Source organism: Barbus barbus (assembly GCF_936440315.1).
Source record: "Barbus barbus genome assembly, chromosome: 10".
In the NCBI taxonomy this organism is placed as follows: domain Eukaryota; kingdom Metazoa; phylum Chordata; class Actinopteri; order Cypriniformes; family Cyprinidae; genus Barbus; species Barbus barbus.
Window position 1 is genome coordinate 31,626,144 of NC_136738.1, and position 72,089 is coordinate 31,698,232.

The 72,089-nt window shown below is 33.5% G+C and overlaps 2 protein-coding genes across 2 annotated transcripts in view; one reads left to right on the forward strand and one right to left on the reverse strand.

Moving 5' to 3' along the window:
• The window catches only part of LOC306875665 (L-dopachrome tautomerase-like), a gene marked incomplete at both ends in the record, with an annotated part of 7,650 nt that extends 5,621 nt beyond the window's left edge, over nt 1-2,029 (forward strand). The window contains 4 exons of the mRNA XM_079426344.1: nt 90-269; nt 682-817; nt 919-1,117; nt 1,854-2,029. Coding sequence (XP_079282470.1) covers nt 90-269; nt 682-817; nt 919-1,117; nt 1,854-2,029 — 691 coding nt within the window. The remainder of the gene's footprint in view (nt 1-89; nt 270-681; nt 818-918; nt 1,118-1,853) is intronic.
• A 5,657-nt stretch (nt 2,030-7,686) lies between these two features.
• Nucleotides 7,687-43,165, reverse strand: LOC306875666 (glypican-6-like; the record flags this gene model as incomplete). Its single annotated transcript, XM_079426345.1, has 10 exons — nt 7,687-7,883; nt 9,112-9,287; nt 10,179-10,315; nt 19,621-19,650; nt 23,136-23,279; nt 24,335-24,465; nt 33,744-33,909; nt 35,983-36,374; nt 39,027-39,185; nt 43,024-43,165. The coding sequence occupies 10 exons, from the start codon at nt 43,163-43,165 to the stop codon at nt 7,687-7,689; spliced, it is 1,674 nt and encodes a 557-aa protein (XP_079282471.1).
• Between the last annotated feature and the right edge of the window lie 28,924 nt (nt 43,166-72,089).

The window sequence follows — 72,089 nt, forward strand, 5'->3', positions numbered from 1 at the left end:
GAAAAAAACAAAAAACAATACTACAGCGCACCTGTGGCTCACACTGATCCAGAATCATTATGTAATGATGTGCATCTTTTTTCTTTCAGTCTGGATGAATATAATCGTTTAGTGACCTTGTGTAACGGGACCAGCGAGGGATCTTTGCGCAGAGGAATCATGAAGAGCGCTAATGTGACTTTACCAACCATGAATGACGTCAGAAGCTGCCTGAACCTCAGAGACTTTGACAGTCCACCGTACTTCACCAACTCCAGCTTCAGCTTCAGGTAATCCAGTCCATCACAGGAACCGTTCATCTAAAAAACAACATTTTGTCATGTTTTACTCACTCTCAGGTTTGTCGATCTCATATTTTCTTTCTTCCATGCTAAACAAAATGTCAAACTCCAAAAATGACAAAAACACCATTATGTAGATATATTCTATGTCTATCCATAATATAAATAATTATTATCCAAAATCTTAACCACAATTTAAGTAATTGTATATAAGTATAACCACAATATACTCAATTTCACTTGAAAGAACAAAACCAACCATTATCTAAATCATTAAAGGCTCATGGTTCCATTTCAAAACATGTGATTTTTCTGACTGTTATTTCATATGTCAAGGTTTACAGAATCGACTTGATGTCTGTGAGTTAGTTTTGAAGTTTTCTTCTACCTTTCCTTGTAGGAACGCACTGGAAGGATACGACAAGCCAGACGGAGAGCTGGACGGCTCTGTGTCCAATCTGCACAACCTGGTTCACCTGTTCCTCAACGGGACCAGCGCTCTGTCCCACTCCGCCGCCAACGACCCAATCTTTCTGGTAACATACAAAACACATTAAATGACAATAACATCACAACGTTCAGTGCACATGAGTTCTGGATTCTGGATAAAGACATGTTCTCTCTTACGCCCGAATAGGTGCTTCATACATTCACCGATGCAGTATTTGAGGAATGGATGAGACGCTCTCGTGAAAACGCCAGCTTCCCAGATGAGATGGCCCCTATCGGACACAACCGGCATTATAACATGGTCCCCTTTTTCCCACCTGTGACCAACGAGGAGATCTACGTGGCATCTGAACAGCTGGGATATTCCTACGCCATTGAACTTGAAGGTAACAAACATGCTGTCAATGCACATATTATTCAGTCATTAGTTACCCATATTGATTGAAGAACACAATAGTTATCACGACTATCAAGCTCCTAATAAGACTAAAAACAACATTGAAAAAAAGCACCATAACATTGGTCACTTTGAACTGTTGTTGTATGCGAGTAATGATGCAACCAAAATGATTTTATTTTATTTATCTTCAGAAACAAAGTCTTCATTAACCAAAAACAAAAATTAAGTGTATTTACTAATCAATTCATTAACCACTTTTTAAATAATCAACACTCAAATAAAAACCGAGCTGCATATACTCATTTTAAATTGCACATAAGACAGTATTTAATTTAATGCTGGCGTTTTATGAACGTTTTAATGGTATTATGCTTTACCTCAATTCATTGTTGAAATATAAACAATAGTAATAAAATGCTTTCATGACAGATTAATTCAAACATTTTTTCAAACATTCATGCACATTCATTAGATATTTAAAACTTCCCTTAAATCTTTTTTTTCAGGATTGCTTTTATTTGATTAGTTTTACATTAGCTGTTTATCTTTTGTTGTATTTAAAGTGCATTGTTCTATATTGTTGTGTTTGCCTTTGTGTAAAGCTTTTATGCAAAGCGCCTTGAGAAAGCAACTTTTAAAGGCGCTATATACAATAAATGTATTATTATTATTATTAAATGTTCTGTAGTTGATCTTTCAGTATGCATGTGTGTGTGTTTCAGAAACTGACAACCGGCCGGCCATGTTTCTGCTGGGCAGCACACTAGGAGGAATCTTCCTCGGTCTGCTCCTGATGCTGCTCCTGATGGTGCTGTATGTGCAGCAGAGGAAAAGGCGTGAGTTCGAGCCTCTCCTGAACGCAGAGTTCACCACCACAAAATACACAGAGGAAGCGTAATCCACATCCACACACATCAGCGGCCTTGTATCATATCCTCATGCCCTGAAACACTGGCCTGGTAGGCAGCTCGCTAGGTTTCAGAACACATCCAGTGCATTCAGAGCAAAACACATGAAGATGATTCAACGAGTCTGCTGAACTGTATCAGCTGCCATGAAATGCATAAACACTTGAACATGCAAATGAAAAAGCACATATTTCTATACACTACAGTTCAAATGTTTGGGATTAGTATTTGAAATAAATGCTATTCTTTTCAACTCTGTTCATCACAAAAATATAAACTGTTTTCAACATTATGTTTGTTGAGCAGTAAATCAGAATATTAGAATGATTTCTGAAGGCTCATGTGACACTGAAGACTGGAGTAATGATGCTGAAAATACAGCTTTGATCACAGAAATAAATTACAGTTTACAATATATTCACATAGAAAATAGCTACTATACACTGTAATAATATTTCATAATCTTTACAGTATTTTTGATCAAATAAATGCAGCCTTGGTGAGCACTGAAGAGAAACCCCCAAACTTTTGAACAATAGCGTATATCTTTGATTTGAGAAATTGTGAAAAATAATTTTTGTTTGTCATGTATATCATGTTCTTAATACAGTGTAATTGTTTACCGTGTATGTCATCTTCATATTTTTACATTACAAAAACATGATTCCTTTACTATGCTAAAGGTCAAATGTCTGTGCCATTAGTTTTAAAGGAACAGTTCACCCCAAAATATAAGTTTACAGAAGTTCATATGACCTGTGCTCAAATCTTCTTCAGTAATATGATGCTTTATGTAAAAAACAGATTAAAATCTCCCGTTAAAGCTGTTAAATATCTTCCTGTGGGTTTGAGCTCACACATCTCATTCATGTGACCAATCACTGAAAAACACAACCGACAATGAGATTTCAGTCTGTTCTCAGACTTTACACTTTCGGAAAGCAAAAGCTCAGACACGCTGCTTAACAGCTTTGGGTTTCATGGAACAAAGAAAACAATAGAGGTATAGTAAACGATGACAGAATATTGATTTCTGGGTGAATTATTCATGCAAATGTAAATAGACTCCTGAAGAATGTAAAACAATCACACCACAGATTGAAAATCACATTCTCAATTTAATTAACATTTAATAATATATATAAAAAACATTAGTATAGATTTTTAACTTTTTAGAAAGAGGATTTTAGCATTAATTCTATGGTGCTTTTAGAGGAAGACAGGGATCACAATTAAAAAACTGCATGTTTTCAAACTTGATTCACTTGCTAACAAATAGCACAGGGAACATTGACTTTTTTTATTTTTTGCCGCACAACTTTGATTAATTCATTAATATACTAACATTATGAATATAAAAGGAATTTATTCAAGATATGTTAACAAATGTAAAGAAACACAATGCGATATCTGCCTGTTTTACAATGAAACTGATGAATGAGATTCAAATGAAGCTTGTGTAACATATCCAGGACATTTCTTCAGTATTTTTGGAAAATTGTAAATAGTTCATTGAGTATTTCACAATAAAACTACACCATTGGATTCAAGATTGAAATTAAAATGACTAGAGCTTGAAAAATCTGATTATTTCTTTCATAAAAAAAAAAAACAATGATTTAAATTTCTTTATGGTTAACAGTTAAATGAATGTTTCAATAATACTGCTAGAAATCAGCTTTGTTTTTCCTGTAGCAAAGTATGTTTTCCCTGTATTGAAATAGGAATATATATATATATATGTGTGTGTGTGTGTGTGTGTGTGTGTGTGTATATACTGTATATATGTATGTATGTACAGTTGTCAAAACTTTACATACACCTTTCAGAATCTGCAAAATGTTAATTTTATTTCGCTAAATAAACAATAACATGCATTTTGTATGATCCCTCTTATTTTGGTCAAAATAATTAACATTTTGCAGATTCTGAAAGGTGTATGTAAAGTTTTGACTTCAACTGTATGCACATGTGTGTGTATGTATATATATATATATATACATATTTATACGTATATATGTATGTATAACTGTAACTGTATGGTTTGTTATGATAGGACAATATTTGCCCGAGATACAATTATTTGAAAATCTGGAATCTGAGGGTGCAAAAAAATCTAAATATTGAGAAAATCTCCTTTAAAGTTGTTCAAATGAAGTTCTTAGCAATGCATATTACTAATCAAAAATGAAGTTTTGATATATTTACAGTTGGAAATTTGCTAAATATCTTCATGGATCATGATCTTTACATAATATCCTAATGATTTTTGGCATAAAAGAAACATCTATAATTTTGACCCATACCATGTATTCTTGGCTATTGCTACAAATATACCCCAGCGGCTTAAGACTGGTTTTGTGCTCCAGGGTCACACACACACATATATATATACACACTGCCCTTCAAAAGTTTGGAAACACCCTAGAAAAGTGGGGTTTTGGACAATATTGGCATGAATCCTTTTTAATTTGTGATAATTTTGCACTGATAAGGGACAACACAAACTTCGAAAACATATTTTATTACATAAACAGTTTATACATAGAAAAAAATTCAATTTTCGCTTCATCAAAATATCCACCATCAGCAGCTATTACAGCTCTGCATAATCTGGGCATCCGAGCTGTCAGTTTATTCAAACATTGACTTTGAGTTGGTAATCAATTATTGAAGCTACCATATTAAGCTGTGCTGACCCAGAAACCTGAGCCAAGTTTAAACCAGTAACCAGGCATCACAGCTGGCAAAGGGGCATGTCTGACTTTGACATGTATATATTGCCATTATTATGTTTTATTGCTGGTCTTCAATGATAATGTCAAGTTACTTTAATGTATTTGCACCAAAAAATGCTAAGAATTTATGCTGATATCGTTCAAAAGCACACTTTGCCAGGGGTGTTTCCAAACTTTTGGAGGGCAGTGTATATATATATATATATATGGAGATCTCTAATAAAAACAAAGATCATTGCACATCTTAATATGAAAGTGCATTACATTACATTCTTTAAAAAATCTGGGCAAAAAGCATTGCTCATGAAGCACTGTAAAATGTAACTGCTAAAAAAAAAAAACACTTTCTTAATCTGAATTTTTGTATTTTTTTCAGTAAAAAAAATCTAAATGCCTTTAAAACAAGATTTGTTTCCCTTTTTTAAGCATAAAATCTAACAAAATTCTGACAAATTCAATATGGACTTTCATGAAGCTGATGTTTTAAAAGGGATTTAAGACCAACAATGTGTAGTTTCTCAAAACACTACCATCCAGGTCATTTAGGTATTAAACATGATTAAATACATATATCTAAAGTATCACAAATCAGTCATTCTTTCAATGGAATGGTATTATTGTTTACAATCATCCATACATATACACAAAAATGTCCCCACCATCTGCATAAGCACTCGTGCAAATTAAACATTAACTGTGCAAATGATTTCTGATACACATCAGGAGCACAGAATATGAATCTGCTACTGAAACACTTTGTAGGGATGAAAACTGACATAAGATTTCACCAAAAAAAACAAACAAACATCTGAAACAACAGAATACTGTGAATTACACTGCAATAGCATTCACTGCCATTCAATAGTTTAGAGTCGGTGATATGCTTTTGAAAGATGTCTCTTCAGCTTCACCAAGGCTGCATTTATTTGATCAAAAATACTGTAAAAATGTGAAATATTATTGCAAATTAAAAAAAAAAAATTCTATGTGAATATATGTTAAAGTGTAATTTATTTCTGTGATCAAAGCTGAATTTTCAGCATCATTCCTTCAGAAATCATTGTAATATGCTGATTTGCTGCTCTACAAACATTTCTGATTATTATCAGTGTTGAACAGTTGTGCTGCCCAATATTTTTGTGGAAACCGTGATACATTTTATTTTTCAGGTTTCGCAGATGAATAGAAAGCTTAAAAGAACAGCATTTATTTGAAATATAAATCTGTTGTAACATTAAAAATGTCTTGACTGTAACTTTTGATCAATTTAATGCAACCTTGCTGAATAAAAGTATTAATTGCTTTTTAAAAAATATACTGACCCCAAACATTTGGTAGTGTGTTTAATCAGATTTGATCAATTATATGAAGACTGCTAGTGTTGCATAAATGAACGCAGAACTAATGTGTTAATATTATACGCAAAAATGACATTATATGTGCATGAGAACTAAACGCTGTAATACAGATTGATTTATTTTCCCTAATTTCTCAGATCCTGTTAAGATCATCTTTTTATATTAATCTAGATATTCTCTTCCACGTTCACGAAAGCTAAACCTGCATTAAAATGTTCAAAATGTGTGTGAGAAGAATACATGAGAAGACCTTAATAATCTTCATAATATAAAAGATAAATGTGTTGCAGTTAAAGGGATAGTTCACACAGTCCTGCTTTATTTACTCACCCTGTATGATGTCTCAGTGGACACTCAAAATATGACATTTTAAGAACCTGTATGCATTATTTTACACAAACTGTCCAAATAAAAGCATACAGGTTTGCGCGAGGGTGAGTAAATAGCTTTGGGTGAACAATCACTTTAAAGGAATAGTTCATGCATAAAATGAAAATTTGCTGAAAATGTACTCACCCTCAGGCAATCCAATATACACTAGTCAACATTTGAAGTGGATCAAAACCTTTCATCAAAGTTGTCCTAAAACCAAAATGTGTTCTTGTCTTAGGACAACTTTAATGAACTTTTTTGATCCACTTCAAACATTGACTGCTGTATGTAGATGAGTTTGTTTCTTCATCAGGTTTGTAGAAATGTGTCTCTGCATCAGTGTCTCAGCAATGGATGCTCTGCAGTGAATGGGTGCCGTCAGAATGAGAGTCTGATAAAAACATCACAATAATCCACACCACTCCAGTCCATCAGTTAACATCTGAAGAAGACAAAAGAAACATCAAACCATTGCATCCGTCTAAAATACAAATCCATACTCCATTATAAAACATTTCCTTCAGTGAAAAAGTGTTCTGGTCTGAATCAGGAGAGAAATCTGATCAAGCACTGTTTACAAGACAAAACAGATCTAAACAAATATGTGGCTGAATTTTGATGTGAGAGACAACAGGACTTTTCTTTTTTTTACTGGAGGAAGTGTTATTGTGGATTATGGACTCGCATTTTAGCCAAAAGCAATGGTTTGAAGTTCAAAACATCTTAATGATGATTTGTTTCAGCTTTTGCCTTCTCCAGATGTTAACTGATGGACTGGAGTGGTGTGGATTATTGTGATGTTTTTATCAGCTGTTTGGACTCTCATTCACTGGTGAGCAAGTGATGCAATGCTACATTTCTCCAAATCTGTTCCCATGAAGAAACAAACTCACATCTTGGATGGCCCGAGGGTATGCACATTTTCAGCAAATTTTCATTTTTTAGGTGAACCATTCCTTTAATCTACTACACTGGAAATGTAAAAAAAAAAAAAACTTAACATCTTTCATATATCAGATGTGTAAGGCTTACGACCCTTTTGAAGAACTTCCATCATGCAAAACCTGCCACTCGGTGATCTTTGAATCAGGAAGAACGGCCTCAAAGTCTTCAGACGGCTGAGATCAGTGGTCCAGTCTGATATAAAACACAAGCAGTCTGTGTGGAGCTCAGCGGTCACTATCTCCAGTGCTCTTTCAAGGCCAGCGTGGCGAAGAACACCAGCAGCAGTAGGTTGGGCTGGATGATGGAAGCAGAAGAGGTTTCATCTGTTTTCTCTGCTTCCTGAACAGGAGCGTCGGTGATGAAGGAGTTTGATTCAGTGACGCACGTCTCAGTGCAGCCGCTGCCGCTGCCAGAACCGCTGCTCTCGTCATCTGAGGGGCAAAAAATGATGCGTCCTAGATCCAAACTGAATAGCTGACTTCATGCAACTACCCTGATGCAGACTTTATGCCAAAAGTCAAAATTTTGGCAATGCAAGACTATAAATGCCCTTTGGAAACTACAATGAAAGCAGTTACAATTGCATTAAGACGATGTATGCATAAAATCTCATCAAAATATTGTTTGATCAAGTTTATCTAAGCACAGATAATTAATTGCATTAATTCCACTCTTGGTTTAAGTTCATTATTTTAATCAATAAAGGTGTCAAATATATATCTGTCCATTCAGAACAAACCCATGCAATTTCAAAATAAATCATATATCTGATATTCTATAATTAATCAGTTCATTAATCATCAAGTTTAAAATACTTATGCTATGCATATATTAAATAAAAGTCTTATGAATTAAAATTGGTTGATAAGTACATATGTTAATGCTAATATATAAATACAAATGAATTAGAGGTTTATTGATATTTGATTTGCTGATAAAAAAATGATGTGTTTAAAGAAAACTAATAAACAGATAATTGTGCTGATTTTGTGTGAAATCTGTATATTTTAGTTTTCTTCCAATGACAGGGCGACTTGGAGAAAAGATACAAGAGTTTATGTTTAATTAAATACCTGATACAGTTTATTATCCAACCAAAATACCCATAATAACCAGAAAAAAGGAGATTTTATGCAAATAAACCAGGACTCTTATTTTGAAATGTCTGTGCATTACTACTCCCAGCTCATTCTAAAAGATGAGGGAGATCAAATATGCACTTTACAATCATCTACAACATATTAGAAAATAAAACCAAGGTCAATATGATCATAATTCATTTTGATTTTGAACATGCATATTTATTATTTAATTAAATCATCGCCATGTGAAGCTTTATAATCACATTAGGCCATATCATATTCCAGTTTTCTGTCCCCAACTTTAAGACCTCATTAAATGATAATTATGACTTTTGTTATAACATTTAAAATATTTAAGACTTGCTATCACCTCAAAGTTGATCAAACTGAATTTAAGCCTGCTTACATATTTCACTGAAGTTTCTTTTAACATTTAGCTTTTGCCTGTAAATACAGGAATACAACAGTGGCTCGTAGTTATTTTCAGTAAAGAAGCAGTGCAGACACCAAAAGACTAAAATACAATAAATCTGAGCGTGCCATTATTAAATTATTATTAAAACACAACGTGACTTACTTGAGTCCTGAAAGTAGATGTCATTGCCATCATAAGCGTTCTTGAGTTTGTTGGTCATCACCTTGAGAGCCATAATCTGCTGTCGAATCAGAGCGTCCGGTCTGGAAATGTCCACGCCGACCTCCGGGTTATTGGCTTGGTTGGTCAGTCCGTCTTTCAGAACCTCAGGGATGTATCTGGAAAAAACAACAACAAGCAAATACAATGCATTAATATTCAAATTTGTTCCAGTATCCTTCCTAAGTGCACATTTTTGACTATCGATAATCCACATATAATGCAGCATAAATAAACATATAAAGATGTCAGACTAACTCTGGCCAGTGCATACACATTATACCAGTGTTATTTTAATATTGTGTGTATAATATTATAGATTTTCTATTAATATTTTAAATTAGCTTAAATTTTTACATTTTCAGTTTTCATAAATAAAGTTTTATTTATAATGCGTTTTTGTCATTTTTATTATTTTAGTTTTTATTTACTTGTTTGTTTTTTTAGGTTTCAGTTTTAGCAGTTTTAGTCATTTTAGCACTTGAACTTATTTCAGTTAGTTGCAAAGGCAACTTTTTTCATAATTTTATAATATAATATAATAATGCAGTATTTATTAAACTGTATAATATTTATTTTAATTCATACTCACAATTTTGATCTCACAAGTGTCTCCCCATGAGAACGGTATCCAATAATGGAAAACAAATTTCAGCTCTCCAACATAAAGGGGTCATATAATAATATAATAATCATTTTTAATAATAATAATATATATATATATATAGTTGGTGTTTTTTTTTAATAGTCTTTTTTCACTAGAGAGGAGGCTTTGGGTTCAGTATGGGTTCAGTTTTGGGTTCAGAAAGTTACAGTATGTTTCAGAGTAACAATAAACAATAAACTCTTTTAAAAACAAACAAATAAGGAGATCATTGAGAAGAGCATCTCCAGATCTTCTCAATAAGAGCTGTACTCTGTCTGCCATATTACAAAGTAGATCTATAAACTGTTGTGCAACGAATCCACACATCCACAGCTGTGCAGATGCTTGATTCCAGATGTGTTACCTGCCCTTCTCGTGCCCGTTCCAGCAGTCGTCCTCAGCACTTTCTGCTGCCGCCACATGCTCCTCCTGACAGAAGGCCTCAGGAAGTGAAGACCAGAACTTCCTGAACTTCTTCAGCTTCTCCTTGACATCAGTCACCTGGCGGATGGCATAAAGACGACCGCTAAAACAACTGTAAGCCACTAAACGCTGAACACAAAGCAAATATACAGATGTATAGTAGTTTGGACACGTCTACTCATCATTTATTATGACTATTTTTAAGATTTCTTTGAATAACAGCACCATGAAAACTATGAACTAACGTAAATGGAAACTCATTATTTATTTGACTCAAAAACCTTAAATGAAAACCAGTCATAGCGGTCAATTTTTCGAAATTCATTTAAATTGAATAAATAATCTCTCCATTGATGTACGGTTTGTTATGATCGGACAATATCTGGCTGAGATACAACTATTAGAAAATCTGGAATCTGAGGGAGCAAAAAAATCTAAATATTGAGAAAATCTCCTTTAAAGTTGTTCAAATGAAGTTCTTAGCAATGCATATTACTAATCAAAAATTAAGTTTGGATATATTTACAGTAGTAAATTTACAAAAAATCTTCATGGAACATGATCTTTACTTAATGTCCTAATAATTTTTGGCATAAAAGAAAAATCTATAATTTTGACCCATACAATGTATTTTTGGCTATTGCTACAAATATACCCCAGCGACTTATGACTTAATTTGCATGACTTTTCCAGGTCTAGAAAACTCCTCTCATATATCCAATATTCAAAGACCATTTCTTAAATTATTCAGTATAGTCAGTGTCCAACATTTTGACTGATGCTGTACATAGTAAATGAAAAATTCAGTAAAGAAGTGATCTGAATTGCATGCATGCAGATCTCATCTTCAGCACTAGAGGACGCAGGTGTTTCAGTCTGAGTAAATCAGTCAGGTCATGATGCTGTTACTCCTCAGAACAGCTGAGATCTGGATTTCCACTGATTTGTGCTCATGTCATATTAATAATGATATAGTGCATGGATAAGGTAAATATGTTTTTATTTTTGGCTAAACCATTCCTTTAATATTTAACAAGTATTGACTAATGTGACCTACATTAAAGAAACATCATACCATGGACTAAGGCCATGACTGATCCTGCCAGACAGAAGAAAAAAAAGAGAAAAATACGGCAAAATTTAAATAAATGCATGATATGTCCAGGTACTTTGAAAATAATTTGACCTGATATTGCATCATTAAACATGGCTCGAGTACTAACAGTACTAGTTCATTAGAACAAATATATCACTAAATGCCAGCAATAGAAAAATCTGAAAAAAAGAGATAGACATGACAGAAATATCTTCTACAACATCTTTTCCTCCATAATCCAGTTTAAAAGAACATTTCACCAAAACTGATCAATGAACAACCTGTTTAAGGCACAACACTGCATTTGTCAAAACAGTATACCTTGATTAATCACAGTAAATTAAGACAACTGTTTTGTATTACAATTGTTTTGAAATGTGATGTTAAACATGCAAATGGTGCATTATTTTGCATACATTACAGAAGATAAATCTGAACATTGGATAAAGCCAGGTTCAAAATTCTTGTTTAATTTTGTTGATATATTAAAGTTTTTTTTTTTACAGAGGGGAGTTTGGATGTCTCCAATATTGCTCTATAAATCAGAAAGATGTCAACAGAAAAACCCTCAGTAAAAACTGTACATTTTGGTGTACATAAGTGCTGCTGAAGTGATGAAAAAAACTCTTTAAAAATATGTATTGTAATTGATACAAATAGATAAAGTGCAATAAAAAAAATCAGATTAATGATATATGAATAACCCCCTCTATAAAAACCTTTAGAATATAGATAGGAATAAAATTAAGTCTGGTGTGTAGAAATGCTACTGAAGTGGAGAAACAAAAAATAATTGAGAAAACTGCCTTTAAAAATATGTATTGGAATTGAAATCTACAGATACCAATAGATGACTTACAATGAAAAAAATCAGTGAATGGTAAAATAGCTCAAAATCTCACAATTAACCAGTGCATGAAAACAATGGTTTTACCTGTAATTTCTTGCCTTAATACCGTATATATCAGTAGAATAATACAGTAAAGCAGTGCTGGTTTATAATATGTAGTAGCTGTGTTTCTGGAGGGTCACATGGGTCGTTTTAACTCCCGCTGCTGCTGCTTGATAAGTGACAAGGTGAAGCGCTTGACATGAGACAGTTAAAGTCATACAGCAGGGCCGAAAGTCTTTCACAGCAAGAACTCACCCAACTCCCAAAGTCACCAGCATGAGAAGAGAGGGAGAGAGGATCATGTACTGCTTTACTCACCTGACACATATCTAACAATCATGCAACTTTAACTCCTTGAAGCATTTTAGCTGCTTGCCAGTAAACCTCCCTAGTGCCGTATGTTTATGTGACGCTGGAGCACAAAAGCAGTCATGAGTACAGGTATATTTGTAGCAATAGCCAAAGATACATTGTATGAGTCAAAATTATAGATTTTTCTTTTATGCCAAAAATCATTAGGATATTAAGATCATGTTCCATGAAGATATTTTAAGACATTTTTGATTAGTAATATGCATTGCTAAGAACTTCATTTGAACAACTTTAAAGGAGATTTTCTCAATATTTAGATTTTTTTGCTCCCTCAGATTCCAGATTTTCTAATAGTTGTATCTCAGACAAATATTGTCCTATCATAACAAACCATACATCAATGGAAAGATTATGTATTCAGCTTTCAGATGGATGAATAAATCATTTTCGAAAAATTGGTTTTGTGGTCCAGGGTCACATATGTCATCATAAACCTGCATCTCAGATTGATGCACACATTTTAGTTGCAAACAAGTGACTTTCCATTGCATTGTAGGAAGTTGCATTGCATAACTGACCAAGTGAAATTAAATAAAAAAAAAGCAAATTTATATTTTATTTTGAAATTTATATTTTTTATTCATTAACGATGCATTAAATTGATCAAAAGTGACAGTACAGACATTTATTATGCATTTGAATGAATCTATTTCTAATAAATGCTGTTTTTTGAACTTTCTATTCATCAACGAATGCTGAAAAATATGTCTCAGTTTCCACAAAAATATTGTGCAGCACAACTGTTTTCAACATTGATAATAATCAGAAATGTTTCTTGAGCAGCAAATCAGTATATTATTATGATTTCTGAAGATCATGTGACACTGAAGACTGGAGTAATGATGCTGAAAATACAGATTTGATCACAGAAATAAATTACATTTTAATGTATATTCACACAGAAAACAGCTGTTTAGATTCTATTAATATTTTAAATTTTTTTCTGTACTTTTGATAAAATAAATGCTGCCTTGGAGTGTATAAGTGTCATGTCATAATCTTTGTATTAGTTATTTGTTTTCTGGTAATAAACTTCACACTCATAACCTTCATCATGACTGTCTTAATTTATCAACCCACCACCAGATGACAGTTTATTAATGAAACTGTTTCAAGTTTTTGTGCTTTATCCTCCAGGCGTCCAGCAGAGAAGTTGTAAAATAAAGCTGATTAAAGTGAAGCTTCATGCTGTTTCTGGAGTAACCTCTCCTCTCAGAGCGGCCCGTCTGCTCTCTTGAGGTGCAAAAACACCTTATCATAATGGAGACCGTGCTCCTCGTTAGATATGAAGTACAGCAGGACGGTTTCACAGCTGACAAAACTTCCAATAGGAGCTACACGGAAATACAGAGAACCGGTTTCACGATTCATTCATCAGCTACAGCTTCTGGTGTCTACACCAGAAACAAACTATATTACATTGTGAAAAGCAGGAATTAATTATTTTTTAAAATACCTTCAAATAGAAACGTTATTTTAAATTGTAATAATATTTCACTGTTTTTTTTTTTTGATCAAATTAATGCAGCCTTGCATTAATAAAGAGACTTATCTCAAAAACATTTAAAATATTTTGACCAACCCCAAACATGTAAACGATACCACGTGTGGTTAGAAACAAACCACAAAAATTGCATTAGATTTACATAAGAATACACTGTTTGAATACACTGAAAAATATCAATAATATAATTTTATACAGGCTAGAAAATAATGTAGCAATAGGCATCAAAAATATTAACACTGAATTAAAAAACGAAAACAACTAAACAAATACAATTAAATAAATATATGAAGACTTCAGATCCAAAAAGCTTTTTTATCAGGGTCCTATACATTTACTTCACATTCAAATGGTTATCAGTCAGTTATTGAATGATAATAATAATAATAATTATTATTTTCAAAAATGTCCATTATTATTTTCATAGGAGCCTGATAAAAATAAAATTTTTTAAAAACTAAATAAACTAATAAAAATAAAACTAATAAAAATAAAATTTTTAATAAAAAAAAAAAACTTTTCAGATGGACTTAGAGGTTTTTGCATCTGAAGTTTTCATATATAAATAATATTTAAAAAATAAACAAAATGGAATTAAACGTATATAAACAATAAAATAAAATAAATTAAAAACAAACATGTAATTAAACGTAACAATTAAATAAAAAACAAATAATAAATGGAATAAATACTATATAAACAATAACATTTAACATGTTTTGCAAGTGTAACAAAATGATATATTTCCCTGTTTGTGACATCACAGCCAGTAAAGGATAGTTATTAAAGGGTTTGCGACTGTCATGCTAACCAATCGCTCCCTCTGTAAATTATAGACCTCTTAGTCACATTGTGCCACATGCGTCCAGTGTACAGCAGCATTCACTAGAGCTTCATCTGTTGATTTCACAATCTCTGTCTGTAACCTGCACCCACAAGAAAATCAATGTCTGCTCTTCAAAAGTAGATCTATACACCAATAATTGCTCCAGAGTCCTGAACATCATCAGTCACTGACTACAAACAAGACAGGAGTTCATTTCCGCTCCGCTCCAGCCGTACGGATGAATGCTTGGCAAATGCTGTTTGTCAGGCTGCAATCAGCACAAAATATACCTTTAAATAAACACAATCTAAACAAATCTAACCTCGTCATGTTTACTTTTGTGTGGTGACTTCTGGAAGTGATGATTATGCTCATGCATCTATAATGTATATCTGCCTATTTGAGCTTGAGTTAATAACAACACGGCCAGAAAATAAAAGATGAATGACCTGCGCTGTGTTCCAGGATAAGAAAAGCGCTATTTTAAGCCACTGTTTTAGGAAATAATGTTGCATTCGATCCTTAACTTCATAAAACTATAGGCACTTTTTGTGTGTGTGCAATTTTTAAAAGATTTTATAAAAGCATTTTTAAAGTATAAAGCATTATATTTACGCCTTTATTATATAAATCTATTAAATCATTATATAAATTATTAAATCATACAACAGTGTCAGAAGTTTTACATAATTATGATATGTAATTCATAATTGTGCATTTTGACATTTAATTCACTGTATTAAATATTTAAAAAATTTTAACTATTACAATTATTTTAAATAAAAACATAATATATAATATAAAACTGCATATACATATATAACTATAATATGATATAAAACTTATAATATAAATACTATACAAAAACTATACATATATTTAATATAATCATTTCAGTTTGCTTCATTTTGAAAGCTATTTAACTGATTAACTGGTTTGCAAACATGGCCCCCTTAAAAAACTAATAAAAAGGGGAAAAAAGGGAGGGAAAAGAAGCTTTATTTGAACATTTCGAGGATGCTATTAGATAAACTGGTGCCAGTCATGTTGTCATTTAAAATCCAGACATCATTGGGAATATTATTGTTTTAGTGTTTATGCAAACAAAAAGTAATTGTATTTATTGTTTGTTGATTTTAAATACAAAACTTGGTGAAATTATTAATGTGTCAGCACTTTTTGAACAGTTCCAGCACATTTTAATAATACCGTGATAATAATGATAACCGTGATAACTTAGGTCACTATAATCAATAATAAGATATTTATGTGTGTGTGTGTGTGTGTGTGTGTGCATATATATATATATATATATATATATATATAATTACTTTTATTTAATTAAAGTATTTAAAATAATTTAATAATAAATGATTTTTTGAATTATCTTTCAAATAATTAACATTTGTTATTAGATTTATTAATAAAATATAATAAATACTTAATTATACTCACTAAAAATATGTTCAGCTCATTTGTGTGCAGCAGTTACCACATGACGTCCCCTCAAATAAATGAATAAATAAAGTTTCAGTTTGCTTTATTTTAAAATAAAAGTTTGCTATTTTGTTGTTTTAGTGTATTTGCATGCGCTGTCAGCAGCAGTGTTGCCAAATCCACCGTTTTGCCCGTGTTTTTGGGCTACTTAGGAGCAATGTTTGATTAACAGTTGGTCGGGTTTTGTTACGCAGACCTGGCAACCCACCATATTTTGTACCCTATTTGTGAAAATTGCCCATAAGTTATTTGAAACATTTTAAAACATGCAGGTAAAAAATGGCAATGTAGATGCAATACTGACTAAACTCATGTAAATAACAACAGCTGAAATATCCCAAATCACTCGGAAAATAAGCTCCAGATAAACAGCCTCTGCAACTCTATCATCTCTATTGACGAGAGCGCGGCTGTTTATGGAGGCCGGTTCAGTTTCTTGAGTTTGGCGACACGAGGCACCAAATTAATGTGTCAGCACTTTTTGAACAGTTCCAGCACATTTGAACAATACCGTGATAATACTGATAACCATGATATATATATATATATATATATATATATATACACACACACACACACATTATATATATAATGTATTTATTTTTTTGTTTATTTAAATATGTGTGTGTGTGTGTGTGTGTGTGTGTGTTAATATATGTCTATATATACACAAATATACATCTGACTGTTATTTAATATTTACGATACAATCAATATGATTCTGTTAGAAATGTATTAATGAACAAAAACTATATTAACATTTAAAAAAACAAATCTATAAAACTGACAAAAAAACAACAAAATTACTAAAACTTTATTTTCACCTGAAATAAAATAATACATATAATAAACTTTAAACTTGTTTTATTTCAGCTAGTTGCAAAGGCAACATTTCTCATTTTCATGCATTTGTGTCTAAATATAAAAACACATTAATTTTATATTAGATTTCATATTGCTACCAAAATCATTATATGTATGTATGTATATATATATATATATACATTATCTGTTTATTTATAACATTATAAAAAAAATAACAAAAAAATTAATAGGCTAAATAAACATTTTTAAAACTATACTGACATTTAAAAATACACAAACACACAAAAAAACTTCAATTTTAACTCAAATTAAAACGAAAAGTGAATTTCCAAAAAAAAAAAAATTCTGCAGATCCAGCCAGATCAGTAATGGTTTCGGCCCTCGACGACCTGAAGCCATTAGCAAACACACTGAGGAATCAGACATCATGAGGCGTAACGCTGCACCTCCCCAGAGACCTCAACACAGCATGAATGGAGCACACTCTCTCTCTCGTACATGTATGATCTGTTTTAGTTTAGTGTCTATGTCTCCATCTTCCTGCCTCGTTTGTTTCCATGGTTTTTGATTAGTTAGTTACACACCTGTTTTCTGTTCCTCCCTGACTACGTTTAGTATTTAAAGCCTGTGTTCTCCCATGTTCCTTTGTGTGCTATTATTTTGGATTTACCTTTGGTTGTGCCCTTTTCAGTCATTGGATTATTAAAAGAAACTCTTTGATTTTGACTCCTTCGTCGTGCGCTATGTTGTATACACACCAGACCCTTAACAGAATAGCAGACCCTCATTTGAGTAATTATTTTGTGGCGTTTTTCTTTTGTTTGTGTTTATTTCATTCATCCCTCTCCCTTTATGGACCTGCCCACAGTCCAGCTGCTTTGGAACAGCAGGAAGAACACACCAGGGACCTCAACACAGCATGAATGGAGCGCAGACTCTCTCTCGATCCACTGCATCCGCTCACTGAACGCATCAAACACACAGCTGAATACACTGCAGTGTGCTATGAGCTTCTGAACTCTAGATAAATACACGTTTCAGAGTAATATTGAAGAATGAGATATTATGGTAAATGCATAATATGCATGTAATTTTGATGCCACTGTAGAACTGCAATCTGTGGGAAATTACATGCTTCATGAGACATGACCCAGTGTTATTTTAATATTTTATTATTAGTGATTTACTGATTTTATTTCAGGTTATATGATAATTAATTTTATTTTAATTTTAGTTCAATAATTTAATTTTTTAAATAAATTAGTTTTTGTAATTTTTTTTTTTTTTTTTTATGTCAGTATAGTTTTCATTAATATTTATTTCAGATTTAGTTTTAATTATTTAAGCACATTAAGTTAAACTAAATGAAAATGAGAAATGTTGCTTTGGCAACTAGCTTATATGAAATAAGTTCAAACGTTTTCATATTTAATTTTATTTCAGGTAATGTTTATTTTATTTCAAGTAAAAAAAATATTATTCTGAATTCATTTTTATTTAAAAGTTTCCATTTTCATTTTAAATTTATTTAAGGTATTAGTAATTTTGTTGTTTAAATATCAATTTAGTGTTCATTATTTTTCATTTCAGATTTACTTTTAGTTATCAAGTTATTACTTATCAATATATTACTATATTTAGTTTAGCACATCAAGTTAAGATTGCTTTGGCAATCTATTTTCCATTTTCATTTTAGTTAAAGTTTTAGTAATGTTTTGTTTTTCCTGTCATTTATTTATTATTTTTTTTGCATGTCATTATAGCTTTTATTAATTTATTTTGATTTCAGATTTAGTTTTAGTTATTATCAGGTTAACTAAATGAAAATAAGAAAAGTCGTCTTGGTAACCAGTTCAAATTAAATAAGTTTAATTGTTTTATATTTTATGTTATTTCAGGTCAGAGTTATTTCAAGTAACAGAAATGTTTTTATGATTTTCATGTACAATAATAATCCTGAGGCGGGCACAACAGTTTTCAGCATAAATTGTTCGTGAAATACATAAAAGTCTAAGATAGTTGCATTTAATTAATTGTTAAATGATTTACAAAGAAAAGTGCTTCATCAGTGAGTCCTGGATATAAAAAATAAAGTATATTTATAATGACACACTTCAACTTTAATATTTCAGATATTTAATAGATACTTTTACTATTTAGTGACTAGATATGTTTTAAATGATTGGATTTATGTGAGATACATGGCACGGTACATATGAAGGGTCTGTAATAAAGAGAGCGCTATACAGACGAGCAGAAAGCACCTGCTGAGCCGAGAGCTCAGATCCTCAGAAACATATCTGAGACGCATCGCACACGAGTCAAGCAGCGCTGACATACTGAGCAGAAATAAATATCGGGCAACTCTTACACTGTGTTGCATGACTTTCCACACAATCCTCTGGCAAGCATTGAAAAGAGGGAGAGAAGGAGAGAGAGAGAGAGAGAGAGAGAGAGAGAGAGACGAGAGAAATAAATGCATTTTATATGGGGTCCAAAATACTGAGACTATAGTGTTTATATGTGTATATATATATATATATATATACGGTCCCCTCCAAAAGTATTGGAACAGTAAAGACAAAATTGCTCTGTTGGCTGTGGAGTCAAGACATTTGCAAATATGATTAAAATATTAATATGAGACAAAACTACAGAATGTCACATTTTATTATTAGCCGTTTCAACACAGAGATGTTTTACCAAATAAAAAGAACAGCACTTTTAGAGTTCATCCCACTCATTGATGAGAGCATAAGTATTGGGACAGTTGAACATAAGGCAGATATAAAAGATTAAAAGCTATTATTTAGTTGCAGATCCCTTGCACACAATCACAGCAGTGAGTCTGTGACCCATAGACATCACCAGACTCTTTGAAATACTTTTCCCAGCCTTTAATGCAGCCAATTCCAATTGTTGCTTGTTTTGGGAGTTTCTGCCTTTACTCTCCTCTCCAGCTGCTGAAATTCATGTTCAATCAGATTTAAATCTGGAGATTGACCTGGGCAATCTAACACTTTCAATCTGGTGGCATTTTCTTGAATATTGGTAGGCAAGATGGTTTTGTACCCTTCCAAATTCATTCTGCTACTGTCATCATACATTAAGTCATCAGTAAAGTTGAGAGGGCCTGTTCCAGAGACAGCCATGCATGCCCATGCCATGACACCACCTCCACCATGCTTTACAGATGAGGCTGTGTGCTTGGGATCATTGCAGTTCCCTTTCTTTCTCCACATTTTTGCTTTCCCATCACTTAGATAAAGGTTCATCTTTGTCTCATCGGTCCATAAACACAGTTCCAAAACTCTTCTGGCTCACCTTTGTGCTTTTTTGCAAACTCTAATCTTGTCTTTCTATTTTTGGTGCTGGTCAGGTTTGCATCTTGCTGTGTAGCATCTGTAATTCTGTGTCAAAGTCTCCTGAGGACAGTAGATTGTCAGAGCATCACCCCAGCTTTCTGGAAGTTGTTGGTGATTTTACAGACACGTCTTTTAGGGTTCATTTTCACAGCTTTTATGATTTGTCTGTCATCAACTACTGTTGTTTTCTCAGCCGATCAGGTCATTGTTGGTCGCTGGTGGTTTCCAAACTCTTGATTTCTCCATGCCCTTTGTTTTTGCTAGAGCTCTAATTGACTTCCTCTTTTCTTTTTAGCACCAAAATTGATTGCTTTTCTCTCAAAGTCAGCTCCCTCGTCTTCATCCTGGTTTGTGTGTGTCATCGAATGCAAGATTCAGAATACAGAAGTAATGGATATAACTGATACGACACATTCCCTGCTTTTAATATCTGAAGAATTAATGCAACGGGACACAGCTGATCACTTAGAAAGACCTGTGAGGCAACTGCTCCAATACTTATGCTCACATCAGATAGAGGGATGAACTCTAAAAGTGCTGAACTTCTTAGCTGCTAAAACATCTATGTGTTGAAACGGCTAATAATAAAATGTGACATTCTGTAGTTTTGTCTCATATTCATCTTTTAATCATATTTGTAAATGTCTTGACTCCACAGCCAATGTGGCTGAATTACAACAATTCTGTCAAGATGAGTGGGCTAAAACTCCTCCACAGCGCTGTAACAGACTCAATGCAAGTTATCACAAACGCTTGATTGCAGTTGTTGCTGCTAAGGGTGGCCCAACCAGTTATTAGGTTTAGGGGACAAGCACTTTTTCACACAGGGCCATGTGGGTTTGGATTTTGTTTTCCCTTCATAATAAAAAACTTCATTCAAAAACTGCATGTTGTGTTTACTTGTGTTATCTTTGATTAATATTTAAATTTGTTTGATGATCTGAAACATTAAAGTGTGACATGTAAAAAAATAAAAAATCAGGAAGGGGGCCAACACTTTTTCACACCACTGTATTTTTATATTTTAAAAAAATATATTTTTTTTCAGCAAGGACACATTAAATTGATCAAAAATCAGAGTAAAGACATTTATAATGTTACAAAAGATTTATATTTCAAATAAATGCTGTTCTTTTGAACTTTCTATTCATCTGTGAATCCTGAAAAATAAAATGTGTTGCGGTTTCCACAAAAATATTGAGCAGCACAACTGTTTTCAACATTAATAATAATCAGAAATGTTTCTTGAGCAGTAAATCAGTATATTATTATGATTTCTGAAGAATCATGTGACACTGAAGACTGGAGTAATGACGCTGAAAATACAGCTTTGCATCACAGAAATAAATAATAAATTATAGTTTAACATTGATTCACATAGAAAACAGCTATTTTAAATTATAATATTTAACTATTTTTACTGATTTTTAGATTAAATAAATGCAGCCTTGGTGAGCAGAAGAGACTTTTTTAAAGAATATGACACGTAGTTGAACCAATTTATACAAAAAGTAAGATTTACAGTATGTACACAACTTTGAAAACAACAATTGTAAACATTTTGAGGCTGTCATGTAGCAGTCAATATGCTAGCAAACGCCAATCAATAGAGAGTCCTCACTAAAGGTCAAGAGAAAACAAGAATTAACTTTGAGAGTCTGCAATCAGCTTCAATCAACGGCTTCAAGAAGGTTACAGATAATGGCTTTGTCTCAAAACCTAGTGTGCTGCCTACCTAGACAGTATTTTAAGACATCATAGATGTGATTCAAAGGCTAAATGTGTGCAGTTATTTAAGAGTCCTCATTTTAAAAGAGCATCACATTCAAAAGTTTGGTTTTAATATTTTTGAATGTCTCTTCTGCTCACCAAGGCTGCATTCATTTGAGACCTTGGACTACAAAATCAATCTTATATATTTGTAGCAACAGCCAACAATACATTGTATGGGTCAAAATTATCGAATTTTCTTTTATGCCAAAAATCATTAGGATATTAAGTAAAGATCATGTTCCATTAAGATAAATTTCCTACTGTAAATATATCTAAACTTAATTTCTGATTAGTAATATGCATTGCTAAGAACTTCATTTGAACAACTTTAAAGGTGATTTTCTCAATATTTAGATTGTTTTGCACTCTCAGATTCCAGATTTTCTAATAGTTGTATCTCAGCCAAATATTGTCCTATCCTAACAAACCATACATCAATGGAAAGATCATTCAGATGATGTATAAATCTCAATTTCCAAAAATTGCCCCTTATGACTAGTTTAGTGGTCCAGGGTGACATTTGATTAAAAAAATACAGTAAAAATTGTGAAATATTATTACAATTTAAAATAACTGTTTTTGATGTGAATATAAGTTCAAATGTAATTTATTATTCAATGCTCCCTTGCTGAATAAAAGCACTAATTTCTCCTAAAACATCAGGGTGCCTCTCAGCTCAGGAGGTTTTGAGATGGAGCCCGTGTTTCCCGCAGGTACTTGAGTGTGATCACGCTAGATTTGCTCTTACCAGGCGGTCGAGGCGAGTGGCGTCCGCAGCGGTCGGAAGCTCCTCAGGGTTGTAGGGACTGAAGCGGCCACTGAACGTGTCGGAGACGCCGCGGGCCGACCTGCTCATTCCTGAAGGCTTCGGCTGTCCACAACCTTGGAAAACCTGCAATTACACGGAGAGGACGAGTTCGAGGAGTCGTCTGCATTCGGCTGAGCAGAGAAACACAAACATGCTATTCTCAGTCCAACATCAAATGACGAAGGAAAACAATACGGTCACGTCCATCTTAGCTGGATCTATTGTGCCTAAAATCGGTTTCATTCTCGACCACATGTTATTTCATGGCTTCCTTGGAGCACAAAACTAGTCATAAGGGTCAATTTTTGGAAATTTAGAGGTATACATAAATCTATATATATACTTAAATCACTTAATTATATCTATCTATCTATCTATATATCTATCTATCTATCTTAGATAGATAGACAGACAGACAGACAGACAGACAGATAGATAGATTGTAGTTTTTGTCCTTTTGCTTGCATTTAGTTTATTATCCTTATTTCATCACTGTGTATTTATCTTCAGTGAGCTTCAGTTTTTGATTAATTTGATATTGACATAAAATAAGTATATTGTGATATATATCGTTATCATGATATAAAATTTTGATCATATCGCCCACCTATTACCAATGATACTTAAATAACACTGTCCATGGCAGATTTTTCTGAATTTGAATCAACTTTTCACACTCACTAGCTCACTTTAAATGGACTTGCCATGTAAAACCAGTGGTTTACTTGTAGTTGTCTCTGCATATTAAGGGATAAGAGAAAGATGACCGAAAAATGACACACATCACCTTCAACTATTTCAAGAAGCTGAAATCCCACGAGGGGGCCAAATAACGGCATCTCCTGTGACTTAAACCACGCTCTGCCATTTTTTCTCCTCCAAAAACTGCAATTAGTGGCTGCGTCAGAAATGCAGAGAGATGCAGGAGACACATTTATTGGCCCGAGCGCCGAGCTACAAATTTCTGACCATCCGCAACTATGCTGTTAAAAATAAGACTGGAAGCGGAATGAGAGGCTTCGGGTTCGAAGCTGAAACCAGCGAATGCCACAGATCACTTAATTCTAGGCTTGCTTGTTCAAGATGTGATATCACAACATGATGATTATGGGGGAGCGCAGCTGCTGGACGGGACATACTTGATAGGAGAGCTGCATGCTGTTCTCCTGCATAATCATGATGGCTTCGGATATCTTCACATCGATGGGCTCCATGACGGTCTCGATGTTGAAGGGCCCCTCCAGACGCTCCGTCACGAGCAACATGGCATCTGTCAAAACATACAAACCAGAAGAAAGACAGACAGATTGTGTGTTATTTATAGCCGCTGATAATCCACCTGGAGACTTTGACTAATGAATGCCATGCATTTGGTTAACAGCTCAAAACATTAATTATGCGTGAAACATGTCCAGGTCACATTTCACCCCAAAAGAAAAAAATGTCCACAAGTGCCATGAAAAAAATTGTCCTTAAAATAGGCTTTATTTTCTTTTAGGCAAAATATAATTTAAAAAAAAAAAAGGCACAAAAAAAAAAAAAAAAAACTGCAAAAATTGTCCTCAAAATGTGTTTTACTTTACTTTTAGACTAAATATAATTTATAAAAATAAAAAATGCAAACAGTCCTTAAAACAGCTTTATTTTCATTTTAAGCACAATATAAATTCTAAAAAAAAGTCCTTAAAATAACCTTTATTTTCTTTTTAGGCAGAGTATAATTTCTGTAAAAAAATAAAAATAAAACAAATGCAACAATAATGCAAACATGGTCCTTATTTATTTTTTTCTTGTTGGGCAAAACATAATTTCTAAAAAAAAAAAAAAAACAAACAAAAAAAAATTGTTCTTAAAAAGGCTTTATTTCTTTAGCCAAAATAAAAATAATAAATATACATATATGCACATGTCTCTTTTTTTAGACAAAATATATATAAAAGTAGGCTTCATTTTCATTCTAGGCAAAATATTTCTAAAACAATTATGCCAACATGGTTCTTAAAATAAACTTTATTTTTTATTTTAGGAAAAATATAATTTCTAAAACAAACAATTTATAAATATGTAATTTTTATTAATATTTTGTAGTTTATACTCAATCATGTAGATATTTTTTCAAATTTGACTAAATTAAATGTTGATTTATAACCAGAGTTGAGTGTGTTTAGAGGATGGATGGACATAAAGCTTCTAATACGTTCACAGGCCGTGTTAATGGCAGCTGACACGGGTGTGGCAACACTTTTGTCCACAAATATGATGGAGGAGAACATTTCTTTCACGTCAACATCTATTTTCCCAGGCGTGGACTGCATGTCTGAACATCCAAACGCCACAAAAACCTCCAAACATGATGTGGAGCAGCTCAGCAGCCGGGCACCGGAGCTGGCATCAGCCACGCCAGACAATACGGCTCCACATCAGTCCTTCAGAGAAACTACAACCCAAGAATATTTACATGGCTTCCAACAGGGTCAAAAAGTGTCAAACATAATATTATAATCCATATGTTATAGAAACAATACTGTTTTTATTCTTTATTCTAAAAAGCTGGGTGAACACCAGAATCCCCCAAATTTAGTTTTCTTAACGAAAAGAGTGACTGGCAAAGCTGCAGCATAAGCTTTATTTACTTCATTGGCAAAATAAGATAAAAAAAAAAAAAAAAAGGTCCTTAAAATAGTTTTTAAGCTAAATATGATTTATAAAAAATAAATAAATAAATAAAAATTGAAAAATTATATTACTATTTAGGCAAAATATAATTTTTACGAAAATAAGAAAATAATACAAAAATTAAAAGGCTTTATTTTATTTTTGGGCAAAATACAAATTGTCCTTGTTAGGCAAAATATAATTTGCAGACAAATACAAAAATGGTCCTTCAAAAAGCTTTATTTTCGGCAAAATATATATATAAAAAAAAAAAAAAAATGTCCTTGAAAGGGCTTTACTTTCATATTAGGCAAATTTTAATTAAAAATAAAAATGCAAAAATGGTTCTTTACAACTTTTTTTTTTCTTTTTGGGCAAAATATAAATGAATAAACCAAGCAAAAAATGGCTTTAAAATGGCTGTATTTTCTGTTTAGGCAAAATATAATTTCTAAAAAAATATGCAATGCACAAATGGTCCTTAAAATAGGCTTGGCTTTCTTATTAGGCAATATGTCATTTCTTATAGTAAAAATAATTGTCCTTAAAATTGGCTTTATTTTAATTTCAGGCAAAATATAATGAAAAAATATAATTTTCTATTTAGGCAAAAAAAACATTCGGGCTAAATATACCTTTTACATTTTTTAACAAAGCTGCTTTTATTCTTTGTTCTACCAGAATCCCCAAACTTTAGTTTAGTCTATGAACAGAGTGACTGCAGAATCACATTAGCATACACATATATTCCTGCACACAGAAAATGAGAGCAAAATCTGCAGGCTTTCTCTGACATGATGTTATGCTGGTAGTAAAGCAAGAGCAGAGATGTGCCAGACTCTCTTCCCAACATGATCCCAGAGCACAGCTGCGAGCCGCTAACCATTTCCGGCCAACACTCGTGTCCTCCAGCAGCTCTGTCAGTACTTGTTTGTATTTGTTTAACCCCGTCTGCTCCTGTGAGATCAGCCTCAATGCAAGCAGCTGTTATTAAACTCTCTGCAGGTGAAAAACACACTTTTATCACCCAACACACTTCACAACACCTAAAACACTCCGAGTGACAGATAGAAAATGCATCAAACTATGACCCTGGAAAAAAAATGCACTGCTTTATACAACAACAACAAAAGATATAATGTTTTTGAAAGAAGTCTTTTCCGCTCATCAGGTCTGCATTTATTTGCTCAAAAATACAGTAAAATGGCAATGAAAAGACCCTATTCATTGCCAATAAAGTGAAATTACTGAACACACACATATATATTTATTTATTTAAGGACTGTTTTTGTATTATTTGTTTTTACTTTTTTAATATATATATATATATATATATATATATATATATATATATATATTTTTTTTTTTTTTTTTTTTTTTTTTTATATATTGAAAAAAAAATTTAATAAAAAAATAATACAAAAACAGTCCTTAAATAAATCTATTTATTTTTGCTACTCTAACTATGCATAGTTTCAAAAAAAGGAAAAACTAATACAAAAATTGGTCCTTAAAATAGTTTTTATTTTCTTTTTAGGAAAAATATCATTTCTGAAAGAAAAAAAATAAAGAGTACTAATTGGCCTTAACACAGCTTTATTTTCTTCTATTTATAAGAGTGTTTTCCTCTCTCTTTTAATAGCAGATAAATCTATTTCTATTTATTCTAACTACGTATAGTTATATAGATTTTATTAACTGCATTTACAATTATTTTCCTGCTGTCTGTCAATTGCAAGAAGAAACCTGACCCACCAGCTACCTAAATAATACAACAGAGATTGGTTAATTAGACAAATTCATTATTATTTATTTTTTAAATATTAGTAAAATAATGAATGCATGAATAAAAGTTTAATTTAAGTTTACATTAAGAATGACAAATACTCGTGTCCCTTCATTACACTTGATAAAAACTCCTTGTTCGGCTCTGCAGTGTTGTGTCCGTTTTCTAATAAAGCACTAATGTCTTATTCATGAGCAGCTCTTCTCAGAGCACAGGAAATGTTCGGGGCTTGAATTTTCACGAATTGTGAAGTTGTGGCTAGATCCTGTTACCTAATGAAACAAATCATGCGATTAAAAAGAAATGAGCAAATAAAATCAATAAGGATCCGTTTACAGTTTGGTAACAAAGGACTGCAGAAAGGGCAAGACTAATTTGTGTGTTTGCCAAACACTAACAAGGGTAAAGAGAAATGTGAATTAACAGAACTGAACAGGAAAAAATCATTTGTTTTCATATTTGAATACTGTTGAGATTCTGAAGCGGAATGTTTTAGATGATCTGGAATTTTACATTAAAACATTCAGCTCCTAGCAACGCCATAGCAACCAACACAAATCCCCTAACAACTAAATAACAATTTGCTAACAGCCACTTAACATAACACCAAGGCCATCCAAGATAAGTGTGTTTCTTCATCAGATTTGGAGAAATGTAGCATTGCATCAGTGTCTCAGCAATGGATGCTCTGCAGTGAATGGGTGCCGTCAGAATGAGAGTCCAAACAGCTGATAAAAACACCACAATAATCCACACCACTCCAGTCCATCAGTTAACATCTGGAGAAAACAAAAGCTGAAACAAATCCCGCATTAACATGTTTTTTTAACTTGAATATGAGTCCATAATCCATAATAACACTTCCTCCACTGAAAAAGTGGTCTGGTCTGAATCAGGAGAGAAATTTGCACAGATCAAGCACCGTTTATAAGCCAAAACAGCTCTAAACAAATATGTTGCTGAATTTTGATGTGAGAGACAACAGGAGATGGACCTTTTCACTCCAGGAAGCATTATTATGGATTATGGACTCATAAACACTTTGAATATAAAAATGTCTTACTGATGGATTCGTTTCTTTTGGCTTCACAAGACATTAATTGATGGACTGGAGAGGTGTTGATAACTTATGGATTATCATGATGTTTTTATCAGCTGTTTAGACTCTCATTCTGACGGCACCCATTCACTACAGAGCATCCATTGCTGAGCAAGTGATGCAATGCTACATTTAATCAAACCTGATGAAGAAACTAACTCCACATCTTGGATGGCCTGAGGGGGAGTACATTAAGCATATTTTAATTTTTGGGTGAGCTAATCATTTAATTACCATGAAATTAATTCAGTATATTTAATTTAGTGCTGTCAAAATTAGCACGTTAACGCAGGCGATTCATTTTTACACACTGTAAAAACAAATTGTTTCAAAGTTGTTTCAACTTAAAATCATTTCTTAAACCGTTAAATTTAAGTTTAAGTTTTTAGTTAAATTTTTTAGTTCATGTTAATTTAAGGGACAACTGCACTGAAAAAAAATGTTACATTGAATTTACAGAATTTGTTTTCAATTAATTAGTTAATGCACTACCACTAAAATACTCACTGCATAAATGTGCAGCTTGCAGCATGTTGTAAAAATATTCGAGTCTTGTAACATTCTCCTGGTTTTCCAAACACAGTGCAGCTCTCCAAGATGAACTGTTTGCTGAAAATAATTTGCATTGAATTTAAATTCAGCGTATTTACATGTCACTTCAGTTCTGTGAATGGAAGCTCGGTCGGACTAGAGCTCAACATCTATTTCTGTCGGCTCGGGACAATCCTGCCAGAGTAACACTGGCACAACACGCTGCAAACACTGTGTTTGTGGGGCTGAGATTTCCCTCAGGAACATTTTTAGAAATAAAAACAGACACAAATGAGTCAATAGATGACATGCAGTAAGAGTACACAGCTTGAATGTGGACAGCAGCTCAGATTATTTGGTTTCAGAAGAATTCGATAGGAATAATTGAGTTCAGATGAATAATTTAATGGCATTAGTGTAACTACTTCTACAGTCCGTTTTCTCTTTTCTGAATGAATGCTGCTGGTTCCTTAAAGTCAACATATTTATATCTAGCTAACTGGTTAAAGGAATAGTTCACCCAAAAATGAAAATTTGCTGAAAATGCACTCAACCTCAGGTGATCCAAGATTAGGATGAGTTTGTTTCTTCATTAGATTTGTATAAATGTGTCTCTGCATCAGTGTCTCAGCAGTGGATGCTCTGCAGTGAATGGGTGCCATCAGAATGAGAGTCCAAACAGCTGATAAAAACATCACAATAATCCACAAGTAATCCACACCACTCCAGTCCATCAGTTACATTTACATTTATTCATTTAGCTGACGCTTTTATCCAAAGCGACTTACAATTGCTATACATGTCAGAGGTCGCACGCCTCTGGAGCAACTAGGGGTTAAGTGTCTTGCTCAGGGACACATTGGTGTCTCACAGTGGATTCGAACCCGGGTCTCTCACACCAAAGGCATGTGTCTTATCCACTGCGCCATCACCACCCAGTTAACATCTTTTGAAATCAAAATGAAATCAAAAATCAAAATAAGACATTTTAAGTGACGGCACCCATTCACTGTAGAGGATCCATTGGTGAGAAAGTGATGCAATGCTACATTTCTACAAATCTGAACTACAAATCTACATCTTGGATGGACTGAGGGGGAGTACATTTTCAGCAAATTGTCATTTTCACAGTTTATAGGCACAGACACCTGAAGGGAACTCCATCATCCCTTTGCAAATTCTTGTTTGTGACGAGAACTGGTGGACAGCTTTGAGAATAATTCCCCTTGATATGACTCTGGGTCCAGGGTTACACCAGGCAACCGGACTTCCCCTTCCAGCCAAGTCATTTGAACACAGACCACTCTACGGAAGCAATGTTAAAAATGCCCCGCAATGACCATCTAAGCCAAACCAAAGCGCTGCCCAAGATCTGCCTGGAATAAACAGAGAGAAAAATTCTTAAACTACCTTCCTAGCATGAGCTCGACACAACATCTGGTCACTGTTTGCTCTTATATGTTGAAGTACGTTGCTGTAAAATCTTCATCCCAGCAATTGAACCCAATTCAAACCATAATAAAAACTCCAATAGAGAACATGTCAGGTTTAATGGCACAAATTCTTAAAATTAAAATTCTGTCATTATTTATTCAATCTCATGTTGTTTCAAACCTGAATGCTGTTATTTTAGTGCAACACTAAAGGAACCACAAATGCACACCGAAATTAATCAAAGCATAGTGTTTACTAAACACTTGCATCTGTTTGATTTTTTAAATAATCGTGTTTTCAAAATGCATTTGTTTACATTCCTCAGAATCAGCATTAATCTGTTAATTGTGAAATCTAATTTAAGACAACACATTAAAGGTGTATAGGATGAAAAAAGTAACTAATAGATCACCACACTATAGTCTTTTAATCGCACTACATTAAGATAATTGCTTTGTATGACAAGTTTTCTGCAATGGTATGCTTAAATATGCAAATGAGCATTATTTAATTAAATATGCACTAAATTACATACATTTCCACAAGATGCATCTGAACATTGAATGACGTCAATTGGCCACTATAGATATTATGCTGTTTTATGTTCATCTGCTCAAACTATTTCAAATGTAGTGAATTAAGCTACAAACTCATAATCACAATCATAAATGTTTCCATCTAACATGCATTTTGGGGTGCAACTCGAGTGTTTTTACTAGTTAGCAGTAAACCGGTTCTCTCACCAGATTATGTTTGTAGATTTGTGATGGAAATATGGATATTTTATTTGTAAAACATCATACTTTTTCTCTTATTTCAGTTAAAGTAATAAAACTAGCGAGTTAAGCCAGCAGCAGTACTGACAGAGTCGAGTAAACATGGCTGAAGACGCAAAAAGAGGAACAGGCAACCCAGTTCAATTGAGTGAGTCATTTACACTGGAACTGCTCAGATTGATTCAAACTCGTCACTTCGAATGAATCAGTTCAAGCGATTCCCTAGTAAAAACCAGACTAAAAGAGCCATTAAAATTCAAATTTTGACATCGCTTGTAATGATTTTTAAAAAGCACGTATAGTGATGGGTGAAATGGGGCTTTTGGAAACTTTGAACTAGTTAAATCATAGCGCCGCAAAATGATTCACTGAATCAGTTGGTGTATTGTGAATCACTTGATTGAGATTGGAACGTCAGAGCAGTTTTGTGAATCTTTTTATTCAGATTGGAGCTTCGGAGAGAGTTTGCAAATCATTTCGCACATTGAACGATTCGCGATCTGAAATGATGATTCGTGGATCATTTGATTTAGATCGGAATGGGTTTGCAAATCTTTTGATTCAGATCAGGAAAAGAGAGGTTTACAACTCACTTTAATGTCTGACATATTATAATTACATCCATAAGCTTTTTGTGAAATTTGGAGCAACTCAATCTGTTGTTTGAGCTCTTCGTATTTAAGGAAAGAACTATAGTTTCCAAAGTCGGGAAGCTGTTGGCCAGTGGAACAGAAGAGCTCAGGTCTCGTACAGATTGTCTTCAGCAGGTCTGTGGGTGTTCGCTGTCAGTCATGCAACCAGCACTTTGACAAGAGCATCTTACAGCAGATGTCAGTATGCATGTCCTTTGCTGCTTCACAGCTTCTCCAGATTCATATTACAGCTCTGCTGCCTGGGCGAGAGGCAGTAAAATGTACAGTTTTTATTCACAGAAAATGTTTTAGATGCTGAGCTGAAACACTACGTCACTTATGAGTCGAGATGGGAATCGTAAGAAAGTAGGGTTGGGCGATATGGCCAAAGATATTATATTAATATCAATGGGAAAAGAAAACGCATGTTTGTTAGACCTTGAGAAGGAATGAACATAACTTGTTTGTTCACAATTAAACTACACAGAGTGAGATATTTTTAATTTAGGGTCCCATGAAATCATTTTATTTCCTAAAAATTCAGTTTTCTGTTTTATTTGATTTATTTATTTAGATTTCTGTGTTTTATGATTCAATACAAATTTACGCTCAAAAACGGGGTCTAATAAAATGAATTCAGAAAACTTTTTTCAGAAAACAATTTAATCTTTTAAAATGTCATCAAATTAAAATACAGCAATTAATTTACAACAACACATTGCATTTTTGTCGAATAAGATGCTGCTCAACAGAACTGTGTCAATTAAAATACGGATGAAAAAATTACTTGGTTGTATGATATTCCATAAATATTATTATGATTATTATTATTTTGAGAATAACATTTTAGTGTACAATAGTACAGCTAGTCTCAAATAACATGTTTTGGAAGCAAAATAGCCTAAAATCTCAAAATGTACCAATGCATGAAAAAAAAAAACTGTGTGATTTATGATTTAATATAAATTTATCATCAAAAATGGTGTTTAATTAAATTCATTACTAAAACTTTTTTTGTTTGAATGAACCATTGCATTTAATTTTTTTTGTCAACTAAGATGCAGAATTGTGTCATTTAAAACAGATGAAAAAATTTCTTGGCTGTATGATATTTTTTTTTAAATAATAATATTGTAACAACATTAAGAAGTACATTCTAGTATACAATAGTAATATATTTACTTTTGTATAATTTTTATTCTAACATATAGTTTTATTTTGTCATGAAGATCTGTGTGTATATATTATGACGGTAGTTTTTCTCAAATGAAATGATGTAAAGCTGGTGAAGTGACTCAGAGCAGCTCTGGAGATGAAGTTCATGCGTTCATGTCCTCATGTATTGAGATAAAGATGCTAAAAACACAGCGAGCGTCACGTGAGTTTGAGTTTGTGCATCAGACGAAACCGCACCATTCTTGACTGGCTCTTGTTGTGTTTATTTCTGCTGTGTGATGAATCCATATTGAGTAAAAATGGCCAGAACTTATCATCTTTATTAACAAATTTGATCACAATCTTGATAAGATATAATTTATCACCCCAGCCCTATAAGAAAGTCAACAATTCAGGATCAGATTTCCAGCGCTGACATGCGCTTAATTCATTTTGTTAGAGTTATGAAGAGGCTCTTACCGATGTATTTGCTCCATTCCGGGTCCAGATCGGCCTGATTGGCCAGGCAGCCCTTCATCACATTCAGACAGTAGTTGTTGCAGGGCTTCAGCGTGAATAAACCCTGACAGTATGAGCAGTAGAGCATTTTAGTGAAGCCGCTGACGCACGCAGAGCTCATGGAGACCTGCGGACCGAAGATGCCACATGCAGTTCATTTGATGCATATGAATGGAAATAATCATAACAAATGTTCTACAAAAGGACACTCATCATTTCAGACACAAACTATCATAGTGTTATACTGTAATATCTCAATGCAGCTGAGGAGATGAAATATATTAGTGAAAAATGTCAAGTTGCTCATGTTTCACATGAAACTCATACTTTTGAGAACCAAAATAAATTATAAATATACTGTATGAATTAAAACATAAATTTAAAGTAGAATTAATCAAAATGAATTGTTAAGCTGATTAATTCAGGTATTTAGACAACTTTTTTTAACCAAATTTTGAGGCAGAAAAGAAATAAACACATACTGGGCCCAAACATCCAAAATGTAATTCAAAACGGGTAACAAACAGAGCATTTTAGGTCTCTGATAAATGCAAAATACATAAAGTTATGACATAAAAGGAAGAAGACATATTTCAGATTCTGCACTATTTTTTTGTTCACAATCAAATGTAAACTTCATTGGAAAAAAGTATTTTTTATTGTTATGCCAAGCCCAAATATATATGATTGGGTAGAAATTAAAAATAAAAAGGAAGTATATTCTGAATTTTATTTAACTTTTAATTATCTATTTTTATTTTTATTTAAAGATGCATTAAAGTTGTGTTTTTGACATTTTAACTTAATGAGAAAATGAGAACTGTCGATTTTTGCAATACACAAAAAACCAGGTAATGAAATGTTTTTATGGTTTTAGTTTTAGTTAATGATAATAACCCTGTAGCTTTGCAGTTTCAATAACCATGCATTTTTGTTATGAGCAGCTCAGACATTCTGCCAAACATCTCATTTTGTTCTTTACATATGAAATTAAATCATGTGTTTGGAAAATGAGGGTGAGTAAATCAGGCAATTAAAACACTGAACAACCTTCTCCTTTTGAGCTCACACACAACACTGTGCATTTAGAGCAGTGACCTTCAACTGAGTCCATAATACACTTCACTCAGAAGAAGCAGATAATCCTTAAACTAATGCAGAAACCCAATTTCTGACACCTATGATTCAGTACTGTGTATCAGCATGTGATGGTAGGGCAGGAGATCTATAATATATAGAGAAATCTCATTTTTTATAAACCATAGTTGTAAAAGTCATGTGGATCTCTCTCTCCGGGTATATTAGAGCTCCTTATGAGAAATCGACTATAGCTAAACCAGTTAAACAGCAGCTTTTCCAGGCCAAGGGAACAGCTAAATTATCTTAAAGCACTCATTTTTAGGTTTAATGTATTTCTAAAGGACGGTTTTAGAGTGATACAATAGGGCTCGATGATTTCACACAATGTGGAATCCAGTCATAATAATGGAATTTACAGTACAACGCAATTCAACTGATGAATGAGGAAAAAAATATTAAATGGAAAAAAAAGAGAATTTGGGGGAAAAACAACAACATTAAAACAGAATAGAATAACGGAGTAAAAGTTAAACTGAAAAGATGAAGAAAAAAACAACAACAAAAAAAGATTTCATATAGGGCCCTAACATTTTCATTTTAATTAATTAACATTTTTAATTAAAAAAAATAAGGGTCTAAAAATTACATTTATACAATTTTAATCAATTGTTTGATTCATGATTTAAATTAATTAGACATGCTTTAAATTTATTTTAACCATTTAAATGAACTCCAGAAAAATTCAAATGGAAAAAAACGGAATTTAAACTGAAAAAAAGGATATAAATAAAACAGATTTCATAAGGGTCTAAAACGTTTTCATGATTTCAATTAAGTACACATGCTTTACATTTATTAAACCGGAATCCAGTCAAATATATACTAAAAAATGGATTTGGGGAAAAAAGCAAAACAGATTTCAAAGGATCCTAAAAACATATGCTCTGATATAATTGTATTTTCAAACCTCATGCATGAACGAACTCTGCATGTTACCTTCACTGACAATGAATGCAGTTCATACTCTCAGATGCTATTCATTTTTTTCTTATAAAATCACAAGCACGAATCAGTCTGACAGGGCAGTTAGCACCACCTTATGAGCACCACTTTAGCTCACCTTAGAAACCCTGTTAGCCACTTCCCGTCCAACCATGAGGCCCTGGACGAAGGTGCGGGCGGCGATGAACGCTCTGGTAACCTGAGACTTCAGCTTCTTGGGAACGTCTCCAAAGGGCTTAAGCTGCTCCATGTACTTTCCGATGCATTCCAGATAGTCCTCGGTGATGAGATACTGGGAATTCAGGAGCTGGAACATGCGCTCCAGCAGACGCATCCAGAAATCGTTCAGCATCTCCTCCAGATTGACGTTGCCGCCTGTGTAGTATCGCTTGAGCTCGGCGAACAGGCCCTGGAAGACCTCGGCGTTCTGCAAGTAGGGCTTCCCATACGTGCGCAGAAACATCTCATTCAGAGAGCGCTCGGTGTTCTCCAGCAACTCCAAGAAGAACTCTGTTAAAGCATGAAATACAGCTTTTACAGTCCATAAAAGTTGATATATTTACGGTAGGAAATTTACTAAATATCTTCATGGAACATGATCTTTACTTAATATCCTAATGATTTTTGGCATAAAAGAGAAATCGATCATTTTGACCCATGCAATGCATTGTTGGCTATTGTTACAAATAAACCCCAGACTGCCTTTGTGCTCCAGGCTCACAAATGAGAAAATGAACTGATTTAGCTGGTTTCTCAAAGTTGTAAATGAAGTAAAGATTATTGGAGCACAAGATTAGATTAGATTAGATTCAACTTTATTGTCATTGCACATGTGGGTACAAGGGTGTTTCTTTGAGTTTGTGTCTCACTTTTGATTTGGTCTCTGCAGTCAAATCATTTTAATGCATAACTAAACTATTTCTTTCTTTAAAGAAGAATGCCTTTGCGATATCACACTTTAATCTGGCACACGTAAGAATATTCAATCAGTTTGAGCATTCATTCATTCGGGACGCTCTGTAAAGACTGTAAACAACTAAAGGGTCAATCGAGTCGGACTGTTTTGATGAGCACAGATAATTCTTCACTTTCTTCTGTGAAGTGCTTCTTCTTGAGGTCCGTCTCAAAGCCATTATGTTCATTTGAATGCAGCGCAGCACAGTGTTGCTCACATTCTCCCTAACAAACTCGTCAGCGCTCTTTGTTTGTGCGTCCCGATCATCACAGCGCATGATGAAACCTCTGAATTCTTAATGTCACAGTAAACAGGGTATTTATTCACACAGAGAACATGCTGGGAATTATAAAACTGATCGTTCCGGTTCTGGATCTTGCAATAAATGTTTGTCTTTAATATTTGAATATGGCATAACTGTAATAAAAAGCAATATTGTGCTATATTATCATACGGCACGGGTTCTTGTGCTTTATCACGTAGAGCTGCACATAAAGTCACTTTGGATAAAATTATGAAACTTTTGCCAAACAATAATTGACTGTCAAATAATAAATTAAATAGTAATTGTAAAAATTTAAATAATTAAATAAATAAATAAAACAAAAAATAAAATAAAATAGTTAAATAAAACAGTAAAAATAATAAAATTTATTAAAAATGAAATGAAAAATAAGCAAAATGTAAACATTTAAATATTAAACATTTCTTCTACTTTATCATGTAGTAGAGCTACGATGCACCGAATGTTGCTTTGGATAAAATTATTAAACCTTTGCCAAATAATAATTGTCTGCCAAATAATAAATGCAATAGTAATAATAATAATAATAATAATAATATAGTAAAAATAAATAAATAACAATTTAAAGAAAATTAACAATAATAATGATAATAAAACGTAATTAAATAAATAAAGTAAAAATAATAAAATAGTAAATAAAACAAATTAAAATAATAATATGTCAGGAAAAATCAAATAAAATCAAATCAAAATGAAAAAAAGTTCTTGTATTTTATCATGTAGAGCTAAGATGCACAGAAAGTCGTTTTGGAAAAAATAATGAAAACTTTAACAAATAGTAATTTTTTAATTGCTAAAATACAAAAATTAAAAATAAAATATTTAATAAAAAATGTAAAAGGTAATAATAAATGTAAATGCTGAAAAAAATGGATTAATGAATTTGCTTAGAAAATACAATAGCAATTAAATACACTTATAATCAGACAATCCACCGCATTATGATTTTGGGAAATGAGGTTCAGGGAGGCAATGTTTATCTGACAGTCTGTATTATAAACTACAGTCATCAGAAATTGAAGGATGATAAATATTTAATCTTTGAATTAATCTGTGATTTTTAAAATGGGGCAAACATTAACATTTTGCTAATAAGCAATAATAAGCAATTACACAAATGTGTTGTCAGTAGTTTATCTTTTATCTCTACTTACAGAAACATGAAAGAGAAACGTCTTTGGAATGCCTTCCTTATTCTGTTTCCTGAATTATTATTTTTCTGCTATGGTTAACATAAAATACACCAACATTTCCTTCCTATTCTGCATAGCTGAGGTGCTCTGGGAAGGCAATAACAACAAAAATAAAATAATTTGTAACATTTGACTAACACTTAAACTCTAAAGTGAATTTACAGTACCATTCAAAAGTTTGGGGGCGGTGAGACATGTAATGTTTCTGAAAGAAGTCTCTTATGGTCATAATAAAAAAAATACGGTATTATCAAAATACTAAATTTTAAAATTGTGAAATATTATTACAATTTAAATTAGCTTTTTTCTATGTGACTATATTGTAAAATGTAATTTATTTCTGTGATCTGCAGCTGTATTTTCAGCATCATTAGTCCAGTCTTCAGTGTCCCATGATCTTCAGAAATCATTCTAATATACTGATTTACTGCTTAAGAAACATCTCTGATTATTATCAATGTTGAAAACAGTTGAAGCTGGACGTTTGTTCAGTTACACTAAAAGAGCTTTTACCTGATAAAAAGCATAATCTATCAATCAGACGACAGAAGGCAGAGTAGATTGAATGAAAGGTTTAACAGCAATCATGTTAATCATCATTTATAGGCCTTCGAAATGTGGGCTTTATAGGGTTAATAATCCCTCATTCCACTAAATAAACAAATAAACATATTTTGACACCAACTAATTAATTAATGAACAAATCGTACCATCAAACCTTTTATGTCTGGTCATAAATGTGTCCCTCAGCTCTTCGCTCGTGTCGTCCATGAGCTTCTCAAAGTCCCGTGAGCTTCTCTGGCTGATGTCCTCCTCCATTTCTGCGTTACAGCAGGTTCTCTGAGGAGCGCAAACCTGCAGATCACCTCCTACAGACCAGAGAGAGACACAGCAACACAATTTTACACTGATAATAGTCAGAGATGTTTCTTGAGCAGCAAATCAGTATATTAGAATGATTTCTGAAGGATCATGTGACGCTGAAGACTGGAGTAATGATGCTGAAAATACAGCTTTGATCACTGAAATAAATTACATTTTAACAGATATTCACATAGAAAACAGCTATTTTAAACTGTAATATTATTTCACAATTTGTACTGTATTTTTGATCAAATAAATGCAGCTTTGGTGAGCAGAAGAGATGAATGAGATGGAAACAAACAGTCAGTCACTGAACGGAGGCATCCAAGTCCTTCACGACGAAATGACGACCCCTCAAAGTGAGTCCACAATCAACCTGATTGTCAGTCACTCCACAGAATCTCTCATTATGATAGCTGATGGGCGACTCTCTTTGAGTCTAACAAAAAAAAGCATTTACATTCACTTCAGTCCTCTCTCGTCTTGTTGTGGCTGTTCATGTGGGCAGCAGAGCTCACAGATTGTCTCAGCAATACATAACATTTCCATATTTTTGTTTGTTTTGTTTTTGGAGTTGCATATTTCATGCAAGCTCAATTTGGGTTCAATAGTTCAATAGTCATTATTATATTTTAATAAAATATAAATACATATACACTCTACAAAAAATGGTGCTGTATAGCACCAAATCTTGGTGCTTCAGTGGTGCTTCAGCGGTTCTTTGGCATGACTGATGGGCTATATAGCACCGATACTATATACAGAACCTGTTAAGCTCCTGTATGGTTCTTCAGCTGTTCTTCAGTGGTTCTTTGGGGTGATTAAGGTGCTATATAGCACCACTGCCGTACAAAGAACCTGTTAAGCCCCTTTAAAGGTTCTTTATGAGTGAGCCAAAGAACCACTGTCGGTGCTGTTTAGCACCATTTTTGTTGAAGAAATACAATGCAATATGGCACCTCTTATGGTTCTACATAGCAACATTTGACGAAGGTGCTGTAAAGCACATTTGAAGATATGGTGCTATATAGCACCAAAAGTGTTTCCCCTATGATTATGAGCCAAGAACCACCTTTAGTGCTACATAGCACCATTTTTTTAGAGTGTATAAATTACCAGGTGCAAAGCTTATTTTATTATTGATTAAAAAAAATAAAAAATAACATAAAATCCTTTTTGGGTGAACTAGGTCTTTAACTAAAGTGAACCTGCTATTTTCAGGTACAAAACTTTTCCATTTGCACACAGAAAAGGCTACCGCGCTCAATCCTCTTACTAAAACTAAATCATATCATCACTTGTCTGTGCACTTCTCATTTTTGACCTTTGTTTCCATTTCTGGCCAACTGTTTCCAAGGAAAAGGGGCTGTTTTCCAATTCCATGTCTATTTAAGACTCAAAATAATAATAAAAAAAAAAAAACTGCAAAACGGCATTAAACCAGCACTAATCAAACCTCAGGCTGTACATTTTTAATCTGCATGAAGATATGTATATTTGCGTGTTAATTTTCTGTTGGCTCTGCAATAAAATCACCATGAAAAGCATAGGAAAGTGTATTAATAAGGTCAACAGGGTCAATGTCGACTTTAAAATAATGCCAGCCAGTGACCCTGTTGATGAATGACTCTCCTGACAGTGATTTGTTAGACTGCACGCTTCCAGACGAAAACCTCTCGTCCATCAACAGCAATTCTATCTCTGATCATGAAGTCAAGGAGGTCACAAAATGTCAACAGCGTTATTTCAGTCTTTTGGTTGACCTCTGAGGCGCGGGTTAGAAATTACAGGGTCCGACTGAGAACAGCACCAGACACACACATTCACCTACACCAAACATCAGTTTAGTTCAACAAAATCCCTTCATGCATCTGAGAAAACACACCCACACTGGAACACACTGGGCTTTCAGCGTGTCTGCAGGAGTCTGGCATGCGACGAGGCCTTGTAACATTGATTTAAATATATGAGAAGAGCTGTTGAGAACCTCAGGAGCAGAGGACACATTTAGCACTGTTGACAAGCCAGCAGATGCTGGATGCTCTAAGTGCGATGCCTGTTTCTATGCACCACGAGGCTTTTAGACTGAGATATTGACAGGATCTTCTCAAAATGCACAGGATAGAGAGAGCAACCGAAGAGGTTATGGGGTTCGATTTGGAGGTCCTCTTATGTTTCTCGTCGTCTTATCAGCAAATAAAATAAAATTTAATTTAATTAAATTAATTTTTTTTTTTTGAATGAACTATTCCTTTTTCTGTGCACCACAATGTTTATTTTGGGATCTCAAAACACTTGTTTTAGTTTTCAACTATTAGATTATTTGCCTTATCATCAATAAAAAAAATAATTAATTAAATGAAAATAAAACAAAAAAATATTTTAAAAAAATTAAAATAGAATGAAACAAAATATTCAAATGAAAAGTAATATAAAATAAATTTAAATAATAAAATAAAATAAAGAGATTTTTGGATGACCTTTAAGTCTACTACTGCAATATTGTGAAGACAAAAAGGTTTGCATGCACTTTGTTTGGTTTTCTCAACCTTTTTTGGTCCATGACTCATTTTAGGGTCTAGAATTCTTGCAGCCTCGCTCATACCACAAAATAAAGTTAAACCAAGGGCATAGGTTTGGTTTAAAAGTTGGTAGGAATACTGCAACCTTGAGATCAGTATATTTAAAACAAACCAGTAATTAAAGCCATGACTCACAAGACCTTGACATAGGCTATTCAAAATGTTGGTGTTAAGTATGTGCCACTGCATGAAAGGAAGTCTGGTAATATGCAAAATAACATAGTTCCCTAAAGTCTCATTCATTCAAACAAGATCAATGAAGCTGAACTGTTTCAAGCAAGTTTTAGAAATCTCCCCATTTATAGCTATCAAATAACTCAAACCTAGAAGAATATGAACTATTAACAAGCTACTGAACATTTCCGTCATTACTACCCAGGAAATCAATGTTTAACAGTTAGTTCATGTCAATAAGTTGCCAGTCAGGGGCAAGTTGTCACAATAGAACTTGCCATTAAACAGTAGATTGTATTCAATTAAATAAGACAATTACGAATCAAGACAACTTGTTAAACAGCTATTGCAATGCTTTTCAAAGCAAAAATGTACATTATAAATGTGGCCCTGGATGACAAAACCAGTCATAAGGGTCAATTTTTGGAAATTGAGATGTATGGTTTGTTAGGATCGGACAATATTTGTCTGAGATACAACTATTAGAAAATCTGGAATCTGAGGGTGCAAAAAAAATTTAAATATTGAGAAAATCGCCTTTAAAGCTGTCCAAAAGAAGCCCTTAGCAATGCATATTACTATATATATATAAAATATAAAGAAATATAATTAAGTGTTAGTATATTTACGCTAGGAAATTTACAAAATATCTTTCATAGAACATGATAATATCCTTAATATCCTTATGCTTTTTGGCATAAAAGACAAATCGATCATTTTGACACATACAATTTATTTTTGGCTATTGTTACAAATATATCCGTGCTACTTATGACTGCTTTTGTGCTACAGGGTCACAATTATGTGACAACTTGCCCCAACCTGACGTTTCAAATCGACCTTCATTGCATAGCTGTTTTACCGCGTCCACTTGTTACCAAAGAGTTAAACAGGATAGAATTAAATATTATATTATTCTGTTTTTGAACAAGACGTATGAATCTAGCATACACAACCAATGCAAAACAAGCACGGACTTTTGACTTGAAACAAAACTGACATACAGACAGTGTGACAACTTGCCCCCGGTCTCCCATATTAAGCGGCGTTTACGCAGATGACAGTAGTGTTGTAATTCAATCGATACCTGCTGATTCCTCGGTGGGAACATTTGCGGGACTGTAACCCAGGTAAGTGAACGCGTCTTGCACCTGGCTGCAGTTCACCGCGTGTAGATCCGCTGCAACCGGGGCCAAGAGCGCGCACAGAACGGCAAACACAGCCGACATCGCGAGCTCCGCTGAGATCTGTTGATTTATTCCGCTGCAGACCCGTGATCTCTGAGAAAAGCACGCGATTCTTCTCTATTTGGGAGTCAAAACGCCTTGAAGTTTCGCAGCAGAAAGCATCGCGCGCTCTGACCGGAGTTCCTGGAGTGATGGAGTGAACCTGCAGCTGTCAGAGTCAGAGTCAGATCCTCCTTTCAGATCCTCCTTTCAGATCCTCAGAGTCAGATGGAACTTTTCTTTTCTTGACTTTCTTCTCTTTGACTGGAGGAGAGCGAGTTTATCCACCGCGGACAGCGCGCGCCACGCGTTATCAAAACGTTCTGAACGCGCTCGTTATTCCAATGCAGTACAGCGCATAACTGATTATCAGGCGCGATTTCACGGCTATGGAATATGTGGAAACTTAAAAAATTAGATACGAATTATGAGGACAGTTTGGGAGGGTCTGACCCCATGCCTCCTTGAATTCCCCCAAAGGGGGTGTGTTTAAAGTAGCCTACACATAAAAACAGTACACATTTTTTCATACAAGTATGTAAAGGTTTTAAAAAGATTTTTCAGTAAAAAGTTAGATTATATGTGATTTAAAGTGCGTTTTTTCGAATAGCCTCTAGCGAATTTAAGTGACGGTAACCATAACAACAGTAGATTCACGAGTTCGATCTCCATCGGTATGTTGATAAAATATGATATTATGTATCACTTTACTATAGATTGAATATAAAAACTTATAATTTAGCCTTTACCTTTAGCTAACTTTGCTACACTCCAAAAAAATCTTATTTTTTGTCTAGTTTCCCATTACAAATATTTAAACATTCTTAAATCAAGATATATTTAGGACTACTTATTATATATATATATATATATATATATATATATATTATTTTGTCATTTTGCTTCTCAAGTAAATTTATCTTGATTTAAGAATGTTACTGGAAAACAGAAATAAAAATAAGAAATTATTTTTGTGTAGCTGTGAATTGCGAAGCAGATTGTGACAAAATTATTACATTTATTTTGGCTTTTTTTTTTTTTTAGAACAACAGACATTTTAAAATAGCCAACCACACAAAAAGTGATTCATGATAGAAAAAGTTACATGAATTTCTGTTGCAGCCAAATTCTTATTCTCAGATCTAAAATATTTAATTGGCTAGAATGTCACACTTACAAATTTAATGGCGTTTGCAGCCCAGTCTCCAGTCCCTTTTCAGTGTTTATCTTGAAAATAAAATAATGCACCTCCAATTTTGCTTGTGCCCAACAGTTAATACTAATAAAATACAAGGCAGAAGGAATCACTAAAAATAGTTTCATTCAGGGTGGCTGAAATTGGGCTGTGCCAAATATATAGAGAATATAGACAAAGAATATGCCACCCACATCCACACATTCGCAAAGTTTAGAACCTCATAATTCTTATGCACCAAAATTAGAAAACATTTTATCAGCAAGATAAAAAACAACACTTAAAACAACATAATCCCTCAAAAAAGTAAAAATAAAAAATAAATTAAACCTATAATTAGTGTAAGGTTACATAGAGAGGGATGTATTTACATTTATGTACATGCTGTTTTCCGCACAGTTCTCATTCTGCCAGCATCCCTCCTACACTCATAGGCTCTGTCTGACTCATACACAGTTATATACATGGCACTGGCCACCCTTGGAAGCCAAGCTGTCAATCAGATGAGCTTCAGAGGAATTGTTCTAGGTAGCAAACTTTATTCCCCAGTAAACAGATGACACTTAAGGAACAGTTCAGCCAAAAGTGAAAATTCGATAAAGATGCACTCACTCAAGCCATCCAAGATGTAGATGAGTTTCTTCTTCAGGTTTGTAGAAATGTGTCTCTGCATCAGTGTCTCAGCAATGGATGCTCTGCAGTGAATGGGTGCCGTCAGAATGAGTCCAAACAGCTGATAAAAACATCACAATAATCCACACCACTCCAGTCCATCAGTTAACATCTGGAGAAGACAAAATGTGTGTTTTTATAATAAACAAATCCATCAAAAAACATTAACTTCAAACCATCGCTTCTGACAAAAATACAACTCCATAATCCTTAATAATGCTTCCTCCAGTGAAAAAGTCAATCTCCTGTTGTCTCTCACATCAAAATCCAGACAGATATTTGTTTAGAGCTGTTTTGTCTTGTAAACTGTGCTTGATTTGTGCAGATTTCTCTCTTGATTCAGCTCAGACCACTTTTTCACTGGAGGCAGCACTATTATGGATATGGACTTGAATTTTAGCCGGAAGTGATGGTTTGAAGTTAAAAACACCTCAATGATGGATTTATTTCTTACACAAATGCAGCTTTTGGCTTCACAAGATGTTAATTGATGGAGTGGTGTGGATTACTGTGGTGTTTTTATCAGCTTTGGACTCATTCTGACGGCACCCATTCACTGCAGAGCATCCATTGCTGAGACACTGATGCAATGCTGCATTTCTCCAAATCTGTTCCCAAACTTCAGAGCATTCAAGAAACTTTCAACAAGAGACTATACTGTTCCTTCCTCCGGAGCAGATATCATGCAGTGCTTCAATGGACATAAGATGATATTTAAGAATATTACACAATCATATGACCTCAAAAACACTGTTATATAAATCTATTTCATCCTTTCCCTGTCACTACCAGTTGTCGGATACATGCTGCTCCGGCTGAACTTTCTGTTAGGCCAGTCCAGTTGTAGAGATGCTGGTTACATGCCAGCATGCTTTCCGACTGGTTAATAATTAATTACGGTCGTGGGGAAATAGTGGATCGTTCCAAAAAGACGAAACATGCTTTTGTCTGTCACATATCTCTATGAAGAAAATCATACTGAAAGATGCTTTCATACGAGTCTTGGGAACTATTTCCACTGGATGCAGTTTGGAAGAAAGCCAGTTGCTTGTGATCAACCGTTCGCATTCATGATAAAGTCGTGGTCGTAGCTGTATTTTTGTGCTGTTCTTTTAACAAAAATGTCTTTTGTGTTATTTTCTCTCATTGAAAACATGGTGATGCTGCTTGGCGAAATCCCAGTCAAATCCTCCTCTCGCATCTGCCTGCTGCGAGCTATAATGACCTCCATACTTCCACATGCCCGGAGGACATTATGAAACATATTAGTGGTTAAATTATGAGACTGGACAAGGGGACACGGAGCTGCTGACAGCACATTAGATCAGACGAAACAAGATTGATGATGCTTTCATAGGCCACTGCAATAAATGATTCAATGAATGGCGAACAAGGAAGGAGAGAGACCCACACTAACCTGACATGTTACTTCAGTGCAAAAGATTTAGGTGAATAATGAGTAGACACTCAGGATCAGGTTCTCATCGGCTCCTGTCACATACAGTCTGATTTCACACTGGTGCTGGTTGTGGCCTATGGAAGATTATTTTCCACATGAAATAAAAATTAAGAGCTAACTGTAACTTTTTTTTGCAAGAAATGTCAGAATTTTGAGATAAAAAGTCACATAAAAAAAACAAACAAATAATTGCAAGAGTCAAAAAAAGAGTCAAAAAGAAAAAATAAATAGTCAAAGTTGCAAGATGCAAACTCAGGATTCTGAGAGAAATCAATTCTGAGATGCAACCAAAAAATTAAAAAAATTCTGACTCAAAAACCCTCAAAATTCTGGGAAGAAAGTCAGAATTCAAAGATGCAAGCACAAAAATTCTGAGAAAAAGTTAGAATTTAAAAATGCAAACTCAAATTTTGGGGGAAAAAGTCCTAAGTTTGAGATGCAAACTCAAAAAAAAAAAAAAAAGGAAGAATTGAGAGATGTAAACAATTACGCGTGTATTTTTTATTCCATCGAGGAAATAAGTTTCTTCGGTTTTGAATCCATGGTTTGGTATGTTTTCAGTACAACAGGAGATTTTTTCTTTTATTAAAAAGTGGTTTCCTGCACAAAACAATGGCTCTGTTTTAAAATAAAGTCTGTCAATATCGCTGTAAGTAACACTCAGTTGCTGTTATGATTGGGTGAACAGATTTGAAATTCTATCACCTTTGGATGTTGGTGCTTTCCCTCCAAAATGATGCCACTTCCAGGAGCATGGTGACTGTTGAAAAACTTTTTCCAATAGTTTTTTTTCTTTGAATTTTAATGAGATAAATGGATTTAAAATTCACCCCATGTTGACTTCATTGTGGTTACATAACAATTTTAAATTAATTTCCATCTTTAGTTAAACCTTATGAGCTAGTTTATCCAGCATATTAAGATCCTTCAGAAATCATAAAATGCTGGTTGGATCATTGCTGAAAACATGATTCTAGATGATTCCAAATACAATATGGCCATCTAGTGTTCATACATTTACCTGCAAGTTTGACAAAAAAAAAAAAATTATAGATTTAAAAAGGCTATAACAGAACACCAATATTAGAGCATTCAGGAAAAAGGTTTAAAAACATACAAAAACTTCTAATAACATTGAACTTGTATTGCATTAAAGTTTGAACATCTAATCAAATGTTTGTCACTTAAATGTTTCTCAGACTAAAGGGCCATGCATCAATGCATAAAATTTAAGTTTGTAACTTCCATATCTACCCCTTTTTTATTACTATTATTCTAAAATGAAAAAAACTATGCGTCAAACTTTGACTGGTTGCATGTGTGATATGAATCCACTGAACATTAAACCTAATAAATCCCATTCACCTATAATAAACTTAATACTGGTCATGTTTTAATACAAAAACAGACATTAAGACCATTAGAGCAAAATAAAAACACTTTACAAGGAACAATTCTACATCTTAAATTATTAAAATACAACTTCACAAGCAAATGTGCATTTAAAACCTTTATTGAGATGATCATATTTAAACAAACACAAAACAGGGGGTATATACACATGCTCATTTATTAAAGAATACAAAAGCAGCTGGACAATTTCCCATGCTCTTCACAGGCCGGGAAAAGTGCAATACTTCCAGCGCAGAGCATTGCAGCTGATCCCAACCTGCAAAGAAAGGGATGCTGGAGTGTGACGAGAAGCGGAGATTCCTCACTGTTACGATCAGTTTTGCATGGATTTGCACAGCAACGATACGAACGCTGACTGCAAACCAGCAAAACTAACCAGGACAGTGTGCACGGGAAAGCGTGATGGTCAAGCTCTCTCCGCGACGCTCGCATCTAGAAGTACTTTAAGTGCTCACATTGCAGTAGATAGGCATTTTACAAAACTACCTGCACTATAAGCACTTTAATACTGCTGGAACCAGAGTGAGAGTTTTACAGCGCAGAGCCACGACAAACAGGGTTAACCTGAAAAACACGCAGAAACGGTCAAAGCGAGAAGCACAGGAAAGGATGGGGAAGCAGGCCACCATCAGTTTTGCATAGATTTGCACAACTCAATATTTCTTGTAGTGCAACTATGCAAAACTAGCAGAGAACTGCATGAAATGAAAGAATAGGGGACAGCCAATGGGGAACAGCAGGATTTGCCAGCCCCTTATGCCAGAAGGGGCACTTAGGGCAGTAGGTGCTAGTCTATTTCACTATCTGCACTAAATGCACCTTAGCATAAGCAGTAGTTCACGTCGCCGCTCGGGTGCGTTCATGTCAAAGTAGAGCTTGAAGTGCCTTCACTGCAGTAGATTTGACAGAACTACCTGCACTGTAAGCACTTTGACACTACGCTGACATCGAGTCCATAAGCTCACGGCCAGAGGAACCAGGCAGATCCAGTTTTGGGACCATGTCTACTAACGTGGACCCTGGTATGAGCTGACTTGATGGTTTTTCTGAAAACAGAGGGAAAAAGGTATGTTATTACACTTGTTTTGAGTCAGCTTCATTAATATAGTCAGCATTTCATCAACGTTGTCCTACAAACCAAAATGTGTTCTTGTCAAAGGACAACTTCGATTAGCTTTTGTTGATCCACTTCAAATGTTGAGTACTGTATTTAGGGTCCAAACCACATGAGCAATGAATTTAATACAAAAGTCCCTCTGACTACACATGCAGCACTGAAAAAGTAGAAAACGCGCGTTTAAATTCAAACTAAACCACTTCATAGAATAGATAAGCCAAGTATCTCTTACGATTTTTATTTTTTATTGTAGTAACCGTGGTTTTATGGCATATTGATTGACATTTGTATAACCACTGCATTACAACAGATACCATAGTTAAACTATGGTGTAGCAAAGCCAGGGTTAATTTGTGGCTACCGTGGTTTAACTGTAGTAACCTTGTTTTTTAGGGTTTTAATTTGTAGTAAAACCATGGATAATTTTCGTAAGGGACACAGCCGGCGTTCTACGACGCATGCGCACTCCAGCGAGACGCACTCCCCCTCCCCCATGATTTGCACCAATATGGCGCCGAGGAGTCCGCAGTAGTTGTGTTGGAGAAACAAACTAAAAACAAGGGCAAAGTCTAGTGTTCACGGCTCTGCTCGTTGTTTGGGTTGGAACTTGCAAAGCTAGTCGGTAAATAAAGTACTTTACAACTCCGAACAACTGCCGCGAAATGCGTTGAACACATTTAAAACCCGTTCGACAGCCCCAGCCGTTCTAGCTGATGCTGGTTTGACGCGAGAGTCGATCTCTACATGAACGGCATGTGCTTGATTTCTATTCTTAAACGTGACCAATGCGTTCCATGCTCGCAGAACACACTAATCTCCCTATATTTGCTGGAAATCACAAACTCCGTTGTTCTGTATTACTGGTCAACACAAACGCGAGTGTAGCTCCCCAAATATTTAAAGCGTGCAACGCTACCTAGCCTAGCAGTGTTGCTAACACAGTACCGCGCGGCCTGCAGCTGCCCCATGTGCTGTCGCTTTGTTCTGCTGGCACCCGAGCTCCAGCACTAGCGATCACAAACACAGCGAATAGCTGCTATTTCGTCCCGCTCGGCGCATGAGAAGTTGTGGAGGAGCGTTTCTGAACGCGTTTTTACGCGCCGATGGAAAGTGAACGGAGACCGGAGCGAACTGCAGCAGCCTCGCGCACGCTTTTCAAATCTCCCTCATTCTCTGAACTATGGTGGACTACCACGCGTCTCTCTACAGCGTTTCAGCCCAAACCCGCTCCTCTAAGCGTTCGCGTACAATAAAGTGAACGGGTTAGACTTTTACGCAGAGCGCGCTAGACGAGGAGTCAATTACGCGAAAAAAGCAACAACAGGTTTCGCGTCAACAACGCGCGCGCAGTAAGGCATTGGTTTGTAGAATCCACCATCTTCACTCACTTGTGCACACTTACCGTTTACTGCCAACGCTCCGGGAAAATCGTCGAAACTAAACGGTGAACTTCTAGCGCCGATGGTGTTAATACAGCATCAGCTCGCGTCGCGTCCGAGCACGCTGTGGGTTGCGTTACAAAACCGTAGTAAAATTGCGAAAGTGGCGCGAACGCGCTCAGCTTTTAACCATGTGGTGAATGAAGGGCGGCTCCCGATGAACGTAAATATCCACAAGCCCAACTCCTTCATTAGCATGCACAAACTACCTCCGATCTCCACCAATCCAACAAGCGCTACTACAAGCAAACATACCCGCAACTGTAAACAACTATATGGGTCAACATCTCCAGCAGATGCGCATCTCGTCCATCTCGCTCTCCAAGCTTCAGCGCTCTTTATACTTATATATAAAAAGCTATATGCACTATTGCATTTTTATTTTAACAATTTATCAGAGTTGTCAATATTGTTTTCGTCAATATTTAGCTTTTTGTGTTAAAGTAATCTTTGTAAATGATATTATTTATGTCTCAAATCTGAAATATTGATTGGCTTGAGATTTTTTATGGTGCTGTATTATTGCATAATTAGGTGATCTTTTTGATAGTTCATTTTATTTGTTTAAATTATATCAGTATTGTTTCAGAATTACAAAGTGATAAAGTTACAGATTTGTTTCAAAGTTGTTAAGAAAAAGTTTTAGGAGAAAATATTGTAAAATATAGAAAATACTACAAATTTTCAGGTTTAATTCAGTGTTGCTTGCTGTTTCTTTGTCATTTTTGTGAGTTTACAAGCAATTTCTGAGTGAAAATTGTTTATTTTTCAGTGTGAATATGCTTATTTAAAAGTGTCTCAAATATATTTTTATTAGTATTTTTTTAAACATTACAGTACGTTTAAATATAAGGTGCGATATAAATAAAATGTATCATTTACTAGTTTTTCTAAAACCTTCCCTTTATCATTTTTAATGTATTTTAACTTTCTTTTAGTTAACTATATTTTAGTTATAACAAAACCTAAATATAAATATATTTCACTAAATGTCATATAAGTTATAAATATAACTAGATTTTCTAAAACTTTCCCTTTTTGTGCATTTTCTCAGTTTGTTAACACATTTCGGTGGTTATGAAAGCATTACTTTAATCCTGAATAAACATATTAAAAGTACTTAAAATGAGTCATTTTTGACTTTAGTTAGTTTAGTTTGTGTCTTGATTAAACTGTTAATATCACTTTAGGCCTTCATGCTACAAATAAATTCACATGCAGCTGACAACACAACACAAATGATCTGAAATACACATTTTCTTTTTGAGTGACTAATTGTTAAACACACAAACTGTTTGAAACAAGGAAAAGGTGTGAATCAGGTATAAGATAAGAGCACAAGGCTTGAGTTTCTCCCCCACTGGAATGTGTTCCTGGTGTATTTTGGCACCTCCTCTTTGTAAAATGGCAGTTCCTGCGGCTCCTCCTTCTCAGGGGCCCGTAGGAGGGTCTTCTGTTAGAAAAGCAGTGCTGGGATTGTGTTACTGATCTGGGGTCGCGCCAGCTCACCTTTCACCTCCAGGGCCATTGATGTGTAAAATCTCACATCAGAAGAATAAAAGACAGGGAGAGAAAGAGAAAGAGAGAGTACAGATAAATAGGAGACAGAACGCAAAGAAACCTTCTGATAAGACCTTGAAAATAAATAAATACACGAATAAAGAAACGAATTATATTTATACATTTAACATAGGCTCTGTTTAACTTTTGGTATAGGCTAACTAAAATAATTAAAATATAATTAAGTAAAAAAAAACATGACCCTCTAACTGCTTGTTTTCTATAAAACAAAAAACAAATTGACTAAATTAATTAATTAAAAATAAAAAACAATGAAAAAAGGGAATGTTTTACAAAAACTAGCTATATTTATATAACTTATATTTTAGTAAAATACAGCTATATTTAAGATTTGGTATAAGTAAAATAACTGAAATATAGTTAAAATACACAAAAATGAAAAAGGGAAAGTTTTAGAAAAACTAGTTATATTTATAACTTATTTGACATTTAGTGAAATATATTTATATTTAGGTTTTGCTATAACTAAAACATAGTTAACTAAAAGAAAGGTAAAATGCATAAAACAAATTATAAAGGGAAGATTTTAGAAAAACTAGTAAATAATAATAATAATAATATATTTAAACATTTAAATTATATTTAAACAAAAGTGAGACAAATTCAAAAAAGGAAAATAAAAGCACTTGATAGTACTATTTCTAATAGATATGTATTTAGTCAAATATAGTTATATTTAAGTTTTGGTATAAATAAAATAACTAAAACATAGTTTATTAAGTAGTTTAAAAACACAGAAATGAAAAAGGGAAGGTTTTAGAAAAACTAGCTATATTTATAAGTTATATGACTTATGTTTAAAATATATTTATATTTAAGTTTTGGTATAACTAAAATAGTTTAGCTTTAGTATAATGAACTAAAATTGATTAATTAAATAAAAGGCAACATTCTTTCTTTCATTTGTTTGTTTGTTATTTCATTATTATTATATGTCTAAATGCTATTTGTTATTTTACTGTTTATAAAATAATAATAATAATAATAATCTGTGCAACGAAATGACCATATTTATCATATATTATTTAGTTTTAGAACAGATTTGTTCAAAATACAATGACAAACCATAAAAAAAGTGCAATAAACAGTAAGAAATGAAAGAAAAAGATGATATTTCAATCTGATATTTGACATAAATTGTATAACTTTTGCTGATGAGAGGGTCCCACAATTCACGATTGCACAAATATGACATTAATTTTCTTTGGTTTGGGTTTGTTGTTTATAAAAGCAACATCTGTTGAGAACAGAAAAAAAGCAGAAGTGAAAGCTGGGTTATACATGTATAATAGTTGATTTTACACATGACCGGGGCTTGTTGTCACACATTTTACTGACTGTTTCTTTCATTTTAAAAGTCACTTGCAAACATTAAAGTTTTCAAATCATAACTACAAAAAAAGTGGCTTTTTTTAACTCAGGAAAAATGCAGCGTTGTCGATACACTATACACTCTTTTCTTTTTTTTGTGCAGTTTTGTTGTATTATGGACAATTAATTTCAGTTTGAATGCCTGAATTGTGTAAGTTTGTTGTTTGTATGATGCTTTGTTAAAGAACAGGCTTCTCTTCCTTGTATGCACTCAACATTTTAATGGTGGTCTACTTATTTTGTTTTACATATTAAAAATACTAGTTTTATTATAAGCAAACATGCCATTTTAGTAACAGTAACAAGCCATTCAGTTGGGTTAGTTTTGTCTAATTTATTGAATTTACTCATTTTCGTTTGATTGGGGTTTTCACTACACACACAAAAAATCAGAGTAAAGTTTATAGTTTAGCTTGATGTTATGAGAGTTGAATTTAATCAAAGATTTTTTAGCAGAATAATAATGATAATATAATGATTTAACTATTGATGCCATGAAGTTTATTCAAACCAAACCAAAACAAAACACAAAACATACATAAGTGTAATTATATTCACTTGTTAACCAATTGAAAATTATTCCGGAACATACATTTCTAAAAAAAATCAAATGTTTAAATGGCTTAACATTAAACCAAGATACAACAAATACAGAATCTAAACAGATTTAGGTACATTTTTATGCCATTTTTCCCTCATAAGTCTAGTTTCCTTTTCTTTCTTGTTCTTTCTTTCCCTTTTTTAAAACATTCCCTTTTTTAAAACAATTTTAAGGCATTAAACATCTGTGCATGGTATGATAACTGGGGCTAATTGTCACAAAGGTTAAAGTTTTTCTAGGCTACAAGTTATTTTGTATGTTGAGTTTAAACATTTAGTTAAAAACACAATTTTTTTCTTGTGTGTTCTCCAAACTAAAATTCCAATGTCATACTATTTAGTTCATTAACACAATATAACCACACGGACATACTTAGATAAAATTAAATAAATAAATGACTAATCAATCCAAACCAATGCAGTTTTTCAGTGCTGAATCAATGCAAAAGTCAAGTAAAAATCATTCCAATAACTTTTTATATTTCTTATCATGTTAGAATCAACTCTAACTAATGTTATAGACAACTGTAAAGCAAAGAGTGTGTTAATTTTCCCCAAAAGTGTAATACTGTGATTCTGTCGCTATTAAAACACTGCTGTTAGTTTGATCATGCAGCTAAAACACATCAACACTGAACCAGCCAATGGCGTGAGAGCGGGGCGGGGCTATCTGTGTGCAGTTCCGCTTGTCAACACTAGGAGCGCAACAACAGCACATTTCACCAGCAGTGTGCAGCAATACTTTCACCTGCCATTGTAGAAACGCATTATTTTCAGTCAGCTATCTATGATTCATTTATTCTGCAAGAGAAAATGTCTAAGTGTATATATATTTGTTTGGCCATGTGTTCTAGTCATGTCACTCTCATCAGGTGACCATGTAAAATAAAAGTCTTTATCTTAATTAGGTGGACTATGGAAGCTTGTTTCCATAGGATAAAACAAAAAAAAGGCAATTGTGACTTTTTATCCCACAATTTTGCCTTAAAAAAAAAAAGGGGGAAAGTCAGATTTGCAATATGGATTAAAGTCAAAATTCTGTAATATGAACTCAGAATTCCAAAATATAAACTAAAACTTACGAGAAAAACAAATTCAGAATTCATAGGAAAAAGTCCGATTTCTAAAGGTATGTCTTGCAATTCAGACTTTTTTTGCAACCCTGACTCGTTGGAAACACGTGCTTGTCTCGACGTTTCTGAAACACTGTTATTATGTAGCCTACGTTTCGCTGCAATTTCAAAGTTCGTGGCTCTAAAACACGCGTTCAATACGTGACCCTGGCCACGTTTTTAATGCATTGCTTCAAGCACGTATTGCAGTGTTTTATTAGGATGCTTCAGGTGCGTATTGAGGCAGTTCATTCACATGAACACGTTAGAAAACCCATGCATATGAAATAAATGCACGTAGGCCTGTTCTAATGAGCCTGGGTTTATATTGCAATACAATTTTTTTATTTATTATCTTGATTTGTTTTTGTTTTTTTTGTTGTTGTTGTTCATTTTAAGGCCTTAAATGCATTTTTGATTATTTAAAGCAAACTACCACAAAAAATAAGCAAAGTAAGATTCAAATTTACACCCCACTCCATGACAAACAAAGCTAGACAATCACATGGTTATGAATATGCAGTCACCTGAACATAATCAGGGAACAAAGAAATCACATGATCCTGGAGTAAAATAAAAGTAAAGTAAAAGCAAATGAAAACAAGATAAACAAAAGAGTTGTATTATATTAAATAATTCATCTTATGTCGTTAATAACTCTGTATGTTGCTCGGCCTGTGCACTTTGTGGTGTAATAAATTTCACTATATGATTTTTAAGGACCTATTTGTATAATTTTTTTATGATTTTAAGAACAGCTTGTATAATGAAGTTGGTGCTTTGCTTGTTCAACACAAGATTTCCTGAAGTGTGCTGAAGTGAAATCAGCTGTGAACCACAGAGATAAATGAATCTAAATTAATTAATTATCTAATCTAAACGCATCTAAATGTTCAGAGAAAAAAAGTCAGAATTGTGGGATGCAAACCAATTACAAGAAAAAAGGCAGAATTGTGAGATATAAACTCAGAATTATGAGGGAAAAACTCAGAATCACAAAATAAATTTAGATTTATGAAAAAAGTTTGAATTGTAATATATAATATATAAATATAATACGAGAATAAAAGTCAGAAATGTGAGAAATAAACTCAAAATAACCAAAATAAAAGCCAGTATTGTGAGATATAAACTCAGGATTGAGATAAAAAGTCTTAAATGCCCTTTTTATTTATTTATTTAATACCATGTTGGAAATGGGCTTCCACGGTGGACAACTAATTTTTCAAAAGTAGGCCTACTAATTATTGCTGGTGTAAAACTTTAATAAAATATTTTGGCTTTCTCACAGCTTCACCTTGTTTTAATCCGATATATTTGACATTGAATATTTCAGATGTTCACAGCAGACTGGTGTTCAAACCAACCCAGTAACAAGGTCGAAGCTCCCACTGACCCCAGCAGACCGTCCCACATTCTTCAGCATGAAATTACGTCCCACTGAATGTTCACTGAGGCCCACCATGAACTCCATCTGTCCACTGCTTTCATTCTGAGACCCCTCATACAGCTCAATCACCTCCAGCAAGAACTGCACTCACTTAAACGAGATTAGTTTGATTTATATACCCCATCATGCGGTTGTGTGTAATGCGCATGCGCCGCCAGCAGAGGACGCTGCGGTCATTCAATAATCATCTGCGTCTGAATCGCGACGCCACACGCCTCAGCTTCCTCAGTGATCCAGCGTGCTGTAACCTGTGCGGTCTATAAATATTGTGGGAGGTGCCAGTTTCGCTGGAGTTGTTAGAAGGATCAGATCAGGTGAGAGAGGGAGAGAGAGAGAAGGAAGAACAGTGAATACATCACAAGGCATCCTGGAAGCGTTTAGATGCGACCCATTTTACTAATGGATGGAAAGTGTTTGAGATACAGTCCAACACAGTCCATCTGACAAACACATGACAACAAACCATTTAACAACCTTTCACTTCTGCTTTAATAGTCCAAAATATCTATCTATCTATCTATCTATCTATCTATCTATCTATCTATCTATCTATCTATCTATCTATCTATCTATCTATCTATCTATCTATCTATCTATCTATCTATCTATCTATCTGTCTATCTATCTGTCTGTCTGTCTGTCTGTCTGTCTGTCTGTCTATCTATCTATCTATCTATCTATCTATCTATCTATCTATCTATCTATCTATCTATCTATCTATCTATCTATCTATCTATCTATCTGTCTGTCTATCTATCTGTCTGTCTGTCTGTCTGTCTGTCTGTCTGTCTATCTATCTATCTATCTATCTATCTATGTTTCTGTATCTGTCTGTCTGTCTGTCTGTCTGTCTGTCTGTCTGTCTGTCTGTCTGTCTGTCTGTCTGTCTGTCTATCTATCTATCTATCTATCTATCTATCTATCTATCTATCTATCTATCTATCTATCTATTCCTATAGATATAAATTTACACAATAAAACCACACAAGAGTTTGTTCAGATGTCTTGATGTAACATGACCTACATCTAAATTTACTGGAAACCAAAAGCCTGTATCCCCTTTTACCTGTAGACCTCTCATGTGAATATCACACACACACTTCAATAAATGAGAGAAGAGATCAAAGAGGGTCTTTAAAACACTTGCCTACGGACAGAAAAGAGTTCAAAAGCAAGACCTGCCCACACTATCCCAGTCAGCATGCGGCAGGACCACCTTTCAAGTCCATTCTCTCTGGACTCAAACACAGTCAGCTGCTTAGTTGATACAACTAAAGGAGTTTCATAAGAGTTTGTGAGCAGGACTTGAGTGGTTGGTTTTGAAATGTGAAGGTCAGCAAACGCAGACAAAGCAGTTTTTGGAATGGAATATAATCTTGCTTCATACTGATGCCACAAATATGTTGCATTATATATATAGCCTATTTTTCATGTTAAATCAAATAGTTAACTAAAAGACCTTATTATCATGTTTTACCAAATGAACATGGTTATTTCATTCTAAACAAATGAAAAAGAGATTATTTCAAGCATGCATTTTAGGTTTTATGTAAATATATGCAATAATTGTAATATTGCAAACGTAACCACTAGACTCTATGTCTACATTGCAACTTGTTCATATCACAATATAATAATCCAACATGTAAAGCTGCTATGAAATACAGTATGTATTGTGAAAAAGCTATACAAATAAACCTGTACATAATGTGCAGTGTACATATACAGAAATATGCCATTTCAAAAGCCACAATTCATTCTAATTTATCCTAAACATAAGCATGGCTTTAAATTTAATTCACTATTGGATATCACTGAAAGCTGAGATTAAGCTGCAACCAGTCCATTGTCTCCTGCAAATGATAACAATGTTACGGCTTCATGTTTTATCTACAAATGTAAAACTAAGGACAAAATAGCAAGCCTGCGAGACGGCAGAATGATTAATGTGGCCCTGATAACTGTGTGCTTCGGTAAACGTCTGAGATGAGAAGCAACAGCAACAGTTTAAATTAGGAATATGCGGTAAATGCTCTTTTCATCCGTAATCCTCAACTCATTTGCATTTTAATTCTTGTGGCTTTCCTCAGCCTCGAAGCCAAATCCTGTTCTGTACTGAATGAGGCCTGTGTTTTCTCACCGACAGATTCAAGCAGCCTCTTCACAGGCACATTTAACCGACAATGATGTTTGCTATCACTTTCACAGGATAAAATCAGAAATCCAATCACTTCATCATAGCGCTTATGGTGTCAAATAGACCTTAATTGGAACTAAATGGATTCCATGAATTATTAGACTGAAGCCTTGGCTGCTTAATTGGGCAATAGGCATCTCTTAAATGCTTTATGTAAATTCATTAAAAAGTAAAACTTTTAAAGACTTGCTTGAAATATTAATCTTGACAAATGCTCAGTACAAAGGGTTTAGGGCTGAACGATGTTGCTGAAATAAAATAAAATAAAGGCCTGTTTTTTGATGATATTCAATGTGGAGTTCTTAACACGAGTTAAAGAGAAGCACGTTCATGTAATTCAACTAATCACACTCCTAGAACAAGAATTTTGTTTTATTTAATTTTAGTTGTGTATTGGCACCAAAATAAGTTCAATAAATAAATAAATAACATAAATAACATCTGCCTTTTTTAACCATGCCACAATCCTTCGACTGTTACTTTATATGCAAGTATGGGGGGGGGGTCATAATTTGTTTTATTTTATTTTATGCAATATAATGTATTATAATGTGGAAAACCACACGGTTTGTCGCTCCTTATGAACCAGCGATTCCTTGTAGTGTGGTTTTGACACAATATGTATTGAATATATACAACCCGAATTCCAGAAATGATTGGACGCTGTTTAAATTTGAATAAAATGAAAACTAAAAGACTTTCAAATCACATGAGCCAATATTTTATTCACAATAGAACATAGTTTACATAACAAATGTTTAAACTGAGAATTTTTTTAATTTTATGCACAAAATGAGCTTATTTCAAATTAGATGCCTGCTACAGGTCTCAAAATAGTTGGGACGGGGGCATGTTTACCATGATGTAGCATCTCCTCTTCTTTTCAAAACAGTTTGAAGATGTCTGGGAATCAAGGTTATGAGTTTCTGGAGTTTTGGTGTTGGAATTTGGTCCCATTCTTGCCTGATATAGATTTCCAGCTGCTGAAGAGTTCGTGGTCGTCTTTGCCATATTTTTTGTTTAATGATGTGCCAAATGTTCTCTATAGGGGAAAGATCTGGACTGCAGGTAGGCCAATTCAGCACCTGGACTCTTCTACTACGAAGCCATGCTGTTTTAATAGCTACAGTATGTGGTTTTGCATTGTCCTGCTGAAATACACATTGTCTGTTGTTCTAAAACCTTTATATACCTTTCAGCATTCATAGTGCCTTCCAAAACATGCAAGCTGCCCATACCGTATGCACTTATGCACCCCCATACCATCAGAGATGCTGGCTTCTGAACTGAACGCTGATAACACGCTGGAAGATCTCCCTCCTCTTTAGTCCGGAGGACACGGCATCCGTGATTTCCAACAAGAATGTCAAATTTGGACTCGTCTGACCATAGAACACTTTTCCACTTTGAAACAGTCCATTTTAAATTAGCCTTGGCCCACAGGACACGGTGGCACTTCTGGACCATGTTCACAAATTGCTTTCTTTTTGCACGATAGAGCTTTAGTTGGCATCTGCAGATGGCACGGCAGATTGTGTTTACTGACAATGGTTTCTGGAAGTATTCCTGGGCCCATTTAGTAATGTCAATGACAGAATCATGCCGATGAGTGATGCAGTGTCGTCTGAGGGCATCCAACAAAGGTCTTCGGCCTTGTCCCTTACGCACAGAGATTTCTCCAGTTTCTCTAAATCTTTTGATGATGTTATGCACTGTAGATGATGAGATTTGCAAAGCCTTTGCAATTTGACTTGTACTAGGGCTGGGCGATATATCGAACGCGATATGCATGTGCATCTTGTCAGTAAAGCCTGTTCCATGATTAGCAGTACATCTCCATCACCTGCTTTCAAATGGAGCGGCATTTAATACACAGAGCGGTAGTTCACTGACAAGCTAGGCAATATTGCGTTTATCATCGAAGGCGATATATCTGTGATGATGAAAACGATATTGCGTAGCTTGTCAGTGATATACGGCTCTGTGTATTAAATGCCGCTCCATTTGAAAGCAGGTGATGGAGATGTACTGCTAATCATGGAACAGGCTTTACTGACAAGATGCACATGCATATCGCGTAAAATGTTTGCTAAATCGTACGTATTTTATTAGTTGGCAATTCGTATTAATTTGTACACATGACATACACCTAACCCCGTCCCTAAACCTACCCATCACTGGGGTTTAGACAAATCGTACTAAATTGTACGAGTGAGGTTTTACGAATTCTTATGAATTAGCCACCTCGTAAAATATGTACGAATTGCCGTGAGATAGCGTTGAAAATACACATAATATCGGCTGTAATAAGGTTATAATAAATTATAATAATATTACAATAATGTGAAATATTATTTTGCGATAATGGACAGTTGACTAGTGACAGGAGAAACAAAGCTTGAACTTTGAATCAACTGAACCAATTGCTTCGCAAAATGATTAACTTTTTCGAAGCGCTAAAAACGCCACACGATGGTGATGCCTGCTGGTCAAAATGGTGTAAATGCAATGAAAACTCAGCTCAAACACGCATAAAACACCTTTTACAAACCAATTGCAAAAGTTTTAATCTATGTAAAGTGTAATCTATTAAATGCACTTAACAAATCATTAAATATGTGTCCATTCTATTATATGTGCTATTTTATTAATTTGTAGGGCAAGTTATTTTATTAACTTGTTTTGTGTGTTTTATAGAGAACTTGGTTAATCAGGCCAATAACTATGTGTGCCTACAACTCTTCCTTTCTATTATACAAATGTGTTATTAAAATGTCTTCATATTTATGAAATTGATTCAAGATTAGGTAAAAAACATCATCATTGAGAACCACTGAAATTTCAAAGCAGTTGTGACATAACAAAGCCTCGTTTACTGAAATCACGTGATTCTGAATCACTGGTTTAAAACAAATGATTTGCAAAGATTTTGAAGCCCCTACTTGCATTCTATTATGTTTTACTTTATTTATTTTATTTTTTTTTATTAAATTCCATCTTTGATTGTAGCATGAAAAGAATGACGATGTGTGAAGAACCCTCAAAACACAAAGCTAGGATTGCATTTAGCCTATTTCTATCCCTTTTGTTATGATCATTTTTTCAATTGAAAGGCCTTCATGGTGGTCACTTTGAACTCTAACTGGATTACCATCATCTCGTGAGACGTATCAGGAGGAGGCCAGAGCCAGCGAGGCATCGGTCCAGTTGTGTGGCTGGCCTTTCATTTTATGGGCCGTCCGCTAAACACCCTCTCAGCGATGCCACAGCGTTTGTGCATCCACTGCTGTACTTCTGAATAAGCAAGCGGGCAGGATTGTGTTTCTGCGTGTGGGGGCGAGAGTCTGACAGCCCAGAGGCTCTAGCAGTGTGACACAGAGATAGGAGAGTGTAGATGGTGATGTGGTCAGATGTAGCTGCTGGTAATACAGACATGCTGAAGTCAGTTGTTCCAGTGCACTGCAGATTGTAAACCAAAATACATTTAGGTGCCAAGCCTCAGAAAGTGTGTAGCATCTGTTAGTTTTCTTAATATTGGTATTGTTTCCTGTGTTTTTGGATAATCTTAGTGCATATATTATATATATATATATATATGGTGGTGGCCAAAATTATTAGAACACTAGTATTTTCACCATCTAAAAAATGGTTTTAAGTCAGTTATTTCTATCTTTTGCTGTAGTGTGTCAGGAGGAAATATCAGTTTGCATTTCCATACATTCATTTTGCCATTAATTGTAATAATTCAGTGAGATTTTTGTGTGTGCTCCACACAGAGATCTGATCTGATCTGATCATCATCAGTCTGTCTGGAAGGACATGAAGAAACAGAACAAACTGAGACAGACTAAAGCCAGAAGAACTGTGGCAACGTCTACAAGATGCTTCAAGAAACCTGCAAAGCTCCTGAGAAACTATGCTCAAGTGCACCTATAAGCTGCTTTAAACCAAAGGATGCTCACACCAAATGTTGATTTAATTTAGTTAATAGAAGTTAATTGATGAAGCAAATCTATCACATTATTTTTGACAGCATCCTCATTTTACAGCATTTTTACACAAGTGCCTAAAATTGAAGCATCTTGGAGACTTTTTGTTTTGTTGAAGTCTTGTGCATTTAACAGCTTGCATACTGAAGTGGCTTTCTTTGACTCAATTTTAACTCACAAATTGCTAGTAAATTTGACAAATGATTACAAATGAAGCAATTAAAGTTAGATTTCTCAATATAAACTAATTTTTGCCAAGAACAAATCATCTGAGTTGATATATCCACATCAGTTTTATTCTATGCTGTGCAATTATTGACTCATTTGTGAGTTTCATTTCATCTAAAGAATTTTAGGAGATATCTGATGTATTTTCTGGATATCAAACAAGATATAAAATAAAAAAGTGGTACTGTGGAGTGGTACTGAAAGTTATGTAAGTCTGTCTTGTGTGCTTTGCCTTATCAACTGTGAATTAAAAGTGAAATTTGGACGTAGCAATCACAACGCAGTAGCTTCAAGAACACATTACCTTAAAGCAGGACGGATGTAGCGCTGAACGGAAGAGAATGTGGATTGAAGTTAAAACCATTTCACTGTTTTAAAATCCAGACATGAATTATATATATTCTCACGGCACATTTCTGCTCATATCAGATGAAACATTGAAGGAACACAACTGCATATGAGAACCACACATGAAGAGCCTTTCAGCACGAAAACATCAGCGCTATAGATCCAGATCATCTGAAAAACAAACTGTCAATGTCTGTTCTGAGATGAAAAATTGCCCAATTAAAAATGAAGCAGCCTGTACTTGTTCCCTGAAGAACATCACAGAGGAGATCCCTGTTTTTCCTCGACAGCAGAGAGATGGAGAGCAAACGGAGAGTTTTACTGAATTTTCTCCTGAGAAAAACACTCCAGTAATCTCTTAGTAAGAGATCTTAGTATTGTCTCAAACCGTGCTCAGGTTTGCTAATATACCAGGTTATTAAAACTAAAATTTGAAAAGGCATTTTTGTTACTTAAAATGAAAAAAATTATAAAAATAAAGAAATTTTATTTTTGATATTTATAATTAAATTATATTTTATCTAGCTAGAACATTTCTCATTTTCATTTAGTTTAAAGGGGTCATATGATGTTGCTATATAGAACATTATTTTGTGTATTTGGTGTAATGCAATGTGTTTACGCGGTTCAAGGTTCAAAAAACACATTATTTTCCATATACTGTACATTATTGTTGCTCCTCTGCTTACAAAGCTCATGGTTCTGAGAAGTGAGGCGTGTTCTGATTGGCCAGCTATCCAGTGCATTGTGATTGGCCGAATACCTCAAGCATTTGTTGCATCCAGTGAGGACATAATTACTGATTATAATGACTTATACTGTCTTTTTACTCGTTGTGCTGCGTAAACATAACACCATGTCTGCATATGTGATCGTAGAAATGACAAACAAGCGCTACTCTACACTGCTCAAAACTCGCATTTGAATAGTCAGTAGCAAATTCTTTAAATTTCGAAACATACTTACAGGCTGTGAGTCAGAAGCAACAGACTGTCCTTTCGACGCTGGAATTGCCCTACTTTATAGTGTTCAGAGCCATTCATAGTGTTCACCAGTGTTGGGGAAAGTTACTTTTAAAAGTAGCCTAATGCATTACAATTTTGCGTTACTCCCTAAAAAGTAACTAGTTACATTAGTTACTTTTTTATGGAAAGTAATGCGTTACTTTTGCGTTACTTTTTCAATCTGGGCAGGTCTTGCTTGCTTGTTTTTAATCTAAAAAAGTTCTATTTTTTGCAAAACATAAAAGCCCTTTCACACCAAAAGTGAAATGAATAAGCTTCAGGCTGAAAGTAAATTCACGTCTGTATAGTAGAATACAGAAGAAGAGAGTTCAACACACTTCATCAATAAAAAAAGAAGCACAAATATTTATCTAGAGTAATGTTTGCTTATTAGTATGGTTGAATTGGATCATTGAAGGTCAGCAGCAAAGACAATGGTTAATAAAATGGGATTAAATAGGATATTTGTGTTCTTTAACATTTAATTATTGCAGGCTTGCATCACATTCTGAGTTGCATTTCACTGTTTTTATTCATTTTGAGGAATACTGAATCATTTTTGTTTCCGAGTGAGATGAAATTAATGCATGTTCACATTTATTCTAGAACTATACAATGACATCTTACTCCCGATTTCTCTCAACATGGGGACAGAAGAGCTGTCAATCAATACATGGGAAAATAAGTAACTGGCATTGCTTATTTGAAAAAGTAATTCAGATATTTTCTTGTAAATTTAAAAGTAATGCATTACTTTACTAGTTACTTGAAAAAAGTTATCTGATTGCGTAACTCGCATTACTTGTAATGCATTAACTTTATATACTAAAAAAAAAAAATGAATGAATGAATGAATGAAAAAATATATACATAAAACAAAAATCAATAAAACTGACAAAACACAACAAAATAACTAAAATTTTAAAATAAAAATGAAAACAGAATAATATAAAAACAAAATAAAACAAAACAAAATATAAAAATATTACTAAAACATTAACTAAAATGAAAATAGAACATAGAAAAACTAATAATAATAATCAAAAGTAAAAGAAAAGTCAATGCTTAGTTTAAACTAAAATAATAATAATAATCAAAAGTCAAAGCAATCAAAAGTCATTTGTTATCAAATTCTCATGATCAAATGATGTGAAATGCTATATATGCACATTTATTTTATAGCTCTATATGACAATCCTTTGAGTTTTATTCCTAAATAATTTTAGGATAAATAAATGAAGCAAATAAAGTATCTCTAAACTCTTTTAATCTATTTTTATGCCATGGGTAAATATTTATTTTTATATTAAATGTAATTTAATAGAATTTTTCAATTTAAGTCATTTGGTACTAAATAAAGTAAAATAAATGATACATAAATTGATGAATTACATCTGTGATCTGTCCGTTTTAACCGTGCCTCAGTCCTTTTTGATGAACCCATGTGCTGAGGGTTAATTTCTGTCACTGCACTTTCTTATGGACTTAATCTCTGGATGATAATTCCAGCTACTCAATTATAAATCTCAGCAACTGTCATGAATAATCTTGTCTCAACAGAGGCTTTAAATATTTAATAACCCGGTCCTGCTGTGGTAACATGCATTAGTGACACATGGCATGCAAACACGCCGAATAAACACACATACGCTGGTCTTGATTTAAATATTAAACAGAGCTACTTTTCAATGGTTGTCAATGAAGAAGAAGTTTTTGCTCCCAAGCACAGCAGGGGAAAAGTGGAAAAACTAAGTGTCTGGAATTATCTGTTTATTTAAACAATGGCGGATGAGAAGAGCCTTTTAAAATTGTTAAAATTGTTTATATTATTTATTACTTTATGTTTATTCATATATATGTGTGTGTGTGTGTGTTTGATTGTTTAATTAATGTTTAATTCCTTTTGTTACGTGCCGTTTCATTGTAATTATTTGCTAGTAATTTATAAGTGAAAATAGTTTCAAAGTAATGCCTACACCAGATTTTCTCAGAGTAACTGGTCTGACTTTTATAAACTATTATTATTTTATTTTAAAATAAATTTGATTTGAATCTCATTTTAATTTAATTTAATTTTGAAATTTACTACAAATTTATGAGTGATTTATTTATTTTTTAAAGTAAACTGATTTTTTTAAAAGTAATTTCTACACCAAATATTGTCAGCATATCTGATGTGGCTTTTGTAAATGACTGTTTTTTTTAATGTAATTGATGTAGAATCAGTTTTCACTGAAAAAATGCTAGTACGTACATTTTAAGAAATGGCAAGTAATACTTTGAATTAAAAACAACCAAAAAAGGATGTAGAAAAACATAAATAGTGTTTTTTTTTTTTGGGGGGGGGGGGGGGGGGGGGGGGTTTGTAAAACCTACTGCAATAATCTATTTATTTTCAACTTGAATTTTCTTTTTCTTTTTTTTTTTTTACAGTGTAATTCATTAATATATTAAAAAAGCTTTTTGCCTTTGATAAAAGCAGTTAATTTAGGTGCATATTTTATATTTAACTGACAATTTTGTGCAGTGCATGTTGCAATAATTTCCAATAAATTTTAATTTTAACCAAACTGCATGAGACAATAAATCAGATTGCATGCTATATATATATATATATATATATATGATCTAATTATAGATCAGGCATATTTATATGATTGATTTCAGTTAATGGAATAAACAGTGAAATTCCCGCTGTGTCCTGATCTGTGTCCTAACTTCTCTCTTCTCTCAGTTGTGTTATAATGGTTGTCAGTCCTCATTCTGCCCCTTATATGAGGGGGCCATCCCCGTTACCATGGCAACTCAATTGGGTAAAGCCCCGCCCCTCTTGTTCTGTTACAAGTTTTCCTTGAAGAGGTCAAAGCTTTGATCTGAATTTCCATAGACCCACATTCCCGGACCTAGAAGAAAAGCTACCGTATGAAGAGAAGTGTAAATGTATCTGAGCATGTCGCCTGAAGAACATGACCGTTGTACTTGCAGGGCCTTCCAGCTGTCATATGCGTCATGTTTTCTGGCCTCGACATGTTATGATTAATACAGCAGTACAAACTCTTAGTCATTTCAGTCATGCTTCTGTAGAAGGAGAGATAGAACAGTGAAACATGAACCACAACTTAACCATCAAATCACTGTGACCTTGTTTACTTTCTCATTGGCTCTTCCTGTTTTTCTATTTAAATATTTATTTTTACGAATGATTCATCTGTGCATTATTTCAAATCAGTGTTGTTTTAGTATCATTGATATTCTACAACCTGAATTCCGGAAATGTTGGGACGTTTTTGAAATTTTAATCAAATGAAAACTTAAAGACTTTCAAAACACATGAGCCAATATTTTCTTCACAATAGAACATAGAGAACATAACAAATGTTTAAACAGAGAAACTTTATCCACTAAATCATTTCAAATTTGATGCCTGCTACAGGTCTCAAAAAAGTTGGCACGGGGGCAACAAAGGGCTGAAAACGCAAGACATTTGGAAAACATTCAGCTGGGAGAACATCTAGCAACTAATTCAGTTAATTGACACCAGGTCTGTAACATGATTAGCTATAAAAGGGATGTCTTAGAGACACAGAGTCTCTCAGAAATAAAGATGGACAGAGGCTCTCCAATCTGTAAAAGATTGTGTGAAAAGATTTTGGAAAACTTTAAAAACAACGTTCCTCAACGTCAAATTGCAAAGGTTTTGCAAATCTCATCATCTACAGTGCATTTGAGTTTTTTTTTTAATATGTTGAATTAGATTTTATTTGTATATTTCCTGTTTTCATTTTTCATTTTAATTTTAGTTTACGTTTTGGTTGTGTTTTTGTCTTTTTTTTTATCAGTATTTGATTTGATTTTTATATTATTTGTTTTATTTGAGTTTTAGTTGAAGTGTTAGCAATTTTGTTATTTAAATTTTTATTTTATTTTAATATTTTCAGTTTTCACTATAATAATTTTTCAAGTGTTAGTAATTTTGTTGTTTTTGTCATTTTTATTGCTTTTTATTTTGTTTTTACTATTTCTGTTTTACAATTTTCAGTTAGCGTTTTAGTAATTCTGTTGCGTTTTTTATTTTTTTTTATATTTTCTGTTTTCATTTTCATTTCATTTAAAGTTGTAATAATTTGTTTGTGTTTTAATTAGTTTTTTAATATTTATTTTTTAAAGCTTTTAGTTTGACTTTATTTAGAAGTGTTTGTTATTTTAGTACTTTAGCTTAAACTAAATGAAAATAGCAAATGTTGTCAATTACCTGAAAATAATATATATATTTTAAATATTTTATTTCAGTTAATATTTATTTTATTTATCCAGGACTAAAAATGTTTTATATGGTTCTGATTTTATACTTTATGATAATAACCCTATTAGTTTTTGTTAATATTTTGAATTAGATTTTATTTATATATTTTCTGTTTTCATTTTAATTATAGTTTTTGCAATTTTGTTGTGTTTTGGCCATTTTTATTAGTTTTTATTTATATATATATATATATATATATATATATATATATATATATACAGAGAGAGAGAGAGAGAGAAAGAGATTAATTTTTAAATTAACTTAATTTTTTTTTATTAAGTTTTAGTTTTTAGTTATTTTAATACTTAAACTAAACAAACTGAGGAATATTGCCTTGTCATCTATTATTATTTATTTATTTTTATTTATTTGTATCTCTTCCACCCTGTATGATCTTTTCTCAAACTGTTCATCAGATAAAGGCGAAATGGGCTGTGAATGACATTTTGTCCATCTGACAAGTAATTTACTCATAAAAGCCAGTTTTTGCTCACATATGGCTCTTAGCAAGTGTTAATGTTAAACTCTTGTGAAGAAAGACGCGGGTCATGTGACTGTTCATATCTGAGATGTTTTCCCTGCAGCTCTTGATGTCCACATGTCTCTTTTCTGCATTCGTTGAGTTCACTCCACATTTCCCTCGGCTCTAATGATCTGCCGTCTCTTGGCATGCTGTTATTGATATCAGCACATGCCATGCCATTCTAATAATAACAGTGTGTTTGTGCATCTGTGCATTAATGATTGTTAAACTATTGTATTAGTCAGTTGCGAGAGAGTCTGAACATCTTTTATCCCCTGAAGCCTTTGCTCTGACATTTCACAACAGCGCGCATCTGCAAAATACCACCCTGTCCCAATTACAGACCAAAATAAACTCTGCTTAAATGTGCATACAATGATTGCAAAGAAGCTGAACTTTAAAATACATATCCATATGACTTTATGTATTATATTAATATTTTTATATAACACTATTTTATTAAATATTAATAAAAAATTATGTTCTAAAAACATTTTGTATGTATATACACACATACAGAAAATTAATCGCGATTAATCGCATATAATACAAGTTTTTAATTAATTAATTATAAATGTACTTAATATATAAACATAAAATGTTTCTGAAATATATACATGCATGTGTGTGTATTTATATATATACATAATATACACAGCACACATACATATATTGTGTAAACAAAAACTTTTGGATTAAATTTTTATATATGAATATGAATAAAATATAAGTAAATATTTTGTAAATGTTATAAAAATATTATTTATTGTATCATCTTTATTTTTTCTCTTCTTTTATTTCTTTATTTTATCTTTTATTTTTGCATCATATTTCTTAAATGTTACACAAAATTACATATATTTATATAAATTATAATATATTCTCAAGAACGTTTTGACTGGAAAATAAGACCGTAGGCTACTGATATTGAAATAGATTTTTTGCACTTTATCCTCAAGTATAGTCAAATCAAACAGGCCTCTAAAATATCCATTTTCATCGCCGTGCAGCTAACGATTGCTTTAGTAAAGAAAGATATACTGAATTATTTACACAAATCCTGCAACATAACTTTAGGAGCGTGAATAATGCATTCAGCGTGGTTCTGACGGAGCAGATGTTTGGACTGATTTCTGTGCAGGAGTCGGGCTGAAGCGTGCTGTTAAACGCCTCTGATCTTCCAGCACAGGCCGGTTAGCTGCTTGATGAAGCGCTGCTGCTCCGGGCCTCGCCTGACTCTCACACGCCTTCAGAACAAGGGAATCTCCACAACGGACTTCACAATCAACAATTACATGCATATGAGCTTTACCATCAGTTACACACATCAAAAATCCTATTCCTAATGAGAATTCATGTCTTCTTTTACAATCAAATCTATAAAGATTCTTGAAACAAGCAACACTGCATTAGATATCAGGACCTGTTTTAATAGTCTTATTGCATTATCAGATCTCTTGATTTGTTTTAAGCATAAACATGTTTATAACAAATGAAAAATATACAATACGTGATCCATAAAAAAATCATAATATCTTATAAAGCATTGCTTCTCAAGTAAGTTAATCTCATTTTAAGGATATGTTTAATTGGAAACTAGTAAAAATAAAATGATATATTAATAAAATATTCTAAAAGTTAAATAATAATGTAATCTTTTCAGAATATTTATTTAGAACATATACATGTATTACATATAACTAAGTAATATATAAATAAATACATTTATATATAACATATACATATTTTTAAATATATATTCATAATAAAATATATTTATAACATGCATTTTATTAATATTTAATAAAATAATACACTGTGATCTCATTAGTAATTGTAAAGTTGTGTGGTTCTGATATATATATTTTCATATGTTAGACAAAATATACAAGATTCATTGAGAGCATACATAAATTATTTTACATATGCATTTGTGAATTTAATGCATTAAGTGTCCCTGTTTCTGTGTGTAGTTAATGAACCTACAGCATTAGCTCAGGGTTAATCGACCGCTGGGAGACTGATCACTATCAGCTATCAACATGAGACCAAAGATAAAGACTATCAGCAAATTTCCATTTATTTTTTCTTTCTTTTTTTTAGCAAAGTCTTCTGACATTCTGATCTCAGCACATATTCGTTAACCATCAGAGTCAAACGTATTGCTCTTATGTTTTAAAATGACTATATGTTATAATTTAGACCAGAGATGACCAATGATTTGAACCACCATATCACAAAAAACATGCAAAAATCTTCATTTATATTTTAATTTTAACATTTTAATTTTAATTAATTTTTTGCATGAAATGTAAAAAAAAAAAAACAATAGTAGTGAACTTGACTGAAAATAATTACATTTTAAAATTAATTTAACAAATATACATATTTAACTTCGTAGCGCGGATCGCTAATTTTTTCTTTGTTTTTATAAACGTCTTAATGGTTTGATGTTTTGTACTGTCTCGTAAAAAAAAAATATTCGCTATACGTGCTCCAAAGTCTTGATCTGAATCAAAACATTTGTGAACTCGCTCCGAAGTTCAGATCTAAATCAAGTGATTCGTGATCCGCGCTCCGAAGTCCCAACGAAATAATAATTTGCTAACCATTATTTCAGATGTGACTTCGCAGCACGGATCGCAAATCGTCCAATTTGCGAAATGATTCTCGAACCCGCTCCAAAGTTCTGATCTGAATCAAAAGATTCACTAAACCACTCCGAAGTCCCGTTCTGAATCAAATGATTCGTGATCCGCAATCCAATTCGAGCACTTCGAAACACAATCATTTTGTGACATAATGAGTTTCAGAAAGCTCCTTTTCACCCATCACTATACGTGCATTTTAAAATCATTACAAGCGATGTCAAAATTCGAATATGAATGGCTATTTTGATCTGGTTTTTACTAGAGAATCACTTGAA